Source organism: Salvelinus alpinus, chromosome 8 (assembly GCF_045679555.1).
Source record: "Salvelinus alpinus chromosome 8, SLU_Salpinus.1, whole genome shotgun sequence".
NCBI classification, from domain to species: Eukaryota; Metazoa; Chordata; class Actinopteri; order Salmoniformes; family Salmonidae; genus Salvelinus; species Salvelinus alpinus.
This window is the reverse complement of record NC_092093.1, coordinates 41,532,099-41,604,187: the sequence shown is the minus strand read 5'-3', so window position 1 is coordinate 41,604,187 and position 72,089 is coordinate 41,532,099. Positions and strand designations below refer to the sequence as shown.

Here is a 72,089-nt window from a genome sequence, read left to right as displayed (position 1 = left end):
AGTTATCTTTGAATTGAAGTTCTAAACGTGTTTAGAATATATCAATAATAGTGGCTTCGCTATTCCAAACATATTGTGGGTTACTTGTATGACCAAAATACAAGATGGATGTAACAGGTCCGAAAAGACCTGGGTAGGTGCATTACCGAAATAAAATATTGGCCTTAATGATCCGGGCCTTGCAAGCCGTGAGGGTTATTAAGGAGGATATATTAAGTGTTGTTAGATAGGACGGTCGTTTTGTACAAATAGGACAGCCATTAATTCAAAAGACATACCTAAATAAAGTTTTAACCTAAGTGGTCTATCTGTATATGGGAAGTAGTCTGACTATGAAAAATAGCGGATAGATATATTTAAACAGGTGAGAATAAATTGGGCTTGGTGAGAAGGCAGGGTAATCCTAGGCGAACGGAATAACTGATCCTATTCAATACTGAAAGTGATAATATCCAAAAGGGTGGGAGGGAAACTTAAAATAGCGAAGTGAGATTGGATAAATACAACCAGAGTTTGACCAGGGAAGTGTGTCCCCTGGGTAATAACTGATAGTTTAAAGTGAGATCTAATGTCCGATAGATAACAACGCTATAGATAAAGTTTCCAGGGAAGAGAATCATATAAATTCATACACATAGATTATAACTAGGTAACGTTAAAACGCACATAACATAGAAATATATACACCTAGATTGTGAGAGCGGTAGGAAGTGGTAACACACACAAAGAGAAATAAATAAATAAATAAATAGAAAGACATAGATAGGTGATAAATACCATAACTACTAGTAACGGCAAGGATTTATCAAACATGGGTAGTAAATCCTCCAAGGAGGTCCCGGTATTAACGGGAGACCAGCGTTTTATGGAACTGAAAGATAAGAGGAACTTAGAATTCTGTCCAAAATGGAGTAAGCAGTATGAATTTGATGGGAGGCTGAATGTTGAAAAACTAGAATTGCTTATAAAACAAATACATAAGGAGTGTGGTAGGGATGTGAAGAAGCAGAATAAACATGGGTTGTACACAGCTAGAGTCTGGCTTTCGGAAGCTAGGAAAAGAGTAGAGGGTGATAACAGAAGTCGAGAAAAGTGGGTAATAGTAATGTGAGTAAAAAGAAAAAGAGAAAATGTTTTAATTGCAATAATTTAGGGCATATCGCCTGGGAGTGTAATATTCCCTGCACACATTGTGACAGGTTAGGACATAAACATCAAGATTGTAATTTAATTAAGAGAGAGGTCAGGCGCGGCTATCGGGAGGAAAAGAGTTGAGTTCTTGATGGCGGTGCTGGAAGAAATATGTTGCATGAGTAAACATAATCTACATTTATTAAAAGTCACGAGATCTGTTTCCTAGTCTATAAATGTTGATTTTATTGTTTGACTGCTAATCTATTAATTTGGCATGGGGGAAATATAGCTGGAATAAGGCTTGTACCTTTTAAATTAGGGCAATTTTTGTAGTCTCTGTGTTGTAATTAAGAATACAGATAAATGTAAAGTGGGTTTAAATGCGGATAATTTTTTGTTATTTACATAGCTTTGGTGGATCAGTGGTAGAATTCTCGCCTGGAACGTGAGAGTCTCGGGTTCGGTTCCCGGTAAATGCTTTGGCTAAATTCAGAGTATTTTGATTGTAATTAAACTAATTATATGGGTTGCCTAGAAAGTTATAGTTGCTAGTGTTTGTATAAGATATAAACTGAACGTTTTAATAGATTGTTTAGGTTAAATTAATAGACTAATTCGTTCCACTTAAAATAATAACGAAGCGAATTTTGATGCAAGATGATGTCTGTTAACTAAATTATCTGCTGAAATAATGTATTGAGAATTGAGTCGTATTTAAATTACTGTATCAATAGAGAAGACAGTTGCCTAAATTAAAGAAATTCTAAACCATAGCGGAGAGATAATGGCGATAGAAAGTTACCGAAATGTTTTTCATTCTTATAGATTGACTGACATATGTTATAATTTTGGCGCTGCGTGTGTTATTTTTAAAGAAATAGGATACATTCATAAGTGTGAAGAGCAAAGAGAAGTTATAAAGTTTGGTTTTTAAGCTTACGATAGGGGTAAGGAAAAACTTTGAAATGAGAGGGGTTATATATATTTTTGCCCATTGGGAAAAAAGGAATAGAATATGTTAAGTTGAAAGTGATTTAGGTGTGAGTAAGGAAGAGAGTTAGTTGCTGTGTTGGCTACTAATTTTCAGAGTAAGTTGTTAGAGGTTTGTTATGGAATAACGTAAAACTGCATCATTACATTTGATAAACAATAACGTTATTTAAATTTGTTTGACCGTTGTTCAGGTTCACTCTTTTCTGTATTTCTGGCAGTACAATTTTGATTGAGAGATGTTGTAAGTTCTGAATCAACAGATGTGATAAATTAGGTTTGGTTTATCGAACCCGTACTACTGTTGCTGCAGACAGCCAACAATTATTTACAATTCATTGAAAGTCGTTGCGGCTTGGGTCTAGGTTGAGCGCCTGTTGATGACATCACTCACAAGGCACTTTTGTCGCCACGGCAATGATGTTGTGACTGGGGTGTGGCAGAGAAAAGTGTTTGTGTCATTTAGAAGGAAAATGCGTGCATTATTGTTTTGAGTCACTTTTCAGAAGTTGATAAACATTTCCAAATACATTTGGACACATTTGGACAGCTACATTAAAAGTAGCTGTAAATCGTCAGGGTAGTTAGGAAAGATGCTAAAAACTAGCAACAGATTCGCTGGGTGGGCATCATTGATTTATGGCGTTTATTGGACTATATTTGGCTGTGAGAAAGGGAGATCTGAATGTCTGAATCGTAAAACATAGTGATAATGGATTCTGATGGTTATTGATTCCTGGTTTGATTGTTTAAGTAACACCAGTTAATTTGAGTAGGAAAGTTCATGTAGTCTAACATTATAATCCGTTTCCATTATGTGGAACAATGTCAGGGTATTAATGTTGAAAAGCAACCTCTATAGTAAAAAACAATTGCATATGTTTTGGGAAATTAGCTAGGTTGAATTTGGTTATTTGAGCTTTTCCTCTGATACATAGACATCTGTAACAGGGGCATCAGTTGTTGTTTTTTGAGGAACATGCAGACTGTGTTTTATTTTATTGAGATGTAAACATGAGTCTCTGAGTAATTTTGTCATCTGAACCATTATAGTAGTGAGTTCTTGTATAGTTTGTTTTTTGCTGATTAAAGTGGTTTGTTTATTTGGTTACTGTTTATTGTTTATTTTAGGAGTTGATTTAACTTAATTAAACATTGTATTCTGGTGTGTTTAAGTAGGATTCCTTCTTCCGGGACGGATGGAAGTTATCTAAAATATGTAAGTTGAAGGAGCCATGGGAAAATACGTTTACATTTTTATTAAATACCTGGGATTAAATTACTGATTTCTTACACTGAGAAATGTACGACATTTGCGACAGAGGAAAAAAGTAATACGTTTAGATAATAAATATCAGGTTAAATGCATCTAAGGCTAGCATTTTCACTTAAGTACACATATACATTGACGTTGTTTAAAACGTATGATTAATGATTTGAGGTAAAGAGGAATTATCATTAGGTTTGGTTAATAGTTCACTTTTGAGTTTCTGAATCGATGTAGCACAGTGAATGCTAGTTAGGCGTTTTGTGTTTTTCCTGGGAGAGTGGGAGTTTTATTGTCTCTTGGATGTTTCCTGGGACTATTATCTTGGGGAGAGTGGGTGAGATTGAGGCCATAAACGACCAAATTGAAAAGGGCCTGAAAGGTTTTTGTTTTTTCATTAAGGTTTGCAAATATACACACATAAAACATTTGTTAGGACTATTTGTTTTAGTGCAAAGGTATTTTAAAGGGGCATGCTCACATATGGAGTTTTATGAGTTTTTATTTTATGAGTTTTAATTACACAAGTAAATTTTTTTGATTTTAAGGATAAAGGGTTCTTTAAAATGTCTAGGAACATGACTATACAAGGGTGGTATAACCTTTAACCTTTATCATGGCTGTCTCTTGAGGTCTGATCAGCTTCAGGGGAGGGCCATGAAGATAATGCATTTGTGTTCATTTGGGATACTAGTTTAGAGATAAATTAATTGGCTATTATTGATTTGGTATTACAACAGGAAAAATCTCCTTTGTCATCAATAATAAATGAGGGAAGATATGATACATTGAGGTTTGGACAGGAGATATTTTAAGCCAATAGGGCAGGAAAATACATAAGCATTAAAATTATTTATGAGAAGAAATAAGTTTTAGTTCTTAGGAGTGGTAATTTACTGTGGATAAGGTATCCACACTGTAAAACATATATTAATTATTTATGAGACTGAGTTTAAGGTTAACCAATGTTATTATTGAATAAAAAACAGTGGACTCCTGGGGGAGAGAGCTTATTAGTAAAGAAAGGATTTGATATGGTTAGCATTTGTTTTGGCCATTAGAAGATTTTTATTTAAATAGTATTAAAATTGACAGGGGTATATGGCATATGTGATGGTTTAGGATTATTGATAGGATGGAGATAACCTTAATCAACCTATGTAACTTTAGAGATTGACACTATAAGACATGTTGTTTTTTTAAATCCATGATTTTAGATAAAGCCAAAACAGTGAGACACTTAGTTAATATTTGGATGGAACACATAGTTGTTATTGACTATTATGAGAAAAAGGCAGACAGAGGGGTCTGCCACGCACTGTTGAGATCTTGAAGGTTTGAGAGCAGAGTGGAGAGGGGGGACCAGGACATGAGCAAGGTAGGCTGTGAAATAAGATAGGTGAGAAAAGGGATACGGTTTAAATCAATAAATATATATATATTTAAGAACATATATAAGCAGCACAGATACCTTTTAAAGTAGATAAGTCACTTGACAGAGAATTGGAAAAGGATAGATATGAATGGACGCCCAAGGGAGAATTGGACATGCGGCGAATGAAAGGGGCGTTCCTACATGATAATGTCAGACATAAGGATAATTTACACAAATTTTACCTAAGTCATTGGTTAGGTTAGGCAAGGTAGAGCCAGGTAACAAAGGGGGGATGGGTAAGTTGTGGTCTAGGATAGGATGTGGCCTATTGGATGATAAACTAATAAATAAAAAAAATCTAGCTAAACAAGCAGATATAGAAATAGAAAGAAGTATTGTTGATTACATGAAAAGGTTGTTTGTTTAACCAAACCTGTATGTCCAAGATTTTATGCACTACAGGTGAATTACAGGTGAAGTCACTCAATCCAGTCCCTGAGGCCTGTTGGGGGGACCATACCAAGGACTCCTGGTAACAGCTAGCTGAAAGAGCTACCCGGATTCATATCACACTGCGAGAGGGTAAGACACATTGACACTGTCGAAAAAGCACAGTGTCCGAGAGGAGAACTGGAATTAACAGAATTCCGGGGGCCATCTCTCGGATGAAGATTTCCTTTTCCCCGTCATTCCATCCCTGTGTTTGTTCATAGAAGTGAAAGTGTGTCTGGCTTCTTGCTGATGATGTTTTCTCTGGGAGAGGGTGGGGCTTTATAGGTGGGCGGTCCATCCTGAGCTGTCTAATCGTGGGAGCAGTGTTCCTGATACACCATGAACCCCGAGAAGGCCAGAGGGTAGCTAGTTAGAGAATGAGGATTTTTTGTATTAACCAAGCATAAGAGATCACTTGATCTGGATTGACAGGAAGTTAGAGTAGAGATTGGGAAGGATGTCTCTGTGGAGTTCTATGTAGACCAAATGGGGCCTCTGACTCTTTGGCAGTTAGGACTAAGAGCAGCCATTGTGGAAGACATCTATGCAAGTCCCTGTGTAGTTCATGGAAACAGGTTATAGCTCACATCATGAGAGAGGGCTACATAAATCTACATACCCAGTATGGAAGAAGATGGAGAGTAGTGAAAGTAAGGGTTTCAGTTGACAACCTAGTGCCATTCCGAGTACGAGAAGTTAGAGCAGATGATAGTCAGCCAGAATACAAGCAGAGCCCCAGACAAAGCAGATACTGACCGTAGAGTTGTCCAGAGCCAAGGGCCGATGTGGATGGTTCAGATGAAAGATTTTAAGGAAGAGATTGAGGTGGAAACTGTTATGGGGATTCTAACCTATGGTTAGAATTGATTCAATATAAAGCCAGATCTGTGGCGAAAGAATAATGCTAGGCATGCCTCAGCAAAACCTCAGTTCATAACTATTTTCTTTCCATTTGATGGAATTGTTCGGGTCGATGTGCTGTACGTTTATCCCAAATAACACAGCTCCGGATGGATCAGTGACCAAGGCCTTGGCAGGTTTAACCACCCTAGCTCACGAGTTGGCAGTGAACTCAGGGGTGGATACTTCTCTGACTAATTGGTTTGACAGTATGTTTGGGAAATGGAAAAATGTCATGATTACTGTGTTATGTACCTTCACCTGTGTGACTGTGTTAGTTTTGTGCGGATGTGGTTTGATTCCGTGTGTGAAAGTTCTCATTTCAGAAATCGATGACACAACAGATGATGAAGTACGGACCAATTCTAAGCTCTGACCAGTGAAATGATGAATGTATGGGCACGGATCTAGTGGAGGACGACTCCGGATCTTTTAATTATGAGGAACCGAGATTGGACGAGACTGTATTTGACGTTTAGAGAATTTAGATGGTTACATGTTTCAATGTATAGACTGTTTCTTTAATGAAGATTGTAACGAAAATCCTAAATAGAAGAGTTATGAGTCTGATGTAATTTAGAACAGTCATTGATGTTGATGGAGTGTAAATACATGTATTGGTTTGGTTTATTCTTGTATAACATTTATGTTTCTATATGGTATTTGATATGTAGCTATGAATTGTTTTGTTATTTAGGGTGGATTGTTAGGAATTTTGTTAATAAATAATTAAAACAAATTCTAGCTTTAGATAAAACTATAACTAATTGAACTCTGCACGCCTGGTGAAAAGAGATTTGTGTTGTGGGTTATAAAATAAGCAGAAAGGGTCGTTAAACTATGGTTGAACTGACCCAACTTAGCCCTGAGGTGTTTAGATAAGGCTGTGGGTAACTTTTTAGGTCTTCCATTATCTTGAGTTGTCTGCTAAAGTGGTAATAAATTGAGCCTTCAGGATAATAGATTATATTGTGTGTCATGTGTGTGCGCTGTGAAGTTGGAATGAACTTTTGAACCTGTTTTCTATTTGTCAGGACAATGAGACTTATTCTGTAACCTATAACGTCATATCTTGTATATAAACCTGTTGTTAATGATCAAATGGGAGCGTGCTCCGAGAATAAATTCTATTATCTAATTTTAATAAGACTGTATCCTGTCTATTTTATGTTAATAAGTATCTTACAAATTCTTATAAATAGACAGATTGAATTTAATTAATGAGTACATTAGAGGAATAATTTAATTCCACTAACAATGGGACCCTGTCTAAACCTAAAAATTTGAACAGCGGGGTACCCCAAGGGAGTGTGCTGGGTCCAGTTTTCTTTCTGTTGTATATAAATGATCTGAAATCTGCCTGTACATGTGATATTTTCCTCACAGAGCCCTCAGTGCTGAACTTCTGAATGTCAGTAAAGGGTTATATGACAATAAGGTGTCACTTCATCTTGGAAAAACAGAGTCCATCTTGTTCGAGTCCAAAGGGAAACTGAGGACATTTCTAGATTTTAATGTGTTAGTAGGTGACTTAGTAGTCACAGCAAAATACTGTTAATTATTTTGGATGTGTGCTAGAGGGCAGCGCATGGCACAGAAAGCTATCAGAAGTGAACCATAAAATTAAGATTCTGGCAAGAACCTCCAAATATCTGGATAAAAATGCAATGGTGTCATTGGCAGGAGCTCTTGTTCAGTGCCACTTAGACTATTCATGCGCTTCCTGGTACCCCCAAGGTAATACAAAATGAATTGCAGACATCTCAGAACAAATTAGTCATGATTATTCTTAAACTTCCAGCACATAGTCATCTTGACCAGCTAGCTAGCTAACAGTACATTTTAGCTTAAGACATATAGCTTGCTAGCTAGGTTAACAACGTACCTAGCTAGGTAAACAAAATGTAAGTTCACACACGTCACATAACGTTAGCTAACAATGAACAGCGCCAACAATGCCACAGTGCTGGGAGCTAACCAACCATGTTCAATGTTAGCTAGCTAACATTAGGCTCAACGAGAACAGCAAACGGCTCTGGGAAATAAATAATAACATCAGCTATGGAGCCAGTCAACTAACGTTAGCTAGCTAGCCAACAGTACACTTTAGCTTGAAATGAAACTACTTTCTGTCAAAATTAGAAAACGTGTAATATGTGAAAATGACTATCTTACCTGTATACATCATTGTGCATGGACGCGTCTCACTGTCAGGAATGCCATGTCACGGTTTCCCTTAGTTTGAAGATGTAATCCGGAGACAGGTGTTTCCTCCATCTCTTTAGCTATCATACTCTAATTCCACTGATTTCAAAACTTGTTCCTCCAGAAAGTGGAGAGCCACACTTATGCAGCTCCACTAGAATACATTTTTTAAAGCCGCGTATTATAGGATTACCAATACAGACTGACGAGCTTCTATGGCAGACCAATCCAAACTCGGCATGTCCAGCCCACTCATTATCTCAGCCAATCATGGCTAGTGGGAAGGTTGCTCACAATTTCTGTGGCTTAACCAACAAGGCTTGTAATTTAACAATTGTATTTAATGGCATACAAGTTTATTATTAAGGCACATGAACGTTCACATGTTCAAGGCAGCGTTTATGCCAAAAAACGCATTTTGATAAAAAAATTATAATTAAGTTTAAAAGGCTCTCGTGTGAAGTCGTGACATATGTCTAGTTTCCTGAATCAGGTCACATTTACTTAAGTATTCAGACGCTTTACTCAGTACTTTGTTGAAGTACCTTTGGCAGTGATTACAGCCTTAAGTCTTCTTGGGTATGATGCTACAAGCTTGGCACACCTGTATTTGGGGAGTTTCTCCCATTCTTCTCTGCAGATCCTCTCAAGCTCTGTCAGGTTGGATGGGGAGGGTTGCTGCGCAGCTATTTTAAGGTCTCCCCAGAGATGTTAGATCGGGTTCAAGTCTTGGCTCTGGCTGGGCCACTCAAGGACATTCAGAGAATTTTCCCGAAGCCACTCCTGCGTTGTCTTGGCTGTGTGCTTATGGTCGTCTGAGGTCCTGAGCACTCTGGAGCAGGTTTTCATCAAGGATATCTCTGTACTTTGCTCTGTTCATCTTTCCCTCAATCCTGACTAGTCTCCCAGTCCATGGCGCTGAAAAACATCCCCACAACATGATGCTACCACCACCATGCTTCACCGTAGGGATGGTGCCAGCTACAGAAGTGACGCTTGGACTTCAGATCAAAGAGTTCAATCTTGGTTCCATCAGACCAGAGAATCTTGTTTCTCATGGTCAGAGTCCTTTAGGTGCCATTTGGCAAACTCCAAGTGGGCTGTCATGTGCCTGTTACTGAGGAGTGGCTTCCGTCTGGGCACTCTGCCATAAAGACCTGATTGGTGGAGTGCTGCAGAGATGGTTGTCCTTCTGGAAGGTTCTCCCATATCCACAGAGGAACTCTGGAGGTCTGTCAGAGTGACCATCGGGTTCTTGGTCACCTCCCTGACCAAGGCCCTTCTCCTCGGTTTGGCCGGACGGCCAGATCTAGGAAGAGTCTTGGTGGTTCCAAACTTCTTCCATTTGGGAATGATGTAGGCTACTATGTTCTCGGGGACCTTCAATGCTGCATTTCCCCAGATCTGTGCCTCGACACAATTCTGCCTCAGAGCTCTACGGACAATTTCTTTGACCTAATGGCTTGTTTTTTCCTCTGACATGCACTGTCAACTGTGGGACCTTATTTAGACAGGTGTGCCTTTCCTAATCGTGACCAATCAATTGAATTTACCACAGGTGGACTCAAGGAAACATCTCAAGGATGATCAATGACTAAATGAAAATTGCCATGGCGCCCAGTCTCTTTCAACTGTTAGTATCTTCTTGGACCCCAAGTGATGCAAGCTAGACACTTCTCATTTAATTTAATTGATTTAGCCAGGATACTAGTCCCCTCAGGAACACTTGCCACTGTTCTCCAGGGAGTCCTTCTCACTCTTAACTCTCATCCCTTCGCGATACAATGTCTACGCCAACAGCATACAATACGCATCAACATCCACTCGTTGAGAAGCCTCTAAAATGTAAACTCAGATTCAGACATCCGCTCAAAACAACCTCAGTTGAGTCACTTAGAAACTCATGTCTCGGTAGCAACGGTTTCATCTGCACATAGTGTCACCCATAGCAAGGGAAGTGAAAAGATACCAATACATACAATAAATGTGTCATTTAGCAGACACTCTTATCCAAAGCGACTTACAGTTGTGAGTGCATACATTGTCATACTTTTCTTCATACTGGTCTCCCATGGGAATTGAACCCACAACTTTGTCATTGCAAGCGTCACGCTCTACCAACTAAGCCACACAGGACAGAGAAGGCTGGCTGAAGTAAGGCGGCAATCAGGACACCAAGGCCTTTGCAATCACTTTTGATTTCCGCGAGAGAACCACAGAAAGGGCTCTTATCAATATTTAAATCACTGGGTGGGTTTTATGTAAGCCTGATAATCTTTTGAGTAGATTGCTGCTAATGCTTAGACCTTCCTCCTCTTTAGGGGCCCTAAACTCTGCAGGTGTCGAGGTGGAAACTAATGGCTTATAGGCATCGAAATCCCAATGCCAACGCTGCCCGTGAACACAATACACACAAAGTCACGCACAGAGCCGCACACTGCAGCAGCATGTGCACAAAGCCACACACACATAGATGACACACAGACATGACACCCACCACACCCACACACACAGAGATAACATGCACACAAACAGAGACAAACAGAAATAGACAAAACATACACACACACACATACACAACCTGCTCCCAACACTCTCACACACACACATCTTGCTTTCAACACACACACACACACACACACACACACACACACACACACACACACACACACACACACACACACACACACACACACACACACACACACACACACACACACACACACACACACACACACACACACACACACACACAAACACGCCCCTCCACCAGCCAAGGTCTTAGGGGCTGTCCCTGCATGACCCCAGGGAACACTTAACCTACGGAACACTAAACTGAATCACACTACAGGATAAACCAGGATGCTGTGTGGCTAGGGACTTCCAATCAGTGTCCGGTCTTCCAATCAGGACAACATATGTTAAACAGAGCTTGGTCCAGTAATTTATGTATATTTCTACAGAAATTACCATTTAAGCTCAACGTTTGTGTCTTCGACTAACCCGAAGAAGCCAGGTATAGTTGTTTGAAGGAATTTTGTAAAAATGTCTGGGCTTATTCTAAGCCTGTGGGTAAACAATGGGCACAACAATTCAATTAAGCCCCAAGGTCAACATTGGACAAAACAATTACATTAAGAGGCAGGATTATTATATTTCACACAATGTTGTTAATGTTGTTAAGTGACTTTGCACCTCATATGTTGTAAGTATACCATATTGTTATTAAAAGCCAGACAATGACATATCATAAAACAAATCTAATTTAAAGGGAATTTGACCCTAAGAACATGACATAAGACATAAGGCATCTCCTTTCAACATGCTTTAGGTTGAAGATTTGACAGAAGGATTTGTGTGGTCTCTACTATTCTGTAGTGCTTTGTCACGCTTTCCCAAATTAGGCGTGGCATTATTGCTGATAATATCGCCCCTCTCTCTCCTCTAACCATCCACACAGTATTTTCTGAGAACAAGCTCCTCTTAATTTGCATTCTCCCTCCACATAACGGCGCATCATAATCAGTTGGTTGAATAAAATAGTCGACTCCTGATGTATGCAATTACTTGGGATTGTTGTGAATAGCCTATGTACGCTATTCTAAACTGGAGTGTGCAGGTACGTACTAGTCCCGACTCCCAACCGATAGTGCATTTATTAGATTGGAATATACTTTATTTCTATGCCTGGTATGTCTTGGTGGTATGTCTTGGTGCAGAGCTGGCAGAGACTCTTTTACTGTGGGCCAAGAGGACAACATAACAATGCAGAGCTGGCAGAGACTCTTTTACTGTGGGCCAAGAGGACAACATAACAATGCAGAGCTGGCAGAGACTCTTTTACTGTGGGCCAAGAGGACAACATAACAATGCAGAGCTGGCAGAGACTCTTTTACTGTGGGCCAAGAGGACAACATAACAATGCAGAGCTGGCAGAGACTCTTTTACTGTGGGCCAAGAGGACAACATAACAATGCAGAGCTGGCAGAGACTCTTTTACTGTGGGCCAAGAGGACAACATAACAATGCAGAGCTGGCAGAGACTCTTTTACTGTGGGCCATGAGGACAACATAACAATGCAGAGCTGGCAGAGACTCTTTTACTGTGGGCCAAGAGGACAACATAACAATGCAGAGCTGGCAGAGACTCTTTTACTGTGGGCCAAGAGGACAACATAACAATGCAGAGCTGGCAGAGACTATTTTACTGTGGGCCAAGAGGACAAAATAACAATGCAGAGATGGCAGAGACTCTTTTACTGTGGGCCAAGAGGACAAAATAACAACGCAGAGATGGCAGAGACTCTTTTACTGTGGGCCAAGAGGACAAAATAACAACGCAGAGATGGCAGAGACTCTTTTACTGTGGGCCGAGAGGACAAAATAACAATGCAGAGATGGCAGAGACTATTTTACTGTGGGCCAAGAGGACAACATAACAATGCAGAGATGGCAGAGACTCTTTTACTGTGGGCCGAGAGGACAAAATAACAAAGCAAAATAAAATCACCCACTCGCTACTAGAGGGTCAATGTTTAAGGTAGTTTGGCGTTTTATTAATTAAATGGAGAAACATTAAACCTGAGATTATAAATAAGAGATTAATAGTTATAAATCTATCTATATTTACTCGGAGAGGAGACACGTGTCGACATAACAACCCATCAAATTAACAAGGCGGCTACATGGAAACCGACAATGTAGAGGGGAAACAAGGTAGCTAGTCACACAATCCCCTTTAAAACTCGTCAAACGACATCGGAATATACTGTAGATCATCTCCTCTAAAGAGGAGCACTCAATTGCTTCCTCTAATTGCAATGACATTTTTCCTCTCAGAGGTTTCAATCAAAAATTGGTCACTGGTATAGATAGTAGATAACATTTTTGCCAGTCGGTAATGTTCTCGATGTTGAGGCCACTTTCTCCAGAGAGCTAGTTTCTTGTTCATAGTTGGGTGCCTCTTAGATTCAAGTTCCCATCTACAGTTTTGTAACATGAGTGTTCTGATGAGGCGGTCTTGCTGTAATTTCTCGGTTTTCAACAACAACCCTAATTCCTTAATTATTGACAAAGATTCATTACATGCTTCCGGTGTGTTAATCATAGGAGATATGTATCTCTTAGCCCCTATTCTAGCTGAACTAAGGATACAAATATGTAAATATACATAAGCTCCACAGATTTCCTCAAAACAAAAACCCATTTAGAACGAGGGAAGTCAGGAAATAGATTCACATAATTGTATCATGTAGAAAACCCAGAGCACAGACGAACAGCGGGCACAGCGGTCCATCTCCCTGGGCATCATGCTAGAATAAGATAAAGAGATGTCCAGAGGTACCTTCAAAGTATTATCTGTATTCTCCCACTACTTAACCCTTGTGTAGTCTTAACATTCTGTATACTGTATAAAAATGACCCGCCTTCACTAAACCCCTGAAATAAATCAGCTTAATTGAATTGTAAACCCCAAATCTATTTTGCATGAAGAAACAACCTGTCACTCATCACAAACTTTGAATATCTAGGTTTTCCCTCTTCACAATGCAGAAAGACTGCATTTAAATCAGTGGACACCACTCATTTTTATTACAACACACCTGTCATAATTTTTTACTATTATTGATAAAAGTACTGCATAGGTGTAAACATCGTTTTTTTTTAGCAAGAGATAGCACTTGTATAGCCTAAAAGTAACAGAAATGTGCAGAAAGTAGTTTTGAATGCATTTTAATTGAAGGAAGACAATAATAGTCTTCAACTTGTTTGGCAACATAGTGATATATTCTTACATACTGTACAACGAGGAATGAGGAACTACAAAATATTTTTTTTGAACCATTGCCACCACCCACAAGGTGTATAAACAACAAAAATAAATAATAATAAAATATGATAGATATAAAACAAAAATGTCGCTCTGGATAAGAGCGTCTGCTAAATGACTTAAATGTAAATGTAAATGTAATCAATCAACTCTAATTAGCACATGTAGGACAGTATGCAAGTGTGTGTGCATGGACATTGCAGATGTATTTCTCACATGTGCAGCACATAGTATTTGTTTTACAGTGCTTCTTTGGGGGGGCAGAATTGGCATCTCCTCCTCTTGCCTGCCCCATTTGCAGCCTCTGGTGGATCAGGACAAGATTCAGCCCCCTGAACAGCTTTCACAAGCGCTGCAGAGGCTGCTGTGTGGGGGAGGCGCTCCCTTCTTTGAATGTGTGGGGTTTACAAGTGCCTTTCCCAGCTGCTCCAGGAACACCCTCCTCTTGTTCTGCTTATCAGGCATTCAGGTAGGGTGGATCTTGTTCTACATCACGAAGGCATTGTATGAGGACACATCACTGATTTTATGGAAGATGACCAGGGGCCAGCGGGCAGTCAAAAACAACATTTAGGGTGTTTTCTCCGCTGTTAAACATAGTGGCGGGTCATTTTTGACCCTTAAGACGACACAAGGGTTAAGTCGGGCCAACAGTTAGGCTAGTTGAGCCACCCTTGTTTGTAGGAAACTATACATACTGTCAAATCAATCATGTGACCAAATATTAAGGAAGAGGTCATCATTTCATAGAGTCTGTGAAGAAAGAAACCACGTGGATAATGTGGTAAGCAAATTAGGTCCAACAAACTGATTTTCACAAAGTTGTGTTATATGTTTCATCATGCTTGTCTAAACCAGAGAAAACAACTGTTCTATAGATCAGTTGGGGTATCTATAATCTTCAATATGAGGTCCTAACCCGTGCATGAGTGTACATCCTCGTAGGGTTAGTGCTATCCTAGGATCATTGGGACGTCCCTACCCTGAACCCCAACGCTTACCTTAACCATAGCCCGTACCGAACCCTAACCTTAACCATTTTAAATGTCAACGTCAATGGGGTAGCGACATCAGCATGGACCTTCCCTGTAGCTGTGTGGGCTAATATGTGACTCGTTTCAGGAAACTAGGCGTGTGTTGCACGTCACTAATTCAGAGGAGAGGCATTTCAACGTAAACATTTATTTTTAATCCAAATGCCTTCTGGAACATGTGCACTTGCTCTTAGTACCAAACCTGTATTCCAGCCATAAATACAAATAAAATTGTTAAATCACAAGCCTAGTTGGTTAAGTCACAGAAGAAGACAGGAACCTTCCCACTAGCCATGATTGGCTAAGATAATGGAAGGACTGGACATGCCAGGGGATGAGTTTGAATTGGTCTGCTATGTAGCATGCTTCTGTCTGTAATGTGAGCTGCTCAGTATGTGTTGAAAGTCCTTTCTACAGCAACATTTTTAAAAGATATAACATTAGCCATCAAGAACTACAAAAATGTTGCTACTTTTCTCAACAGTAGCGCTATCGACAGATCAGTTGTTAAAAGCGATGGGCTACACACGCCACAGTCTGCACACACCACAGTCAGTGTCAGTGTGAACCAGAACAGAGTTAAATGAGAATCTAGATACATTTCCAGATAGTTTATGTTTCTATTTTTGTCAGAAAGTCATTTTCATTGCAAGTCAAAGCATACTGTTAGCTAGCTAGCGAACATTAGCTTGCTGGCTCGCTAGCTAACGTTACGTGTATGATCTGTGTAGTAATATAATTTGCATTGCTAGTTACAGCCTAATGTTAGCTAGCTAACATTGCACCTAGTTGGTTAGCTGTTTAGCTACCTGCAGATTTATACTACAGCTATGACAATGTTTGTATTGGGAGTAGTATGAGTTTATGCCGGTTCATGTTTAGCTAGCTAACTACATGTCTAAACAAAAGACTTATTACATAATCCATCAAGTTAGCCAAGTGTGTCTGGGGGTGATTACAGCCATCTATTGTATTTCATGAACATGTGTACATGTCTAGACAATAGTGACCCATCCACTTAACTAGATGTGGCTGGGGAGTGGTTAAAGCATTTCCTTCACGTGTCAGGTAAGCGTCATCTAAAAATTATAAAATATGTATAAAATATTTTTATCTGGACACTTTGTTTTTGATATTGCCTGTGGCGATTTTGTAGTGACTGAGTGTATTGATGCTCAAAGGGATATTCAATGTCTGCATTTATTTACATTTTTTCATTACCAATAGGTGCCCGTCTTTGCGAGGCATTGGAAAACCTCTTTTGACTGATTTCATGTCTATGTTAAAATGGCTAACCAACAACTGTCACGATGTATTTGAGAGACAAGTGCTCAATGTGCAAATGTATTTGTTTTCAATAAACATATAGATTACATGTCAACAATCTAAGCCATAACAGTCTGTTTTGCCCCATAACTTCTTGTCAATAGGGGGGCGCTGTTTTCACTTTGGAAAGAATCGTGCCCAAATTAAACTGCCTCTTACTCTATTCTAGATCGTACAATATGCATATTATTATTACTATTGGATAGAAAACACGCTCAAGTTTCTAAAACTGTTTGAATTATATCTGTGAGTAAAACAGAACTCATTTTGCAGCAAACTTCCAGACAGGAAGTGAAAAATCTGAAAACGATGCTCTGTTCCAGGGCCTGCCTATTCAATTGCCTAATATTTATCGATATGCATGCACTTCATACGCCTTCCACTAGATGTCAACAGGCAGTGGAAGGTGGAATGGGTGTCTAGCTTGATCTGCGGTCGAACAAGAGCCTTTGGAGTGGTAGGTCAGGAATTTCCTTTGTCTACCAAGGCGCGAGGCGGAGCTCGACATTGGCTTCTGAAAAGCGTTCGGTATATACGGCTAATATCTCCGGCTCTGTTTTTATTTGATACATATTAGAAAAACATCATAAAGTAGGTTTTTTCAACCGAGTTTCATCAGTTTATTCAACGTTTATTGGGACTTTTTGAGTTTTCCGTCCTTTGCGTCGAGAGAAACTGGGAACGTCATCAACATTGGCTAGCATTGTGGCACGAATTCGACAGGAGAAAAGGACATTCTAAAACCAAACAACGATTTATCCTCGACCTAGGACTCCTTGTACAAGATTCTGATGGAAGCTCAACAAAAGTAAGAACAATTTATGATGTTATTTCGTATTTCTGTGGAAAATGTTATTCCTATTCTCTGCCGTTTTGGCGGGCGCTGTCTTGCAATAACGCAAGCTGTTTGTTATGGGAAAGTTATTTTTAAAAATCTAACACGGCGGTTGCATTAAGAACCAGTGTATCTTTCATTTGCCATACAACAAGTATTTTTATGTAAAGTTTATGATGAGTTCTTTGGTCAGATTAGGTGAGTGTCCAAACTAGCTCCGGACATTCTGGTGAATCGATGCTACATATTCACAATGTATAACCACGGTTTGCAGCTCTAAATATGCACGTTGTCGAACAAAACATAAGTGTATTGTATAACCTGATGTTATAAGACTGTCATCTGATGAAGTTGGTCAAGGTTAGAGATTAATTTTATATCTTTATATGGTCCAGTGTGGCTCAGTTGGTAGAGCATGGCGCTTGCAACGCCAGGGTTGTGGGTTCATTCCCCACTGGGGGACCAGGATGAATATGTATGAACTTTCCAATTTGTAAGTCGCTCTGGATAAGAGCGTCTGCTAAATGACTTAAATGTAAATGTAATATCTTTTGCTGGTTTTTGCGAATGCTATCTATGCGGTGAATAAATGCGGTTGTGTGTTTGGCTATTGTGGTAAGCTAATATAATGCTATATTGTGTTTTCGCTGTAAAACACTTTTAAAAAAATCGGAAATATTGGCTGGATTCACAAGATGTTTATCTTTCATTTGCTGTACACCATGTATTTTTCATAAATGTTTTATGATGAGTATTTAGGTATTTCACGTTGCTCTCTGTAATTATTCTGGCTGCTTTGGTGATATTTTTGATGGTAGCTGCAATGTAAAACTATGATTTATACCTCAAATATGCACATTTTCGAACAAAACATAAATTTATTGTATAACATGTTATAAGACTGTCATCTGATGAAGTTGTTTCTTGGTTAGTGACTAATTATATCTCTATTTGGTCGGTTTTTGTGATAGCTACTTATGCGGTACAAACATGGTGAAAATATGCGGTTGAGTCTTTGGCTATTGTGGTTAGCTAATAGAAATACATATTGTGTTTTCGCTGTAAAACATTTAAAAAATCGGAAATGATGGCTGGATTCACAAGATGTTTATCTTTCATTTGCTGTATTGGACTTGTGATTTCATGATATTTATATGCTATTATTTACTTGTGGCGCTATGCTAGGCTATGCTAGTCAGCTTTTACTGATGAGGATGCTCCCGGATCCGGGATGGGTGTTAAGTAGAGGATAATTGCGCACACGTCGGTTTTGTTGCCAAACAACCAACCCGTCTATAGTCAGATGAGAGTTGTGTCTCCAACACAATTTTACACAGCACATTTAATAACAGTAACTAATCAAATTACATTGGTTGTAATAATAAAGCCTGATATTGCAGAAGCCATTTACAAGCATTTTGGAATGCTTAAGGTGCGCAGATGTGCAAGATCATACCTCGCACAACAGCCTCACACAAAGCTGCACACAGTGTGCAGTTTGACTAGGCTACTGATACTGCCTGGGGTTGTTCGACATACAAAATGACTTGTAGCTCAATGACTGAGTGTCAACACCGTTACTTGCTTAGTTCAACACAGAAGGAGAGGACGCATCAGTTGTCACAAAAGATGAGGTACTTTCAGGAGGTAGAAAGAAAGTCATTTGCTAAAAACATTTGTGAACCAGTGATTCGTAGTGTTTGAATCGATTTTCTGACCTATGCATGCTTCATTTTGATCGATTCGGAGTCCCACAGACCGATGCATTTCTATCTTAAAAATACTAACTGGGGACCGATGCTTATTGGTGACTTGTTACATACCTATATTAACCTTTTTTTATTTTTTTTTAAATGATTTAGAGTGAAAACCTGATTTTTTTTGGAAAAACCTGTAACATTTTCGGGGAAACTAAATGGAATCAGGCCAAAAAAAAAGACAGATTTTATAGGGCCCTAATATTCCACGATATGCAATACATAGAATCACTGTAAGATTTTATTCGACAACGATCAACTTGGCATGATATAGGCCTTTCATAATAACAAGGTACTCACAACAGAAAGAAATAGAACAAAAGTAGACCTATTTCGTGGTATGTATGACCTATGCACATTGTACTAGTGGATATAGTCAGCAGATGATGGCCAGCAGTGTTTTCTGCATCCTGTGTGGTGCGGTGGGCATAATCAGGCCTAATTGCCTCTCCCAGGAAACTCAATTACTGTGTGACAGAGACTCAAGTCTCAGTGGGGGAGAAATGTGATATAGAGCAGCTTTCTAATGTTTTTTTAGTTGATAGGGCTCCACAGTTGCCCGATAGAAGGCAATAGGGGCACTAGTTGTTGGTCTAATAGGGTACATTTTCAAGAGGTTCTGATCAATCACTTTAGCAAGTGAAATGTAGAATTCAAGAAACAAACTTCGACAAAAAAAAAACTGCTAAAACGGGAAAATGAACATGCATGACTAAAACATGGGTCAAGAAATGCTGTAGAATAGCCCTGGACTAATTCAAACAAACAACTGTAGAATAGCCCTGGACTAATTCAAACAAACAACTGTAGAATAGCCCTGGACTAATTCAAACAAACAAACTGTAGAATAGCCCTGGACTAATTCAAACAAACAACTGTAGAATAGCCCTGGACTAATTCAAACAAACAACTGTAGAATAGCCCTGGACTAATTCAAGCAAACAACTGTAGAATAGCCCTGGACTAATTCAAACAAACAACTGTAGAATAGCCCTGGACTAATTCAAACAAACAACTGTAGAATAGCCCTGGACTAATTCAAACAAACAACTGTAGAATAGCCCTGGACTAATTCAAACAAACAACTGTAGAATAGCCCTGGACTAATTCAAACAAACAAACTGTAGAATAGCCCTGGACTAATTCAAACAAACAACTGTAGAATAGCCCTGGACTAATTCAAACAAACAACTGTAGAATAGCCCTGGACTAATTCAAACAAACAACTGTAGAATAGCCCTGGACTAATTCAAACAAACAACTGTTGGAGAGAAAACCTGTTCTGAGTGGAACGGCACACCCAACTGTACAAAGGAATCACAGCCTAGGCAACAGCAACAGACAACGCAATGAATTCATCTCCGCCAGCATGATTTGTTCATTGTTTTCCAACAGTATATTGCATCATATCAAAAGACGTGTAAGCAAGCAGAGTGCAACAACTAAAACACGAGGCCTACTGTGTGAATTGAGGCATAGTAAACACAATTGAATGAATTCGACAACACATTTTGCAATAACAGATTGCGGCAGTAATGTGCCTTCAAAGGGATCAAGCCGAGGGCGTGGTCCAGAACCACACAATCACCATGGGGACTAAATAGCAACTCTGCTGCAGTTGAATAACTAGCATCTATCCCTGAACTTATTTTCTATTCCACTGTCCAAGCCAGTTACTTAAGTGTCTTAAAAGTGGGGTGTTTAGGCTGTCTCTGTGTGGCCTTGTCTGCTTTTAGCTGGGCAGTGTTCAAAAGGTACAAAACAGAAGAATATGCTCCAAAACAGAGTTAAACGGGGTGGTACTATGTGAACTTGTCCAATAAGAAACACTAGTTTCCGTTTCCTGCTACCAAAAAATTGCTACGCTCTGACCTAATGGTGAGATTTCTGGCACAAAATGGATGCCATGGCATTATCCAGGTGGGTACGTCACATTAGCAGTGGATGAGGAAAGTACTCCCGATACAATGTAAAGCACCAGGAGCACCTAGAACAGCACTAGCTGCAAATCCAATCCATTATTATCAAGGCCAACACACTGAATACACTATTGGATACAAACAACCAATCAACAGTGGGTTCTACAATAGTGTATACCTACTACTACTGCTGCTGCTGGCCCTATGATATAGTTGTGGGACCCTAAAGTAGCCTAGCATATATTACACTACATGGCAGAGCACTAGCTCCTACCCTTCAGAATGGGATAGCGCGCTATGCAGTTTAGCCTTGCGGCTGACATGCTGTTTTCATTGCACTTTGTAGTTTGCATGGCACTGGTGTGTGTGTGCATCACTCTGCTCTGTTTCCGAACATTCCGTGGTGGTTTGGGGAAGCCACAGCCTGCTAGCTGGTCCAGCAATGACAGCTGGTATAGAGAAACATGACTAGAATATGGGTGGAGAAAGTCTGAAATATCCCCCTCTCTTTTCCTACAAGGAGTTAATCGTGTTAACCTTGTCTTCGGGCATACCACTTCTCACGGAGGAAAGGAAGCAGATGAGGACTATTGGATTGGGACACAGCCCATGAAGCTCAATGGCAGGCAGGTTCAAGAGGGATTTAAAACATGATATGATGTCAAAGGATAGGAGTTCTGAATTTTTATTTATTTTTTGAGAACGTCAATGTTCTCTCAGCCTAGGTCATAATGACCAACAGTAGTTTCACCTAATGAGAGTCACATTACCATAGTGAACTTTATAAAAAGTGTGAGAAAAAAAAACCTGCAGTTTGAGGACAGGACAGAAAGCTGACAAACACATGTCCATGTTATAGCAGACACACAGGGCTGCAAAGAACGTTTTGACATTGCATTCATCTCCATTCATCTCCATTTCCGGAAACACATTAGCAGAACAGTCAAGCTTTACAGATCTCAAACATTGAGGTCAACCACACATTAGTACATTAGACAGCTTCCTTTTCAAGTGTCTTATTTCTTCATCCTTGTGTGAGGGGATGGAGTTTCCTTGTCAATGTTAGGGGGGGAGTTTTATTTTATGGACTCTGTTTCTTGAGCAAAACCAAAGTTATGGGTTCAACTACTAACATAAGGCAAGATAAACTTGTCAGTAAACTACAGTAGTAGACAACAGTTCTGACCAGTGCTGGTAAAAGCACATTCCTCAAATAGTGCATTTCATCAGCTGCCTCTCTTCCTCTAAATGTCTATTCTCCTCCTCTTCACACTTCTCCAGGTGGCCCTCGATCCTCTGATTTGGGATGCCTTGTGCCTCCTTCGGACCGCTTTGCCACCGAACGCGTGTTCTTCTCTATATGACACATAGGAGAGGGGATATTGGATGGTGCACTGAATAAACCAATGCACGAATGAATAAATACATGATCAAACTTTATTGATCATCAGATGGGAAATTGCATGTGACAAGTAATGTCGCCTCATTTGTAGAGATACTAATGGGAATAGCAATGGTGATACTGTATATAAACTACAAGCTACCCTAAATTGCTAAATTATCACCCATGGCTGTCACACTTAAGTTTGAAATGGCTGCCTGCATTGTTAGGATGGAATGAATTAAATTCTGGAATTAATCCATGTCAACTTTTTCTTAATCTTTCTCAGTCTATTTGATTGAATTTCAAATAATTTCATGACTTGGGTATGTTATCGTGTTTGTGTATGCATGCGTCTGTGCCTATGTTTGTGTTGATTCACAGATCCCGCTGTTCCATGAGGTGTATTTTGACCTTCTTAATTCTGATTCTACTGCTTGCATCAGTTACTTGATATGGTATAGAGTTTCATGTAGTCATGGCTCTATGTAGTACTATGCGCATCCCATGGTCTGTTCTGGACTTTGGGACTGTGAATAGACCTGTTGTGGGATGTCTTCTGGGGTATGCATGAGTGTCCGTGCTGTGTGCCAGTAGTTCAAACAGACAGCTCAGTGCATTCAACATGTCAATACCTCTCATAAATACAAGTAGTGATGAAGTCAATCTCTTCTCCACGCCAGGAGAGATTGACATGCATATTATTAATATTAGCTCTCTGTGTACATCCAAGTTCTGAACAAATTGCAATTTTTCTAAGTCCCTTTTTGTGGCACCTGACCACACGACTGAACAGTAGTGCAGGTGCGACAAAGCTAGGGCCTGTAGTACCTGCCTTGTTGATAGTGCTGTTAAGAAGGTAGAGCATCGCTTTAATATCCTCAGTCTTTTTCCCTCCAAGTTGTCAGACCCCGGTGGCTTGTCATTGTTGATAAAAAAAAAAAAAACTGCACTTCCACACTCACTTTATGGAATTCAATGCTTGTCTTTCATAATTTGGTCAGATATACTTGGATGTGTAGTGTCAGTTTTAGTTGCTGACATGTCATGACTAAGTTTGCTAATCTTGCCAATTAAAATTGCCAAGTAGTTGGCAATATCAGTTGGTTTTGTGATGAATTCGCCATCTGATTCAATGAATAATGGAGCTGAGTTTGCCTTTTTTCCCAAAATGTAATTTAAGGTGCTCCAAAAGCTTTTTACTATCATTCTTTATCTCATTTATCTTTGTTTCGTAGTGTAGTTTCTTCTTCTTTTTATTGAGTTTAGTCACATGATTTCTCAATTTGCAATACCTTTGCCAAATCGGTTGTGCAGCCTGACTTATTTCCTTTTACCTCATCCCTCTCAACCATACAGTTTTTCAATTCCTCATCAACCGACCGGGATTTAAATGTTTTTATAGTCATTTTCTTAATGAGTACAAGAAGTTTTGTAGTGATTCCTATGTTGTTGATGTAAAAAATATTTGTTGGATCATGGTGTGTAATGAGGAGCAAACAGACGCTGCACTTGACACATTTATGAAATTGCTTATTCCAGTTACTATTAAGCATGCACCCATTAAGAAAATGACTATAAAAACTGTTAAATCCCAGTGGATTGACGAGGAATTGAAAAACTGTATGGTTGAGAGGGATGAGGTAAAAGGAATGGCAAATAAGTCTGGCTGCACAACCGATTGGCAAAGGTATTGCAAATTGAGAAATCATGTGACTAAACTGAATAAAAACAAGAATAAAGTACACTATGAAACAAAGATAAACGATTTAATGATAGTAAAAAGCTTTAGAGCACCTTAAATGAAATTTTGGGGAAACAAGCCAACTCGGCTCCATCATTCATTGAATCAGACGGCTCATTTATCACAAAACTATTGCCAACTACTTTCATGACTTTTTCATTGGCAAGATAAACAAACATGCCAGCAACAAACGCTGACACTACACATCCAAGTATATCTGTCAAAATGTAATTCCGTAAAGTGAGTGTGGAAGAGGTGAAAAAAATTATTGTTGTCTATCAACAATGACAAGCCATTGTGTGCCCTCAGGCCTGGAGGGAAGCTATAGTCATTCCGCTACCCAAGAATAGTAAAGCTCCCTTTACTGGCTCAAATAGCTGACCAATCAGCCTGTTACCAACCCTTAGTAGACTTCTGGAGAAAATTGTGTTTGACCAGATACAATGTTATTTCACAGTAAACAAATTGACAACAGACTTTCAGCACGCATGTAGAGAAAGACACTCAGCAAGCACGGCACTTACACAAATGACTGATGATTGGCTGAGAGAAATTGATGATAAACTGATTGCGGGGGCTGTTTTGTAAGACTTCAGTGCAGCTTTTAACATTATCGATCATAGTCTGCTGCTGGAAAAACGTATGTGTTATGGCTTTACACCCCCTGCTATAATGAGGATAAAGAGTTACTTGTCTAACAGAACACAGAGGGTGTTCTTTAATTGAAGCATACCCAAACATAATCCAGGTAGAAGCAGGAATTCCCCAGGGTAGCTGTTTAGGCCCCTTGCTTTTCACAATCTTTACTAACGACATGCCACTGGCTTTGAGTAAGGCCAGTGTGTTTATGTATGCAGATGACTCAACACTATATACATCAGCTACTACAGCGACTGAAATGACTGCAATACCTAAAGACCTGCAGTTAGATTCAGAATTGGTAGCAAGGAAAAAGTTAGTCCTAAATATTTCCAAAACTAAAAGCATTGTATTTGGGGCAAATCATTCACTAAACCCTAAAACTCAACTACATCTCGTAATGAATAATGTGGAAATTGAGCAAGTTAAGGTGACCAAACTGCTTGGAGTAACCCTGGATTGTAAACTGTCATGGTCAAAACATATTGATACAACAGTAGCTAAGATGGTCCATAATAAAGCACTGCTCTGCCTTCTTAACAACACTAACAAACAAGGCACCTGGACTACTGTTCAATTGTGTGGTCATGTGCCACAAAAAGGGACTTGGGAAAATTGCAGTTGGCTCAGAACAGGGCAGCACGGCTGGCCCTTAAAAGTACACGGAGAGCTAACATTAAGGACATGCATGTCCATCTCTCATGGCTCAAAGTGGAAGAGAGATTGACTTACCCATTACTTGTTTTTGTAAGCGGTGTTGACAAGCTGAAGGTACCGAGCAGTCTGTTTAAAATACTAGCACACAGCTCGGACACCCATGCATACTCCACAAGCATGCCACCAGAGGTCTCTTCACATTCCCCAAGTCCAGAACAGACCATGGGAGGCGCTTAGTACTACATATAGCCATGACTACATGGAACTCTATTCCACATCAGGTAACAGATGCAAGCAGTAGAATCAGAATTAAAAAGCAGGTAAAAATACACGTAACATAAGTATTTTTACCTGTTTTTAAATTTTGATTCTACTGCTCGCATCAGTTACCTGATGTGGAATAGAGTTCCATGTAGTCATGGCTCTGTGTAGTACTGTGTGTAGAATGTAGTACTATATATATCTATATATATATATATATATATATATATATATATATATATATTTACACACTATCGTTCAAAAGTTTGGGGTCATTAAGAAATGTCCTTGTTGTTGAAAGAAAAGCAAATTTTTTTGTATATTAAAATAACATCAAATTGATCAGAAATACAGTGTAGAATGTTAATGTTGTAAATGTATATTGTAGCTGGAAACGGCAGATTTTTAATGGAATATCTACATTGGCGTAAAGAGGCCCATTATCAGCAACCATCACTCCTGTGTTCCAATGGCACGTTGTGTTAGCTAATCCAAGTTTATAATTTTAAAATACTAATTGATCATTAGAAAACCCTTTTGCAATTATGTTAGCACAGCTGAAAACTGTTGTCCTGATTAAAGAAGCAATAAAACTGGACTTCTATAGGCTAGTTGAGTATCTGGAGCATCAGCATTTGTGGGTTCGATTACAGGCTCAAAATGGCAGGAAACAAAGGACTTTCTTCTGAAACTCGTCGATCTATTCTTGTTCTGAGAAATGAAGGCTATTCCATGTGAGAAATTGCCAAGAAACTGAAGATCTTGTACAACGCTGTGTACTACTCCCTTCACAGAACAGCGCAAAGTGGCTCTAACCAGAATAGAAAGAGGAGTGGGAGGCCCTGGTGCACAACTGAACAAGAGGACAAGTACATTAGAGTGTCTAATTTGAGAAACAGGCACCTCAAGTCCTCAACTGGCAGCTTCATTAAATAGTACCTGCAAAACACCACTCTCCATGTCAACAGTGAAGAGGCGACTCCGGGATGTTGGCCTTCTAGGCAGAGTTCCTCTGTCCAGTGTCTGTGTTCTTCTGCCCATCTTAATTTAATATTTTTATTTGCCAGTCTGAGATTTGGCTTTTTCTTTGCAACTCTGCAATCTGTTACTCCCCAACCCTGGATATGGTTACTATATCCAGGGTTGGATACTGCTGTCAAGCTAATTTCTGCAGCATTAATAAAAATGTGATCAATATATTTCATTCCTGTCTGTTTGTAACTCCCCTGGTAGGTTGATTGATAACCTGAACCCGGTTGCAGGCACTGGTTACAATAGCAAGAGTCAGAAGAATTGCAATGTCTCCCCCTAGTGAGATTCATAGGAGACACACCTGAGTTGGCTTCTGGTTCATTAAAGTGACTGGCCCGACAAGTCGGTAATATGAGCTGAATAACTGCTTTTGGTTTTTGACCAGCAGGGTTGCCACGCTCCGTTCGGCCTTTCTCCTGTCCTCCTAAACTTTTTATAAAGAATTAGACATGTCATGTGATATAGGTGAGGCCTCAATGCAGCCAAAGATATTAGGAAAATCTAGGTAACCAATTCAGTGTGTTTGTATGGGTTCTGCCTTGTAGGTCATAAAGCCTCTACTGAAAACAATACACCATCGGCCATTCAGATAAACGCTTAAGAATATGCTAAGTGTAAAAGGCTTCAGTTTTGACTCAAACAGAGTAGCATATCAACATATGGTATTTACCTTCGTGTGATATTGGTTTCTTTCAGTCGGGGCAATGCACTAGCTACTGATAGCCACTCACGTTGAACCTCTCCGGCGAAGCCTCGTTTCTCCTCATCTCTTCGATCCTCCTTTCCAGCTCTATGGCTGTATTGGATGGGTGTACAACCTCCGGCTCTGCAGAACACTAGCAAGGGGAGAACATTTGAGTTAATTAACAAGCAACTGTATAGCATCTTTGTGAAAAGTAACTGTAAAGGAAAAACAACATTTGCTGGAATGATCAGAAGAACATGGAACAATAACATCCACAATGGCCAATGAGAGAGAACCCTTACTATGGGCCTCGTTTCAGCGCTGCTGTCCTGAGCAGGTGGCTGGGTCCGCTTGAAAGAACACCTGCGTTAACTAGTCTCACCTTTACAACAGTTTTTCTTCTTCTTCTTCAGAAGAAGAAGATTTTTCTAGTAGGATGGTGCGCCATTCAGCGTTGTAGATGAATGACCACAACACCTTTGTCCTGTTGACTCTTGCGTTGGCATAGACCATCACCGAGTTTGCAAAACAGAATGAAAGTGTAGTCTTTAACAAGGAAAATGTCATTTGAAAAACTGAAATATTGAGTAAACATGCACCACTAGATAGCTGACTAAAGCCAACTTATAGCTTTGCTAGAGTTTTTTGCCAAAGCTAACTAGCAGCTATAACGTTAGCTAGCATTGCTAGAATTGTGACTTTGCCACAAAATTGACAGAGTAAAAATTCACAAGTAGGAATAATGTTTGTAGCAACTAAATTACCTAGCTATATCAAAAGAAAACGTATCTTGTACTTTATTTTACCTTTAATACTAACGTTATGGGCCATGATGAATTTGTAAACCAATACACTTTGGCAAGCACATTTTCTCCGCCTTTTTGCTAGCTACCACCGATAGCTAGCAATATTTTGGGAGGAGTTGAGTGAGAGTTTAGAATGTCGGGGCAGTATTTGCGTCAAACAGAGCAGGAGGCACAGACAATTAACTAATCAATGATTTAATTCAAATGCCCACCTGACCAACATAGCAGGCCTAGCCTTCTCCAGGTACCACCTAGGTTTGATTTGGACAGTTATGCATGGTGCATTGACAGATAAAAGCAGTTTGCACCATACTTTACTTGGTTAACACTATCAATCTTGTTTGTTCATGTCGTGCAATCAGTTGCTGTATCACGACCATTAACTTGTGTCTATCCTAAAAATACTCCATATCAACAGTGTAGCTTCAGCAAAACCAATCATAATATACCATTTGCATTGCAAATGAACATAACTCTGTTATCTGCCCTGTTTGGATTATACTCTAAATCATTAGAGTACAAACCAGTGCTCGATCCCTCTGATATATGGTCTAGCTACATATCTAGGACTGCTGCCAGGTGCTGACTGAGGGAGCTAGACTTATTTTGTATATTTTTCCATCATGAAATATATAATATTCAAAAGGCACTCGCACATCTGAGCAATCTTATTTGCAGGTGCATGGCAACAACTGAACAAGATGAAGGAAAAAGGAAACCGCACACTGCTCTTGATAGTATCACTGATGTTTAATAAGCTTACGTATCGGCCACACGGCCTTCGTCAGAGCTTTAAATATCAGTGATACTATCAAGAGCAGTGTGCGGTTTCCTTTTTCCTTCATCATGAAATATATAAAATACTCAGTGCTTGACTCGGACGGAAATAGGTTTCGGTACTCATTTTGGGTGTCAGGACTGCTTATATTTAGGTGCAGGAGCTCCACAATACTTTTGAGCTAATATTCTATAAGAGAAAGAGGAGCTCAAGCAGTATAATATTTTTTTCATAACTCAGCTCCGACGAGCACCTGCTGAAGTCAAGCACTGAAAATACTACAACCCTTGCCTAGGTAGGTCCGTTATGATCTCTTCAAAGTGGGTTAACTGTATTGGAGCCATTGTTAGCAAGTTTGCCTCTGGCCTGTTGTTGCTCCCTACATTGTGATCAGAAGTGGGATGAGTCTATCAGAGTTGCGTATACACGTGAGGGACTTGTTATGTTGAAGCCAGGGTACACGCTTTTCCAAACGGAGGGGATAGTGTAACAACCCTTGACCTAAGTAGGCCTGTTACGATTCCCCCCCAAGTGGGTTACCGTTTTGGAACAGTGATTAGAAAGTTTGCCTATGGGCTTTGAGACCCAGAGGGGAGTTGCACTGTTGCTATCTGCTACAATACTTTGTATTTATGTGGTAATGAAGTAAATGGGAGACAACATGAAAGACTAATTAACATAACCCACTGGAGTTTGATACAAACAAAATGTTTTTTTTCACATGGAGAGTATGCACTTGGTTTATTCAGACCTTGAGAAAAAGCATCTATATCCAAATGAAAACATTTATCGTGGGTAAATCATATATTTTTTTGAACAGCCTTACAAACAGGTGCGATAATGTTTTGACCTCTCAGAAACCCAAACATCATTCAACCAACAAAACTGACATTTCCGAGCGTGACCTTGTTAACACAACACAACACAACCCAATGAAATGACCACCAAAAAACAGTGACAGTGATAAAACTAAATTCAGATCCTTAAAAGATGACTCGTCACTCTTGCTCTTCTGAAACAGAATATTTAAAGAGCCATTTAGCACTACTGTGAAAAGTAACAAACAGCTAGACAATTAACCTTTGAGTGTACTAGGCCTACCTTTTACCAAGGGAAATCAGCATCACTTGGGGTGAGTTATAAGATTGTATGTATGTATTATTTTAAAGGTTCCAAAATCTAATAAATTCCAGAAGTAAAAATACAAAAATGATAAATGACCTATGCTTTTGTATAACACCAGTTTGGGTTCTGAAACTCATTTCCGTCCAATAGTTAAGCTATGTAATATAAAAGGGGGATTTTTTTTTCTCCTCAGAACCATGTTAGCTCATAAGGTACAGTTATACACAGAAGATGCATGGTTCTTGAAAAACTGTTACTGTGTGAAGGAAATGTCCTTTACCCTGATTTTGATTGAATGGGGTCCTGAGTTGTGGATTATACAAACATTTGCTTGCTTGCTCATTAATAATGCTTATTTTAGCCCCTGAAGGGATGTCACCCTGTTAAGGTAAGTAATAGACAACATCCATACATGGTTATTTTGTAAGCTACATTGTGATGGCCTAAGAGGCTTCACCAGCTCCCACACTAATGCATGTCGTGTCAAGATGTTCAGATATTATGTTATCTCTGCAGTGCAACAAAACAAAACGATTGGCATTTCACAGTAGCAACATGTGTGTGATACTATCTAACATGCAGGAGACATATTGCTCAAGTAGTACCCCGCAATACAACACCAATGTAGGACAAACCTTAATATTGGCTGTGTAATGCAATCAAACAAAAAGGGCTGATCTGATTGGTCTGCCTGTGTAAACGCAACCAAGTTAATACAAAGGCAAATGTAAAGGGAAGCTTTAAATGTAACACAAATGTTACTTTGATACCTATCCAAGCTGAAGAGGAGGCTAATGCAACATGAATGAAATAGAAATCACTTAGTACATAAAAGTTCCTAAGAGTGGATTCAGACTTAATGATTTTAGGCTGTGTACAGTATACAAAAAGGAAATATTACAGTTTTTGGATTTGTCTGTAAAGCCAAATTGATGGCTGTCCTAGTCACTGGGTACAGAAGTTCTGTTGCTAATTGTATAGGTCATTTACAATACCCCTACCTTGCCATGAAATCTGAACAACAATCATAATGTAGACGTCAACCATTTTCTCACACAGTCATTTTTCAGTTTTGTGTTTACTAATATTGCATAGTAAACAGATTAAATAATTGATTGTGCAAAAGAGCGAGTGCATGCTCTAGCCTTTGTGGCATGAACAATTTCATAGGGAAATAGGTTATAACCATTGCCAATAGTTCAGTATGTGTTTCTATTTGTTCTGGTTCCAACCAGTGGAGCAATTCTAGTGTTTTTGTGTATTGACATTATTTTAAGTGTATAAGTGCTGGTACAGTAACTACTCAACAAGACTATGTTGAAGTGTGGATTCATATTACAATTAAACATTTTTTTATCCACTTCATTCCATTAACTGTGTATTGCATAGGCTATGTTTGCTAGACACTAGATTCCAAAAGCATTCAAACATGAACAAATTTTCTAAGGATTTGTCTATAAATGTTCACATTTTTTATTTAACTAGGTAAGTCAGTTTAGAACAAATTCTTATTTACAATGACGACCTACACCGGCCAAACCCGGACGACGCTGGGCCAATTGTGCGCCGCCCTATGGGACTCCCAATCCTGTCCGGTTGTGATACAGCGTGTACTCGAACCAGAGAGTCTGTAGTGACGCCTCTAGCACTGAGATGCAGTGCCTTAGACCGCTGCGCCACTCTACTGTGTGTGGCAAATGTGCTAAGGATTTGTCTACTTTATGTGGCAATGTCATCAAATTACATGAATGTGTGTTTAGTGCAGGGGTGGAAAACAAATAGACATCAAACTCAAAAATATATGCCTCAACTTTTAGGCAATAAGACACTTCGATTAGGCATACATTTTGAAAGTGCAGATTTAGTAGGTTATTTTTTGGGGTGTTTAAGTGCATACATTTGTTCTCACGTTTATGACTTTGAAGTAACAGACACATTCATTCAGGCAGGACACAGTCTTTTGGTGTGTTTGGAGTTGTAGTGGCTCCGCATGTCCTTGCGAAGGCGAAACTTCTCCCCGCAGACGCCACAGATGTACAGGTGCACATCCATGTGTTTCTCCAGGTGCTCGCCGCTGGGGAAGATTTGAAAGCACACCTGGCAGATGGTCTCCCCGGCCGACAGGTGCGAGATCATGTGGCGCACATGGTCGTGTTTGAGGAAGGTGCCCTGGTCGCACACGGGGCAGACGTAGCGCGCCATGCCCTTGTGCATGTCGGTGTGCAGCCGGAGCTGCCGCTCACGCAGGAATTGCTTGCCGCACGTCTGACAGCTGAACTGCTTCTCCTTGGTGTGGACGGTGTAGTGCTCCCGCAGGTGGCAGCGCTGGTAGAAGCCTTTGCCACAGATGGCACAGAAATGCTTGCGCCGATGGTCAGGCTCGACACCGCCATCCTCCAGCAGGACAAGGCGGAACAGCTCCTGCTCGTGGCAGGTCAGAGTGTGTTCCAAGGCCAGGCTCTCACTCTGGAAAAGCAGGCCACAGTGGGGGCAGGCCAGGTCGCCCCCCTCCAGCAGCCCATCGTCCATGGCCTGCAGTTCCTCTGGCAGGGGCGTGTCGCCTTCCTCCCCATGAGAGTCAGTGTCTGCACTCTGAGGTTCGCCACAGCGCTCAGCATGCTCCTGCAGTTGCCACCCCTTGATTAGGACCTGGCCACACCTCCCACAGGCGCAGATGTGGCCCATGTGGCTGGAGATGTAGTGGGCTGACTGGTACTCCTCCGTGAGAAGTTCTCCGCACAGCTCACATGGCAAACTTTCCCCGTCCTTCTTCTCCTCTTTAATCTTGTGCATCTTAGCAGGTATGCCAGAATCCTCATTGCTGGACATGTGCCCTTCAAATGTCTTGTTGCTGTTGTTCATGACGGGAACACCAGCCTCGGGCTCCTGGTCAAATTTAATCGGGTCCCTCATAGTGTCATTGAGTGCACTGTGCCTCGCACTGATATCTCCCACCTGGACCACTTTAATGCCATCCATCATCTCGGACACCACGTTTTCTTCCGGCTCCACCTTGATGGTGATATTTCTGGCAGATCCAGGCTCGTTTTCCATACCAGTTGCCACAGACTTGATCGCCGTGTTAGAGTCAGATTTGTGGTCCGGCCAATCTCCTCTAGCCTTGCAGACCACCCTGTGCTCCTCCATCCCCTCAGAGGCCGAGCTCTCCGCCTTGCTGGAATCATTGTCTGTCTCTGCGCTGGTCCTGGGGACCTGGAAGGCCTTACGGTTGGTGCAGGTGAGGATATGCTCAATCAGCAGCTTCTCGCAGCTGAAAACAAAGCCGCAGTCTTCGCAGGTGTATGTGCGTCCGAAGCGGGGGCGCTCTTTTAAGGTGGCGATCCGGGCGCTGGGCCTCTTGCGCAGGTCACAAGGTTGCTCAGCTACACTGTCTAGAAACGGTGATGCTACTACTACCAAAGGGGGTGCCACATCCTCCACCACGAGTGGAGGCCTGTTGACTGGGACAGGAATGCTTGGTCGCACAGGCACAGCAGTAATTGCAACTTTGGGCAAACTTTTGGGCTCGCTCTCTGGGGCACCTAGCTTCTGCTGCTCATACATGCGGACTCCAAACATCATTTTGCCGATAATTGCCGGGCCAGCGGAGGAAGAGGAGCTGGGCGAGGTGGTGGAGGAAAAGGAAGAGGTAGAGGAGGACGGTGTGAGGTTTGAGGCGCTTCTGATGTCCCCGAGGTCCTCCAGGGAGTCGGGGATGTAGTACATCTGCAGGAAGGCCATTGAGGCCTTGAGCGCCTCGAACTCGTAGCTGCCCACCACGATGCGGCCCAAGTACATGAGCTGCAGGATTAGGTCGAAGCACTCCGCACTAATCTGCATGTTGCTGAGGTCCATGCGCGCCGTCCCCTGTTGGTCTTGGATGAACATCATGCGGAAGTAGGAGCTGCAGGCAGCCAGCATGGCCTTGTGGGCCCGGAAGTAGATGTCGCCGATGGCGATGCAGCAGTCACACAGGAAGCCCCACTCCCGCTGGTTGTTGAGCTGCTGCAGGACATGCTCGCTGTGGCTCGGCCTCGCCATCAAACTGGAAAAGGAGCAGAGAGATGCTTCAATCTACAGATGCTAAATAACAGCAATGTGGCACCAAGTCTGTTCGAAAACAAGTGTGTAAACTTGTGCAGAGACCAATTGCATGTCTTACGATGTCTTTATAAGCTAAATTAAGCTGTTATTTCTTCATGATACCCCTAGTAAAATAAAGGTTAAATACAACAATATAAGAGACATATCTGAATCAGTCTTTTCACAACACAAGAGGAGACCCAACAAACGCAACATAAAAACAAAATTGTAGGTACTCCACACTCCTAGGCATTTGATAATTTATTACATTATTTTTTAAAGATTAACACTCATGCCTTAACAAGGTGGAATACGAAGGTCGCCCCACTTCTTGTGTTGTCTTCACTTTGAATGAAAACAATAGGGTTGAGCCCTGAGCCGCCTTGGGCTGGCCTTTTGGGCAAGGTGTGTCATTGTGCTAAATCCTGCCTACTCAAACGACGCTGCTGCCATGGCTCCGGGGCTGAAGAGGAAAGAAAGTCACCTGCGAGCTGCAGCCGCCAAAAGCAAACACAGAGCAGACTAACCCAACAAGCTAGCTAACTTGTTTGCAGATAAACTGTCCTGGTAGCAGGGACAACATTTTCAGAAAATATCGACAGAAACAAGCATAATTCTCAGTTTTTGGATCTGAATCAACTCGACAAAAGAAGTGAGAAAAAGACTGCTCATGACCAATCCAGAAACTGGATAAACTTTGGAATACATTTTGAAAGTTGGAAGAGTGCCGCCGAAATGGCCCCCTTCTCATGGACTGGTAGGTAACTGTTGGGTGGAGTTTTTAGCCTGCTAGCTACTAACCTTAGTGAATACAATGTTGAAGCTAGAAAACATGGCTACTTAGCTGGCTAGCTAACATCTTCTGTATTCCGACTTTTGTTCTCAAAGGAATCTAACTATAGCTATGGGATGTAAACACATTTGTGCACTTCACATTTGTGCACAACACTTTACTTGATCACACCACAACTCGGTAATCATAAGGCATACACCCTTTCCCTTCTTCTTACCAGAGAGATGATTGTTTCTGTCGGCGCGATGTGTGAAGAAACAAGGTGGCTCTACCGACTCTGATAACGTATCCCGAGTGAGTCATGTTTCCGTGAAACAGAGAATGTTACAATCTCTGATGTCTCTCTGGAAGGCAACCCTTGCTCGGATTTCGTCTACCTTGCTGTCAAGAGACTGGACATTGGCTAGTAGTATTCTCGGGAGCGGTGGGCGATGTGCCCATCTACGGAGCCTGACCAGAAGACCGCTCCGTCTGCCCGTTCTGCGGCGCCGTACATTCCCCTCCTGTACTCCCTGTTCACCCATGACTGCACGACCATACACAACTTCAACACCATCATTAAGTTTGCTGATGACACAACAGTGGTAGGCCTGATCGCTGTTAACTTATTTGGGATAGGGGGCAGCATTTTCACGTTTGGATGAAAAGCATGCCCAGAGTAAACTGCCTGCTACCCAGGCCCAGTTGCTAATATATGCATATTATTAGTAGATTTGGATGGAAAACACTCTGCAGTTTCTAAAACTGTTTGAATCATGTCTGTGACTATAACAGAACTTATTTGGCAGGCAAAACCCTGAGGACAAATCATTCAGATGTTTTTTATTTTTTGAGGTCACTCTCTTTTCAATGAGTTTTCATTGGGAATCCAGATTTCTAAGGGACCTTCTTGCAGTTCCTATCGCTTCCACTGGATGTCAACAGTCTTTAGAAATTGGTTGAGGTTTTTCCTTTGAGGAATGAAGAAGTAGCCATGTTCAGAAGGAGGCTCGAGTGAAGTGTATTGTTTGTTAGAGGCGCATGACCCGAAAGCATGCTACACATTTTTTGTCCTCCGGTATTTAACACAGATCATCCCGTCTTTAATTTTATCGATTATTTACGTAAAAAATACTTAAAGTTGTATTACAAAAGTAGTTTGAAATGTTTGGACAAAGCTTACAGGTAACTTTTGTAGTCACGTTGAGTGAGTTGTAACCGGTGTTTTTCTGGATCAAACGCGCCAAATAAATGGACCTTTTGAATATATATTGACGGAATTAATCGAACAAAAAGACCATTTGTGATGTTTATGGGACATATTGGAGTGCCAACAGAAGAAGCTTGTCAAAGGTAAGGCATGAATTATATCTTTATTTCTGCGTTTTGTGTCGCGCCAGGAGGGTTGAAATATGATGGTCTGTGATTGGTAGCTGGGGTGCTATCCTCAGATAATAGCATTGTTTGCTTTCGCCGTAAAGCATTTTAAAAATCTGACACGTTGGCTGGATCCAAAACAAGTGTAGCTTTAATTTGGTATATTGAATGTGTGATTTCATGAAAGTTAAATTTTTATAGTTAATTTATTTGAATTTGGCGCTCTGCATTTTCACTGGATGTTGGCCAGTTGGGACGCTACCGTCCCACATATCCCAGAGAGGTTAACAATGAGACAGCCTATAGGGAGGAGGTCTGAGACCTGACCATGTGATGCATGGACAACAACCTCTCCCTCAACGTGAGCAAGACAAAGGAGATGATTGTGGACTACAGGAAAGAGAGGACCGAGCATGCCCCCATTCTCATCGACGGGGCTGAAGTGGAGCAGGATGAGAGCGTCAAGTTCCTTGGCATCCACATCAACAACAAACTAACATGATCCAAGCACACCAAGACAGTCGTGAAGAGGGCACGACAAAACCTACTCCCCCTCAGGAGACTGAAAAGATTTGGCATGGGTCCTCAGATCCTCAAAAGATTTTACAGCTGCACCATCGAGAGCATCCTGACAGGTTACATCACTGCCTGGTATGGCAACTGATTGGCATCCGATCGCAAAGGCACTACAGAGGGTGGTGCGTACGGCCCAGTACATCACCGGGGCCAAGCTTCCTGCCATCCAAGACCTCTACACAAGGCGGTGTCAGAGCAAGGCCCACAAAATTGTCAAAGACTCCAGTCACCCAAGTCATAGACTGTGCTCTCTGCTACCGCACGGCAAGCAGTACCGGCGCACCAAGTCTAGGTCCAAGAGGCTTCTAAACAGCTTCTACCCCAAAGCCATAAGACTCCTGAACAGCTAATCAAATGGCTACCAAGACTATTTGCACCCCCCATGCTGCTACTCTCTGTTGTTATCTATGCATAGCCATTTTAACAACCCTACCTGCATGTACATAATTATCTCAATTACCTCGACACTGGTGCCCCCCCACATTGACACGGTACCGGTACCCCTTGTATATAGCCCCGCTATTGTTATTCACTGCTGCTCTTTAATTATTTGTTTTTCTAATCTCTTACTTTTTTCTTAATTTTCTTTTTAGGTATTTTCTTAAAACTGCATCATTGGTTAAGGCCTTGTAAGTCAGCATTTCACTGTGGCTTACGGACAATAACCTCGACTCTGCTATTCATCCAGACGGCTTCTCCATATTTCGATTGGATCGAGTGGTGGCTTCTGGTAAGTCAGGGTTAGTGGCTATGCTTCCTGAAACAATTCCTGGTGTACCGAAGTTGAAAACATTGCGAGCTCCTTTTCACCCCAACTGGAGTTCCTGATGCTTAAATACCGACCTCACTATATGCCAAGGGAATTCACGTGTGTTACTATCACAGCTGTGTACATACCGCCACAAGCAAAACCAAGGCGGCACTCAGCGAACTGTAAAGGATCATTAGCCTGCAAGAATCCTCTCACCTGGAAGTCGTCTTTATTGTTGCGGGTGACTTTCAATCAAACCAGTCCAAAACAAATGCTGCCAAAAAAATCACCAACATGTATCCTGCCCCACAAGAGGATCCAGCGTGTGTACACAAACATCCATAAAAAAAAAAGATGTTACCTTTATTTAACTAGGCAAGTCAGTTAAGAACAAATTCTTATTTACAAGGACAGCCTACTCCTTCCTCATGCCCTGCGGGGCTTCTTTAGCTAAATAGCCCAGTACTGTTCTGCCGACCGTCACGTTGTACAGCACCATATTTTCTGTTCCATCCTAATGGAAACCCAAAGGGTTTTTCATTTTTCTTGGAATAGAAAAAACATTAGTCAATTTAATTAAGCAAGTACCAGTCAAAATTTTGGACACACCTCCTCATTCCAGGATTTTTCTTTATTTTTACTATTTTCTACATTGTAGAATAATAGTGAAGACATCACAACTATGAAATAACACCGGTCTCCTGCGTGCCCCGCATTCTGTAGTACAGATATGGCCTGCTCTCCCTTATGTAAGGAATTAGGCACTTTCCCATTTTTTTACTACAGTATGTATTGTAGACTGCACAGTAACATAATAAACAAAAACACATTTCATCAATATAATAATGAAAAAAATACTCTCAAACTGCAGATGATTATTTAGTTATGGATCCATAACGAATTACTATGGGAGTAAATATCACTGATTTACAGAAATATTGGAACAAAGTTGTCTAATGAAGGCAAACAATTTAGAATCCTCCAATCCTGTAGCCTATTCCCGACCGTCACTTTGTACAGCGCCATATTTTCCATTCCATCCTAACGGAAACCATGAGGGTTTCGTTTTTCATCACATAGAAATACCATGATATTAATCAAATTAAGCGAAATTTCTTAATCAATCCCATATACTATGTTATTACAAAAAGGTTTTAAAATATCTTGTAATGCCAGTACGGAATACTGTCAAATGCTTCTCAAAGGTGGTCAAACTAGCAATAACTTGCATTAACAAAAAAAATGGCTAACAAATAGATAACGTGCCACAGAATGCTGCAGCAGCCGCAGTATGACACACTTTTAAAGGAGGAACCACTGTACGTTTTTTCCAGCAGCAGACTATGATCGATAATGTCAAAAGCTGCACTGAAGTCTAACAAGACAGCCCTCACAATCATTTTACCATCAATTTCTCTCAGCCAATTATCAGTCATTTGTCTAGGTGCCGTGCTTGTTGAGTGTCCTTCCCTATATGCGTGCTGAAAGTCTGTTGTCAATTTGTTTACTGTAAAATAGCATTGTATCTGGTCAAACACAATTTTTTCCCAGAAGTTCATTAAGGGTTGGTAACAGGCTGATTGGTCAGCTATTTGAGCCAGTAAAGGGGGCTTTACTATTCTTGGGTAGCAGAATGACTTTAGCTTCCCTCCAGGCCTGAGGGCACACACTTTCTAGTAGGTTTAAATTGAAGATGTGGCAAATAGGAGTGGCAATATCGTCCGCTATTATCCTCAGTAACTTTCCATCCAGATTGTCAGACCCCGGTGGCTTGTCATTGTTGATAGACAACCTCTTCCACACTCACTTTACGGAATTCAAAAGTACAATTCTTGTCTTTCATAATGTGGTCAGATATACATGGATGTGTAGTGTCAGCTTTTGTTGCTGGCATGTCATCCCTAAGTTTGTTTATCTTGCCAATGAAAAAGTCCTTAAAGTAGTTAGCATTTATCACAAAACCCACTGATATTGCCATCTGATTCAATGAATGATGTAGCCAATTTGGCTTGTTTCCCCAAAATGTCATTTAACACGCCCCAAAGCTTTTTACTATCATTCTTTATATCATTTATCTTTGTTTCATAGTATAGTTTATTTTTATTTAGTTTAGTCACCTGATTTCTTAATTTTCAGTACATTTGCCAATCAGTTTGGATCCAGACTTATTTGCCATACCTTTTGCCTCATCCCTCTAAACCAAACAATTGTTCAATTCCTCATCAATCCAAAGGCCGTTGGACTAGTAACCGAAAGGTTGCAAGATCGAATCCCCGAGCTGACATGGTAAAAATCTGTCGTTCTGCACCTGAACAAGGCAGTTAACCCACTGTTCCTAGGCCGTCATTGAAAATAAGAATTTGTTCTTAACTGACTTGCCTAGTTAAATAAAGGTTACATTAAGAGCATAACATTTCTGTACCCTAATTTTCTAATTCTTGTCTAACCAATACCAAAATGGAGATTAAGTGAAAATAAAAATCTGATTGATTTATCAGGACCAGTCCCCATGCTTGCCTCAGAGCAGCGTGAAACGGTGCTAATATAGTTGTAGGCTTTTGCTTCTAACTTCAATATGCTCTTTAAATAAATAAGACCTACACCATTTTTAACAACACATTACTCAACACTAGTGAGACTCATTTCACCTATGGTAGGCGGCAGGTATATCGGCAGGTATATCGACTTTTTTTTTTTTTTCAATGACGTTACTCGCCAATAATTGCATTTAGAGGATTGGAGGACTCTAAATGAATATCTAAGGGGAATTTTTTGTTAGTTATTCTCACAGATTCTAAGGGGCTTTTATATAATTTTAATTAATTAATAATAAACGCTTTGATTAAAAATTAACAATATTTTGGAGATTTCGTTTTCAGGGAGAAAAAGGCAATTCTTGAACATGGGGTGAGACATTCTCACTCGCTTGTTTTGTACTGTTCTGTAGATTCGACCCAATGATTCGTCTGATAAACAAAGAACTTTGCGTCCTGCAGGCCCAGATCAAAGCTTGCGAGACATTCAATAATGTCATCTTCACAGACGAATCAACCGTGGCCCAATTTGCTCAAAACTGCTACAGAAAAAAGAAGATCAAGAAGATAAATATGTTAAAGATGTTTTGAGTTAGAAATGTAACACTTTAGAGTACATAAGCATCGAATACATTGCAAGTTGAGGGATTTTTAAAAGTCTATTGTCCTGCTAATAGGAAACATTTGCATGATGGGCTACATTCTTTTTTGTAACCACAATGTCACACAATTTGTATCAACCTTTCCAATTACTTTTAGAGTTTAGGATTTACACCTAGCTCGGCTATTAGACAATTCTTTAGTACAGGTTGAATAGTCTATTGTTTAGCTAATAGCCCATCCTGCTACGCTTGTGAAAAACTGATAACACTTTTACCCCTTTCCACATTTTAAAGATTCCAATTGATAGTATTTTTTGCCACAATCGGCCCCAACCCCAATTAATAAATTTAGGCACAGTCGATAGCGTGCTGGACTTCGGGATAGAATGTTGAGAGTTCGAAATCTGCTCCCTGCTTGTTTCATTACATTTATTATGCATGTCTCAGAGCAAACAGCCTGGATTGTTCTCCCATCTCGTTCCTCGCTCTTTTCCACGCGTCATTCAGCACGCTTGTGGGCATGCTGGCAGGATGTACTGTTTTTATTCTGTATATATGAATTACAAATCAGCCTTTAGTTAAATCATGTTTCTAGTCTATTGCATAGTTACAATGTGTAATCATTGATGTCCCAGGAGCAGGAGTGGTAAAAACTGTTGAGGTGTATGATTGTAATACATACATGCAGACACCGCATCATTCACAGAATGGAGTTTGATACACCTGGTATTGGATATGACTGAAAAATAAAACTTGCTAAATAGCGATTTTCGTAAATTAACTTGATGACAAAAAAATATGCACAATTGTTTGTCTCTACACTAACTAACATATTCCTCTCAATTGTACATTTTTTTGCTTGGCTCATTATGACTTTATATTTACTTAAATTAGCTTCCACCATAATGTTTTGTCAGCCATCTTTGCTGATAAAGTCATCAGGGACGGGTGGCTTGCATCAAATTCGTCATTGGAACCACTCGATATGATTGGTCATATAAAAACATTTGGACCCAAATGCATAATGAGTGCTCGAACACCTCCTTGTGGTGGTCTGGAGCAATGAAACCGTGATGCTAGGTACCTCTAAATCCCGCGGTGTAAGCTCGCAACTTTTATAGGAGGAACCACTGTATGTATTATGGCTTTACACCCCCTGCTATAATGTAGATAAAGAGTTACTTGTCTAACAGATTAATGGAAGCCTCTCAAAAATAATCCAGGTTGAAGCAGGAATTCCCCAGGGTAGATGTTTAGGCCCCTTGCTTTTTACAATCTTTACTAACGACATGCTACTGGCCAGCCAAACCCACCGCCCTATAGGACTTTCAATCACGGTTGGATGTGATGCAGCCTGGATTCGAACCAGGGACTGCAGTGATGCCTCTTGCACTGAGATGCAGTTCCTTAGACTGCTGCACCACGCGGGAGCCCAACGTAAAGCGCTGCAGATATTTTCGGAATGGGTAGCAAGGAATAAGTTTGTCCTAAATATTTCCAATAACTAAAAGCATTGTATTTGGGACAAATCATTCACTAAACCCTAAAGCTCAACACCACCTTGTAATGAATAGTGTGGAAATTGAGCAAGTTGAGGTGACTAAACTGCTTGGAGTAACCCTGGATTGTAAACTGTCATGGTCAAAACATATTGATACAACAGTAGCTAAGATGGGGAGAAGTCTGTCCATAATAAAGCACTGCTCTGCCTTCTTAACAACACTATCAACAAGGCACCTGGCTTTACTGAGCTGGACAAACTTCTCTCATCGACGAGAGCCCAAGAAGCAATTCCCCCAGTGCGCATCTCTAGTCAGAACAGGCCTTGCACAAACTTTTCCCGGCGGCACATTTTTTGGCTGGCGCCCGCATTGCCTTTGTTGTTGATTTCCTTACAAATAATAACCTTGGACGTGTGCATTCATATAAAAGTAAGTGGCTTATTTTCTGTATATATCGTGTAGTCGTTTCTACTATAGCGTACCGTATGTATGGAGCATAATGTATTCAGTGTTATTCACGTTTTCAGGTACTGGTGACAAATCATGCATTCCGATTCTTGCATAGATTGTAATAGACAGATATGATGTGTGTAAAATACGTCTTTGAAGGTTATGATGAGATAATGCTGAGCTATTTACCAGCTATATGTGGCGCCATGTTTGTTGACATCATACAATGCATTCTGGTTGTCACGTAAGCATCTGTCAGACCAAAGACGTTATAACAAAACGAGGTGAAGGGATGGTTCACTCGACTGACTTATAGTACTTTCAAGACACCTGGGAAATCTGAAAATTACGAGGTCAAATCACGACGTCAGTGATCTTCAGGTCAGAAAGTAGGAGCTCTAGAAAAAGGCCTAAGTTCCTGAGTTGGAATTCCGTGTTGGATGACCGTTTTTTTTCCAGAGTTCCCAGTTGTCTTGAACTCACTGAAGTTGGAAGTCAGTTGTTTTGAATGTGGCATCAGATTGTAACTATGGCACCTCACGGTTGCCAGCTCAGACCCCCCTTTTCTAGGGGTTTTACTTTTATTTAGCTTATAAACTTCTCCTGTGTTTGCCCCCAATTCATTGATAAATCCCCATCATAACTTCCTGCATCACATCCCTGCACAATACCTTCCTCCATTTCAACCCCCCATGGACTTGAAATCTCCCACAAATGAAGCTAATCCTCCCACAAACTCCTCGAAATTGGTTTTGACCAAATCTGGCAACCCTTTTGATCTTTCGCGCTACAGTTAGGCTAGGCAGTAGGCTTACATTTGGGTTGACAATCTGCGAGGTGATAACATTTTCTTTTCTTTGTGATTCATCAAAAACTGTAAACGCCTTGTCAAGTCATGTGCTCCGGTTCTTGTATACACTGTAACAAGTATCTTGAACAAAAATATGAATGCAACATGTTCAATGATTTTACTGAGTTACAGTTCATATTAGGAAATCAGTCAATTGAAATAAATGCATTATGCCCTAACCTATTAGTTTTCACATGGCTTGGGTGGGCCTGGGAGGGCATAGGCCCACCCACTGGGGAGCCAGTCCCACCCACTGGGGAGCCAGTCCCAGCCAATCAGAATGAGTTTTTCCCCACAAAAGAGCTTTATTATAGACATAAATACTCCTCAGTTTCATCAGCTGTTTGGGTGGCTGGTCTCAGACAATCCTGCAGTTAAAGAAATCAGATGTGGAGGTCCTGGGCTGGCATGGTTACACGTGGTCTGCGATTGTGAAGCCCGTTGGACTTATTGCCAAATTATCTAGAACGACGGAGGCGGCTTATGGTAGAAAAATGAACATTCAATTCTCTGGCAACAGCTCTGGTGGACATTCCTGCAGTCAGCATGCCAATTGCACGCTCTTTCAAACTTGAGACATCTGTGGCATTGTGTTGTGTGACAAAACTGCACATTTTAGAGTGGTCTTTTATTGTCCCCAACACAAGATGCACCTGTGTAATGATCATGCTGTTTAATCCGCTTCTTGATATGTCACACTTGTCAAGTGGATGGATTATCGTGGCTAAGGAGGATGCTCACTAACAGGGATGTAAACACATTTGTGCACAACATTTTAGAGAAATAAGCTTTTTGTGCGTATGGAACATGGGAACAACACTTTACATTTTGCGTTTATATTTCTGTTCGATAAACTTCAAATATTTGTAATTTTTTTCAGGCAATGGGCGCAGCCATCTTTGAATTTGTTTATTTGCGTCTTATAGTGAATGGCATTTTGGGATTAGGGAGTTTTCACTTGTCAAACAAACAAACATGGCTCTCATCATAAAGAATTTAGTTGCTGTTAGCTTAGTTGACACACATCTAAACAATATGACATTTTTCCCTTGTGCTCACCAGAGATGTGGTGCATTGTAAACAAGTCTAGCTGTTAGGTCGCTAACTTATGTTATTTAGGCTGGTTTATGTAATGAGTTTGGCTGTGGATGTGTTCCATGTGATGCTTGGATGATGAAGTTAGCATTTATCTTTTACAATAAAAGGTGAAATTGAGGAATATTTCACATCAGTACAAAACAGGGTTAACGAGACCACCCTCGTCCCAGTGCCCAAGAAAAACAAGGTGACATGCCCAAATGACTATCACCCTGTCACGCTTACCTTGGTCATCATGAAGTGCTTCTAGAGGCTGGTCATGGCCCACATCAAGCCCAGCATGCCAGGCACACTGGACCCACTCCAATTTGCCTACCACTCCAACAGATCCACGGAAGATTCCATTTCCATCGCTATTCACATAGCCGTAACACATCTGGACAAGAGGAACACTTATGTGAGAATGCTGTTCATTGATTCATTGAGTCAGTTCAGCATTCAACACTATTGTTTCCTCCAAGCTCGACACCAAGCTCAAATCCCTGGGTCTGGACACCACCCTCTGCAACTGGATTTCCTGACGGGTAGTCCATAGGCTGTGAGGATTGGCAACAACACCTCCTCCATACTGACTCTTAACACAGGGGCCCCACAGGGGTGTGTCCTCAGTACTTTGCTGTACTCCCTGTTCACCCATGACTGCGTGGCTTTGCACAACATCAACTCCATCATCAAGTTTGCTGACAACACTACCATTGTAGGCCTGATAACCAACGAGTCAGCCTACAGGGAGGAGGTAAGTGAACTGACATTGTGGTGTCATCACAACAACCTCTCCTTCAACGTCAGCAAAACACTGCACCATTGAGAGCGTCCTGACCGGTTGAATCAAGGCCTGGTACGGGAATTGATCCATCCACGACCCAAGGCGGCTCTACTCTAAACGGTGCCTGAAGAAGCCATGCAGCATCATCAAGGACCCCACACACCCCAACCACGAGCTGTTCTCTTCCTTACCATTGGGCAGACGGTATCGGAGCATGAGGTCTGATAGAAACAGTCTCTGAGCATGTTGGTATCAGACTGCAGAACACTTAATCTGGACTAACCACCTGCTCTGATTCTCCACACCTTAGCACACATGCACACATGCACATCACAACTGTTGCTACCAGACTCCATTATACTGCTAAATGTATACACTTGCTCCCCATCCCTAATACATGTATAAATATTGGACTACAAATTGTGCCTTCCTGTATTATACTTATGTCAAATGTTTATTCTATTCTACTGCCATTAACTTTATTTTCGTATTCTTATCTTTTACTATTTCTTATCATCGTTGCACTGTCCAGAAGGAACCTGCAAGTATGCATTTCGTTGGACAATGTATACCATGCGTATCCCGTATATACGACCAATAAAACCAGAAACCTGTTGTGTTGGCATGGTTTACCAGACCAGTGGGAGGAGGTGTTGATGACAGTGATGAACCCCAGTGTGATCTCTACAAACAGCCTCTGTGCCAACAACATGTCTGATGACAACAACCAGATGATATTCTTCCACCCTGGATCACAGTAAACACACACCTAGTCTCTCTCTCTCTGTATGCCTGTTGCACGTGAGAGAGAGTAATGGGTCTGTATATGCAAGTATGTGTGTAGTGTAGGATATACACTACCGTTCAAACGTTAGGGGTCACTTAGAAATGTCCTTGTTTTTGAAAGAAAAGCTCATTTTTTGTCCATTAAAATAACATCAAATTGATCAGAAATACAGTGTAGACATTTTTAATGTTGTAAAATGACTATTGTAGCTGGAAATGGGTGATTTTTTATGGAATATCTACATAGACATACAGAGGCCCATAATCAGCAACCATCACTCCTGTGTTCCAATGTCATGTTGTGTTAGATAATCCAAGTTGATCATTTTAAAACGCTAATTGTTCTTTAGAAAACCCTTTTGCAATTGTGTTAGCACAGCTGAAAGATGTTGTGCTAATTAAAAAAGCAATAAGGCTGTCGTTCTTTAGACTAGTTGAGTATCTGGAGCATCAGCATTTGTGGATTCGATTTCAGGCTCAAAATGGCCAGAAACAAAGACCTTTCTTCTGAAACTCATCAGTCTATTCTTGTTCTGAGAAATGAAGGCTATACCATGTGAGAAATTTCCAAGAAACTGAAGATCTCGAACAACGCTGTGTACTGCTCCCTTCACAGAACAGCGCAAACTGGCTCTAACCAGAATAGAAAGAGGACTGGGAGGCCCCGGTGCACAACTGTGCACAACTGAGCGCAAGAGGACAAGTACATTAGGGTGTCTAGTTTGAGAAACAGACACCTCCCAAGTCCTCAACTGGCAGTATCATTAAATAGTACCCGCAAAACACCAGTCTCAACGTCAACAGTGAAGAGGCGACTCCGGGATACAGAGTTCCTCTGTCCAGTGTCTGTTATTTTGCCCATCTTAATCTTTTCTTTTTATTGGCCAGTCTGAGATATGGCTTTTTCTTTGCAACTCTGCCTAGAAGGCCAGCATCCCAGAGTCACCTCTTCACTGTTGACGTTGAGACTGGTGTTTTGCAGGTACCATTTAATGCATTAGCATCGAACAGCCCCCGTGATATGCAACTTTTCAGGGAAGTTAGAAACTAATATACACAGGCAGTTAGAAAAGCCAAGGCTAGCTTTTTCAAGCAGAAATTTGCTTCCTGCAACACAAACTCAAAAAAGTTCTGGGACACTGTAAAGTCCATGGAGAATAAGAACATCTCCTCCCAGCTGCCCACTGCACTGAAGATAGGAAACACTGTCACCACCGACAAATCCACTATAATTGAGAATTTCAATAAGCATTTTTCTACGGCTGGCCATGCTTTCCACCTGTCTACCACTACCCCGGTCAACAGCACTGCACCAACCCACCCAAACCTTCCCCATTTCTCCTTCTCCCAAATCCAGTCAGCTGATGTTCTGAAAGAGCTGCAAAATCTGGACCCCTACAAATCAGCCAGGCTAGATAATCTGGACCCTTTCTTTCTAAAATTATCTGCTGAAATTGTTGCCACCCCTATTACTAGCCTGTTCAACCTCTCTTTCGTGTCATCTGAGATTCCCAAAGATTGGAAAGCAGCTGCGGTCATCCCCCTCTTCAAAGGGGGGGACACTCTTGACCCAAACTGCTACAGACCTATATCTATCCTACCCTGCCTTTCTAAGGTTTTCGAAAGCCAAGTCAACAAACAGATTACCGACCATTTCGAATCCCACCATACCTTCTCCGCTATGCAATCTGGTTTCAGAGCTGGTCATGGGTGCACCTCAGCCACGCTCAAGGTCCTAAACGATATCTTAACCGCCATCGATAAGAAACAATACTGTGCAGTTGTATTCATTGACCTGGCCTAGGCTTTCGACTCTGAGGATGTGGTGATTGACATCGGCAGACTTGACAGCCTTGGTTTCTCAAATGAGTGCCTCGCCTGGTTCACCAACTACTTCTCTGATAGAGTTCAGTGTGTCAAATCGGAGGGTCTGTTGTCCGGGCCTCTGGCAGTCTCTATGGGGGTTCAATTCTCGGGCCGACTCTCTTCTCTGTAAACATCAATGATGTCGCTCTTGCTGCTGGTGATTCTCTGATCCACCTCTATGCAGATGACACCATTCTGTATACTTCTGGCCCTTCTTTGGACACTGTGCTAACTAACCTCCAGACGAGCTTCAATGCCATACCACTCACCTCTGTGGCCTCCAACTGCTCTTAAATGCAAATAAAACTAAATGCATGCTCTTCAACCGATCGCTGCCCGCACCTGCCCGCCCGTCCAGCATTAGTACTCTGGACGGTTCTGACCTAGAATATGTAGACAACTACAAATACCTAGGTGTCTGGTTAGACTGTAAACGCTCCTTCCAGACCCACATTAAGCATCGCCAACCCAAAATTAAATCAAAAATCTGCTTCCTATTTCGCAACAAAGCGTCCTTCACTCATACTGCCAAACATACCCTCGTAAAACTGACTATCCTACCGATCCTCGACATTGTAATATACAAAATAGCCTCCAACACTCTACTCAACAAATTGGATGCAGTCTATCACAGTGCGATCTGTTTTGTCACCAAAGCCCCATATACTACCCACCACTGCGACCTGTACGCTCTTGTTCGCTGGCCCTCGCTTGATATTCGTCGCCAAACCCACTGGCTCCAGGTCATCAACAAGTCTTTGCTAGGTAAAGCCCCGCCTTATCTCAGTTCACTGGTCACCATAGCAGCACCCACCCGCAGTTCGCGCTCTAGCAGGTATATTTCACTGGTCACCCCCAAAGCCAATTCCTCCTTTGCCCGCCTTTTCTTCCAGTTCTCTGCTGCCAATGACTGGTACGAACTGCAAAAATCGCTGAAGCTGGAGACTTATCTCCCGCACTAACTTCAAGCACCAGCTGTCAGAGCAGCTCACAGATTATTGCACCTGTACACATCCCATCCAACTACCTCATCCCCATACTGTATTTATGTATTTATTTTGCTCCTTTACACCCCAGTATCTCTACATGCACATTCATCTTCTGCACATCTATCACTCCAGTGTTTAATTGCTATATCGTAATTACCTTGCCACTATGGCCTATTTTATTGCCTTATCCCTTCTCCCTTACCTCATTTGCACACACTTTGTATATACTTTTTTCTACTGTATTATTGACTGTATGTTTGTTTATTCCATGTTTAACTGTGTTGTTGTATGTGTTGAACTGCTTTGCTTTATCTTGGCCAGGTCACAGTTGTAAATGAGAACTTGTTCTCAACTAGCCTACCTGGTTGAATAAAGGTGAAATAAAATAAAACCTCTGGGACTTGTTGGATTGGAGGGTGAGGGCTAGGGCCATTCCCCCAGAAATGTCTTAATGCAGCTGGTGGCCACACCAGATACTGACTATTACTTTAGATTTTTACCCCTCCCCTCCTTTGTTCAGGGACACATTTTTCCATTTCTGTTAGTCACATGTCTGTGGAACTTTTTCAGTTTATGTCTCAGTTGTTGAATCTTGTTATGTTCATAAAAATATTTACACCTCACCAACATTAGACAACTACACAGAAAGCTCTTGAAATAAGTAAATCAAATCAATGATGAGAACAGTCAGATTAACCAATACATGACTGTACACAGTGGCGTAACGGGAAGATTGGAATACCATGAACCAAGAGGTTGTGAGTTCAAATCCCAGGTGAGAAAATGTTGAATATTTCCGGTATAAATGAACATGCACAATGTTAATCATCTACTTCAGTGTGTAAAATATATAAGTTAAAATCACTGTGTGTGTGTGAGTCTCCCCAACCTTGGCAACAGACAAAGCTATGAATTCATCAGTGGTTCACCAATCAGGGCCTTGATGTTAGGCAGTGTCAGAGGAAGGCCCTAAAAATTGCGAAAGACTCCAGCCCCCCTAGTCATAGACTGTTCTCTCTGCTACCACAAAGTACCAGAGTGCCAAGTCTAGGTCCAAGAGGCTTCTACCCCCAAGCCATAAGACTCCTGAACATCTAATCAAATGGCTACCCAGACTATTTTGACAGTGCAACAGTATCTAACAGGTAATATCTAACAAAACCTAATACCTAACAAATTCCACAACAAAACCTAATACGCACAATCTAGTATAGGAATGGGATGAGAATATATAAGTATAGTAAGGTCTACACCTGTTGTATTCGGCGCATGTGACTAATAACATTTGATTTGATTGGCTCGGGAAACAGCAACAAGGTGTAATTCAACTCTTTGGGGGTTCAATTACACCCGACAACTGATACACAGAAATGATCCCATGAAACGTATCTCGAATGTTGATATTTTATATTCTAAGAACATGGCAACCCTATTCTGTGTATGTTTGGTGGGACACTGATGGCGTATTCTCCTCGTCCACAGAAAACTGGACACGTGAATGTTCTTGCAACGTTCCCATAAAACGTGTCTAGAACATTAATATCTTAAAGATTCTGATAAAATGGTAACCACATTCTGGGTAAATTCTATTAGACATCAAGGGAATGATCTCTTGGAAATATTCCTTGCACATCATGGGCACATTCCTGTGAAAACATGAGTTAATGACCTAATGAGATTCTTAAGGAACCTTCTCTAACGTTGTGGGGACGTTTTTGTTAGCTGGGGTGGGCCTTCAACTAGAGGGTACAATAGGGACAAATCTGCTGTGATTCGGTTATTCTAGCAAGGCCCTTAATCCCTAAACTCCAGGCGTGCTACACCGTGGCAGACTCTGGCATCCAGCCGCTCAGTGTACCCCGGGAAGCAAAAAGGACCGATTTCTATATTGCTTATCATTTTGATGTGATATACAGCCAGCCTGTCAAGTTATAGTTATTCTCTAAGCATTTGTAGCCTTTTTTATTTTAAGCTTTAGCTGACTAAAATCCACTCCATAGTGTAGGAAGTTGAGTTCATCAGAAATGTCTTTCAGCTATTCAAGCCTAAATCTATAACAGTCTAGAATGCATTTGAAGGTAGTTGACCACAATGAACTATCTGCTATCATCAATGGTCTACTTTGAGAATGTGCTATCCTCATATGTATGGTTCAAAACAACAGTTTCTTTGTCAGGACTCCGACGGCTCAAATTGAGAGGTTTTACATCCCACCCACGCATCTTCGTTGGCCTTTTTTGGAGACTGTCGCGCTGACATCATATCTGCCAATCATACCGCAATAAAAAGTAATAATCAACTTGACAGATTTACAGTAATTCCGATCGGAGCAACAGAGTGGTACTTCTTGAAAATATCGGGGGACCAAACAAAATGAAACCAAAATGGAGAGTTCCACGGCAGTGTTGTCGGTAATGTCACGCAAGCACGCACTGCCACCCCCGCGCTGCTTCCCGCATTCACGATATGTGAAAAAAGGAACAAGGTTTTTCCAAACGCAGGAATGTTTACTCTGTGAAAACACTGCATAAATACTCACCGAAAATAAAGGTGGCCGACTGTGGCTGTAGTAAAACTCAAGTTGGGTTGTACTGTCCAGAAATTCCACCTGAACCGCTTTTATCCAAGCATAAAGTTGTAACGAGAATAATCGCGAGGGCGAAGCCCCTTCTGCAGCACGGATGACAGAACTTCCGCACAGCCGCTGTTTGAGCATGTTCACCGCACTGAGCCCCACTCACGCAAATCTAACCCTCCCGAGACTGGGTGCACAGTAGAGTAACAAGGCAGTTAACATTACTCAGGTGAATGCTTACAGTTAAAATAAACGAACATATAAGATGTGATACTGGCATAGTAGGCTAGTTATTATATCATACATGTAGGCCTGTACAATTAAATTAGGCATATCTTCCTCGGCATTCATTTGATTAATAGCCAATGTGTATTGCCTTTCGTCTCCACATGCACAGGCGTTTACTTGAATGACCACCGATGATGTTTAGGCTACATTTCAGCATAAAGGCAAATTAGAATAAACATTGACATCTCCAAGGCATAGGTTTATTAGAACTTTGCTGCACTCATTGTCTGAGCATGGCATGCACATTTTATGATCTATTAGAAAGTGTTCTCTGCTGCAAAGTTTGTTAACCAACATCAGATTTTTTAGGATAGCGTAAAACACACTGTATGTACCGAAAAATATGTGAGTTCGTTACCCACACGGGTGATGTTTACACATTTTATGACCTGACAGAAAATATACATGGGACACACTCTTTTCACGCATTTTGTCCGGTTGGCAGTCCCATACGTGGGCGTCGGTTTCAAAGTGCAACGACTGTCCCAATGGCATGGGACTGTCCGATGCACGTCAACGTTCTACCGAGGCTGGGTCCAGTTGTTTTAGCTAACATTCCACTCCTTGCCACTCCGGTAATTTGCCACTCCGGTCATGTCCCATGTCTTTGGCAAATGCCATGGAGTAGCCTACAAGGAGTGGAATGAACTAGCTGAACTGAGGCCATAACCAGGCAACTCCACCTGGGATCTAATTCATACAGTAAGCTAGGATGGGTTTATACTTTCTGGTTTACTTAAGCAAAAATACATGAGAGGCAATGTGTTATGACATTTTTATCATGGCTGTGATATGGTCATAGCCACGAGGCAAAGCCTCGAGTGTATTATTGCTTTTATACAACGGGATAACAGCATTAAAAATCAAGATAATTTCCCAAACGATCCGTTTTTAAACAAAACATGATGCTACAGTACATTCACTAACACTGGTTGTCAAGTGACATTTTAGGCATTCTCTGATCATTACTTATTTTGTGCGTATTAGGATATAGCATCAAGTACTAGGATATACAGTGTCTTAGTGGCTCATAGTGTTATTGTAAGAGTATCGTTCCATAGTATAGTAATTCCATACCCAGCATTTGGAATTCAGCGTATGTCCTCCCACTGCTAAAGGGTGGAGATCCCTCAGATGCTAATAACTATCGTCCTATCTCCAAACTCCCTATCCTGGCCAAAGTCTATGAATCCCTAGTGAACTCCCTATCCTGGCCAAAGTCTATGAATCCCTCGTGAACTCCCTATCCTGGCCAAAGTCTATGAATCCCTAGTGAACTCACTATCCTGGCCAAGGTCTACGAATCCGTAGTGAACTCACAGTTAAAAAACGTCTTACTTGAAAAGAACATACTGAGTGGGGTTCAGTCTGGCTTTAGATCGGGGCACAGCAACGTAACTGCAGCTATGGCAGTGGCAAACAACATCATTAATGCACTTGATAAAAAGCAACATTGTGCTGCTCTGTTTGGATTTATCAAAGGCCTTTGATTCAGTTGACCATGAATTGTTGCTAGCTAGACTCAGAAACATTGGTCTCAGTGAAGGGGCAGTAAACTAGTTCAGGAACTATATTTCTGACAGAACACAATGTGTATATCACAAGTCTAGCTTTCTTGAGATTAATAGAGGTGTCCCCCAGGGTTCCACTTTAGCTCCTGTGTTGTTCTCAATTTTTATTAATGATTTGGGAAATGGGATGCAACCAGGAAAGTTACATCTATATGCAGATGATACAGTTATATATTCATGTGCTCCTTCTCTGGTTCAGGCTGTTGAAGAACTCCAGACTGATTTTCAGTCACTAAAGCTTTCCTTTATGGTCTCAAACTGGTCTTGAATATACAAAAAACAAAATTCATGACCTAAATTCATGGCAGAGCTAAAACTCTGCCAGAGAATGTTAGCATTGTCACATCTGGTGGCTTATTAATTGAAAAAGTGTCATCCTGCAAATACCTACAGTTGAAGTCGGAAGTTTACATACACCTTAGCCAAATACATTTAAACTCAGTTTTTCACAATTCCTGACATTTAATCCTAGTAAAAATTCCCTGTCTTAGGTCAGTTAGGATCACCACTTTATTTTAAGAATGTGAAATGTCAGAATAATAGTAGAGAGAATGATTAATTTCAGCTTTTATTTATTTTATCACATTCCCAGTGGGTCAGAAGTTTACATAAACTCAATTACTATTTGGTAGAATTGCCTTTAAAATTATTTAACTTGGGTCAAACGTTTCGAGTAGCCTTCCACATGCTTCCCGCAATAAGTTGGGAGAATTTTGGCCCATTCCTCCTGACAGAGCTGGTCTTACTGAGTCAGGTTTGTAGGCCTCCTTGCTCGCACACGCTTTTTCAGTTCTGCCCACAAATGTTCTATAGGATTGAGGTCAGGGCTTTGTGATGGCCACTCCAATACCTTGACTTTGTTGTCCTTAAGCCATTTTGCCACAACTTTGGAAGTATGCCTGGGGTCATTGTCCATTTGGAAGACCCATCTGCAACCAAGCTTTAACTTCCTGACTGATGTCTTGAGATGTTGCTTCAATATATCGATATAATTTTCCATCCTCATGATGCCATCCATTTTGTGAGTTGCACCAGTTCCTTCTGCAGCAAAGCACCCCCACAATATGATGCTGCCACCCCCATGCTTCACGGTTGGAATGGGGTTCTTTGGCTTGTAAGCCGCCCACTTTTTCCTCCAAACATAACAATGGTCATTATGGCCAAACAGTTCTATTTTTGTTTCATCAGACCAGGGGACATTTCTCCAAAAAGTACAATATTTGTCCCCATGTGCAGTTGCAAACTGTAGTCTTGCTTTTTTATGGTGGTTTTGGAGCAGTGGCTTCTTCCTTGCTGAGCGGCAACCTCCTCCATTTTACGGAGACTGGACTCTGTTTATCATGCATCCTTGCGCTTTATTACAAATGCCAAGTCACTCACCCACCATTGCACATTGTACCAAATGGTGGGATGGACCTCACTTTATATGTGCAGAAATATACATATGTATGTGTTCATCTACACAGCTCTTTTGGGTAAAGTCCCTCTTTACCTCTGTAGTCTTTACGTCTGTAGTCTGGTCTTCTTCACCACCAGCAGATATCATACCCGGTCTGCTAGGTGGTTGCTATTTGAAGTCCCCAGGACATTCACAGTATTAGGCAAGACTACCCCCAAGACATGCTAACCTCTCACCATTACAATAACAGGGAGATTAGAGTACAAGGACAGAGAGCTGTTTGGCATCTGTGTTGGCTCTAAGATACTATACTACTGTAACAGCACCCTCAGCACCCTTACAATCTACAAAATGTATTTGAATGAAATATATTAAACTGATCATGATTAGATTTAACCTAATTTCAGGACCTATATACTAGGCGGTGTCAGAGCAAAGCCCACAAAATTGTCAAAGACTCCAGTCACCCAAGTCATAGACTGTTCTCTCTGCTACCGCACGGCAAGCAGTACCGGAGTGCGAAGTCTAGATCCAAAAGGCTCCTTAACAGCTTCTACCCCCAAGTCATAAGACTGCTGAACAATTAATCAAATAGCCACCCGGACAATTTACATTGACACCCCCCGCCTTTGTTTTTACTATGCTGCTACTCGCTAATTATTATCTACGCATAGTCACTTCACCCCTACCTACATGTACAAATGACCTCGACTAACCTGTGCCCCCGCACATTGACTCAGTACCGGTACCCCCTGTATATAGCCTCGTTATTGTTATGTAATCTTATTGTGTTTTTATTTTATTTTTTACTTTAGTTTATTTAGCAAATATTTTCCTAACTCTATTTCTTGAACTGCATTGTTGGTTAAGGGCTTGTAAGTAAGCATTTGACGGTAAGACCTGTTGTATTCGGTGCATGTGACAAATAAAATTATATTTTATTTGCTGATTGGTTAGTCAATATGCAATAATACCTGTATACTGTCAATCACTGAGACATGCATTTCTAGCTTCATTAAAAACTGTTAAACTGATGGATTAAGGATGTCCTTGTTCTTATTTATTTGTTTGAGGGCCTATCCATGAGGCTAACTTTACCATATTATCCTGGAGGCATACTTACACAACCAGTCTCATTTGCGTGAATTATATCTCTCAACTTTAAACAATGCGAAATTCGAATAAAAAATCATTTGTATAGCTTTTTCCTATGCTGTGGCTGCATGGAATAGCAAATCATGTGAATTCAGCGATTTACATTTGTTAACTTCATCTTTGTGGCTCCCCGATGAAACAGTAACATCCATTACTGTAGTAAGGCTTAGAACATCTGAACTCTCTATTGTTGCTTTTCAACTGTAACACCATTGTTACACTAGTGCAGGGTTCCCCAATTAGCACCCGAGAGTGGTTTTAGTTTTCTGAGCCAAAAAAAAGAAGATTTAAATTGTTCACAGTTAGCCATTGTTATATAAATGCAGCTGAAAATCCCAGCAGCTTTGCCTTGGCTCCAGGGCCGGTGCTAGCCTTTTGGGGGCCCTAAGCGAGATTTGATCGGCATGGCTAATTGAGTGATTGTCAGTGACTGACATAACAATAAAAAAATTGCTCAACCAAATTTCGAACTTGCACCTTGTGTATTCTACTATTCTAACTCTCAACAGTAAATTTATGCCTGTGTTTCAGACATAAGGAAGTGGATGGCTGAAAACTTTCTACTTTTAAACTCGGACAAAACAGAGATGCTTGTTCTAGGTCCCAAGAAACAAAGAGATCTTCTGTTAAATCTGACAATTCATCTTGATGGTTGTAAAGTCGTCTCAAATAAAACTGTGAAGGACCTCGGCGTTACTCTTGACCCTGATCTCTCTTTTGACGAACATATCAAGACTGTTTCAAGGACAGCTTTTTTCCATCTACGTAACATTGCAAAAATCAGAAATTTTCTGTCCAAAAATGATGCAGAAAAATTAATCCATGCATTTGTTACTTCTAGGTTAGACTACTGCAATGCTCTACTTTCCGGCTACCCGGATAAAGCACTAAATAAACTTCAGTTAGTGCTAAATACGGCTGCTAGAATCCTGACTAGAACCAAGAAATTTGATCATATTACTCCAGTGCTAGCTTCCCTACACTGGCTTCCTGTTAAGGCAAGGGCTGATTTCAAGGTTTTACTGTTAACCTATAAAGCGTTACATGGGCTTGCTCCTACCTATCTTTCCGAGTTGGTCCTGCCGTACATACCAATACGTACGCTACGGTCACAAGACGCAGGCCTCCTAATTGTCCCTAGAATTTCTAAGCAAACAGCGGGAGGCAGGGCTTTCTCCTATAGATCTCCATTTTTATGGAACAGTCTGCCTACCCATGTGAGAGACGCAGACTCGGTCTCAACCTTTAAGTCTTTACTGAAGACTTATCTCTTCAGTAGGTCATATGATTGAGTGTAGCCTGGCCCAGGAGTGTGAAGGTGAACGGAAAGGCTCTGGAGCAACGAACCGCCCTTGCTGTCTCTGCCAGGCCGGTTCCCCTCTCTCCACTGGGATTCTCTGCCTCTAACCCTGTTACAGGGGCTGAGTCACTGGCTTGCTGGTGCTCTTTCATGCCGTCCCTAGGAGGGGTGCGTCACTTGAGTGGGTTGAGTTACTGACGTGATCTTCCTGTCTGGGTTGGCGCCCCCCCTTGGTTTGTGCTGTGGTGGAGACCTTTGTGGGCTATACTCGGCCTTGTCTCAGGATTGTAAGTTGGTGGTTGAGGATTTCCCTCTAGTGGTGCGGGGGCTGTGCTTTGGCAAAGTGGGTGGGGTTATATCCTTCCTATTTGGCCCTGTCCGGGGGTTTCTTCGGATGGGGCCACAGTGTCTCCTGACCGCTCCTGTCTCAGCCTCCAGTATTTATGCTGCAGTAGTTTGTGTCGGGGGGCTAGGGTCAGTTGGTTACCTGGAGTACTTCTCCTGTCTTATCCAGTGTCCTGTGTGAATTTAAGTATGCTCTCTCTAATTCTCTCGTTCTCTCTTTCTCTCTGAGAACCTGAGCCCTAGGACCATACGTCAGGACTACCGGGCATGATGACACCTTGCTGTCCCCAGTCCGCCTGGCCTTGCTGCTATTCCAGTTTCAACTGTTCTGCCTGTGGTTACGGAACCCCTACCTGTCCCAGACCTGCTGTTTTCAACTCTTAATGATCGGCTATGAAAAGCCAACTGAGATTTATTCCTGATTATTATTTGACCATGCTTGTCATTTATGAACATTTTGAAAATCTTGGCTCTCTCTAATTTTCTCCTTCTCTCTTTCTTTCTCTCGGAGGACCTGAGCCCTAGGACCATACGTCGGGACTACCGGCCGTGGTGACTCCTTGCTGTCCCCAGTCCGCCTGGCCTTGCTGCTATTCCAGTTTCAACTGTTCTGCCTGCGGTTATGGAACCCCTACCTGTCCCAGACCTGCTGTTTTCAACTCTTAATGATCGACTATGAAAAGCCAACTGAGATTTATTCCTGATTATTATTTGACCATGCTTGTCATTTATGGAAATTTTGAAAATCTTGGCTCTCTCTAATTTTCTCCTTCTCTCTTTCTTTCTCTCGGAGGACCTGGGCCCTAGGACCATGCGTCGGGACTGCCGCCCGTGGTGACTCCTTGCTGTCCCCAGTCCGCCTGGCCTTGCTGCTATTCCAGTTTCAGCTGTTCTGCCTGCGGTTATGGAACCGCCACCTGTCCCAGACCTGTTGTTTTTCAACTCTTGATGATCGGCTATGAAAAGCCAACTGAAAATTATTCATGATTATTATTTGACCATGCTTGTCACTTATGAACATTTTTGAACATCTTGGCATAGTTCTGTTATAATCTCCACCCGGCACAGCCAGAAGAGGACTGGCCACCCCTCATAGCCTGGTTCCTCTCTAGGTTTCTTCCTAGGTTTTGGCCTTTCTAGGGAGTTTTTCCTAGCCACCGTGCTTCTACACCTGCATTACTAGCTGTTTGGGGTTTTAGGCTGGGTGTCTGTACAGCACTTCGAGATATTAGCTGATGTACGAAGGGCTATATAAAATAAAATTGATTGATTGATAAATTGAGACCCTGAGTTCCACAAAAAAATGTATTAAGTGTTCTGCAGTTCTACACATTTTGCCATAGGACGGAGATACATTTTTTAACACCTTTCATGCAATTCTACTCATTTTGCCGAGGGGCAGAGATTTTTTTCTCTCTTCAGTTTTATAGCTACTTTCCTGCAATACTACCCATTTTGCTATGCCATGTTGATGATATCTGAGTGAGAGTGACTAACAAAATCAAAGTGGAGGTCAGGGCTCCTGGGCACGTGCCCTGCATGACCGGTTGGTATTCGGCCATGATAACTGGCTAGACTAATTTAACAATCTAAAAAATGCTGGCTGACCTGGCTAATTGAGTAACTGTCAGTGATTGACATAACCAGAGAATAATTGCTGATTCACAACCAAATTTCGAACTTGCACCTTGTGTATTCTACTATTCTAACCCTCAACAATAAGTTGAGATCCCGACTGGGGGTTGGGGGCCCCCTAGCGGCCTGGGGCCCCAAGCAACCGCTTTTGTAACTTATTCATGGAGCCGGCCCTGCTTAGCCCCAAGTTAGAGCACGTTTGCAGGAGTTATGGTCAGGTGAGACATAGGTGCCGGCCTGCATAGAAGGAAAGAGAACACGGTTAAATCATCAGTGGAAATGCCCCAAATATGGCTTTGCGCAGTGTGTTGAATAGATTCCACGATCCGGACATGAGTGAATGCTCCGTTCGTTCTCGACACTGTGCGCGCTGAAATCTACGCCCACGGTGACGTTAGCACCGCCTACCGGGCGAAATGCTGTGAAAGAGTACGTCCCAAATGTACGGCGCAGTACAGTCACGTGACGAATAGCATGCTCAGTTGACAATCACATATGAAGACGTGAGAGACTGCGAGAATTTCTCTGCAGCAACAAATAGACCTCCGAAATATAAACCTGTATTTCGCAAATAGGTGGTAAGAAGGACTCCCAATTATCGTATATGTTTTGTTTTGCAAATAGGAGGGGATATCCAAATGCATGCATTAGTCTAGAAGGAACACTTGATTCTGTCGGAAGGAACACTTGATTCAACGCAGACGTGTGTGAATGGATGTTATGCTGTCGTGAAACAAGTTGGCGAATTTATAATGAGACTAGCTGTGGGTTGTAGGCTACATAGGGGACTGGCATATTGACAATCTTTTAGGGTGGTATTTTCAGTTATTTATGTATTCCATTCGTCGAAAGCTGACCCTGTCGTGGTTGCGGAATGCATGCTTTGTTGCCATGTCTGACAGTCTCTCGTATTGTCCCATCTGCTTTGAAGTAGATAAAATGAATGGATACATTTTAATAAAGGGTTGCTACAATATAAATATGCCCGATCGATTGCAACAATAATACTTCTGGCATTTTTGGAAAGCTCAAATTTTCGCCCTTTCAAGGAAAACACTGTCATAACCCAGCCATGATTGGGAAACAATATAGAGCTTTACATTGTTTTTAACCTGTAACTAAGGCTTTATAGCCTATATGGTTAATTATGGCTGGCATTGGTTAAAATCTCCCACAATATCAATGTTGTCAGCTAAGGTACAGCGTATGAGGGGATAGTAGGTGGGTTGGACAAGGCAATCAGAATGTGCACATGATGAACGGTAGAGGTAGCCTAAATATTCATTATTTAATCAAAAATAAATGCACCGACTATATGACTAAAATGGCTGTGATTTAAAACGAAACTAAACATTTTTTAGTCGAATGATAACTAAAACTAACGAAGGATGAAATGACAAAAATGTAACTAAGTCTAAAATATATTTTAAAACTTAATCTTAAGTATCTTCCAAAATGATCACTGCAGTGTAACAGTACATTTTATTGACCCCATGCTCAGTTGCAATGTACCAATATTGCCATAAGGCTACATTGACATCTGGAATAGTTTTTTTGTCATAGTTTTTAGGTTAGCCTACTGTTACTCAATGTTTCAAGTGACAATGTTGTCACACCAGACGTGAAACTCCTTTATTATCTAACATGTCTACATGTAGAAAGTTACGGAGATGCCAACATCTGGCCCAGTCCTTTAGTTAGAGATGCTTCTTTCAGTTCTATGACCAGCAGAGTATGCCATTGTTTCAGCAACACCTTGAGAAATGCCTTGGTGCATGAGTCAGAGGTGTTACATTTATGAACATATGTTTGGTGTGTGTTTTAGAGCGTGAGGGAAGAGTGTAGTCATATAGAACCACATTTTGTCATTGCATAGAAATCAGACCTGTCATTGTTACCAATAGTATTTGTGTATTTGCTCGTTTATTGAGCTTACCTGGCACAATGGAATAGCCCCAGAAGTGCAATCCGCACCCACCACACTAAAAGTATTTGATAGGAAGGAAATACTATTTTAACCCACGTCTGCACAATATATCCTCTCCCAAATGAATTTTAAGCTGTATATAATAAAATATTAATTACTGTGTATCAGGAGGTCGAGAAGTGGCATCATGGACGTGTCCAGCCACAGCCTGTTCCTCCTGCAGCAGCTCAACATCCAGAGGGAGTTCGGCTTCCTGTGTGACTGTACTGTCGCCATTGGCAACGTGTACTTCAAGGCCCACCGGGCCGTCCTGGCTGCCTTCTCCAACTACTTCAAGATGATCTTCATTCATCAGTCAAGGTTTGCTAGCTTTTATCAACAGTACTAGTCAATATCACACTCATGGTGTTGTTAAATACCTATGTTTAGGCCTTCGAGTAAGTACTTAGCATTGTACAGTAGCGTGGGCTAGTGTCCACATACGATGTAGGCTAGCATAATAGTGGTCGTCAGAGGTTGTTTCAGTGGTATTGGAGATTCAAAGGAATGGTGTGTGTTGACTCGTATATTGACTGTTAAGCTAATATTATCTTTGAGGATGGTAATATACAAAATGTATATGTTATGTGTGTTTTCCCTGGAAAGCTGTCACAAACAAGATATTTTGAGCTAGTTTTGTATTCATACATCTTACTCTACAAAATCCAAGAGATACTTTGATATAAGAGACAGGAGATTTTATGGAATTTGTAATAGTCAGCAATAATACTTTCCCACTGTCTACTACCATCTCCACAGTGAGTGCATTAAAATACAGCCCACGGACATCCAGCCGGATGTGTTCAGCTACCTGCTTCACATCATGTACACTGGCATGGGCCCCAAGCAGCCAGTGGACCAGGGCCGCCTGCAGGAGGGCATCAAGTTTCTCCATGCCTACCAGCTGTGCCGTAACCCCGACGAGGGGTGCCCCGATGTCGGCGACCTGGTCCGTATGTCCAACCTGTACGGTATTCAGATTTCATCCCAGTTGGCCAACAAAGAGGGTACTGGGGGCCCTAAAGGTAGTGCAGGGACCCGAAGAGGCGGCGGCCCGGAGGACGGGCGTTCGTCCACCCAGGCGGGCCGCTCCCACGCCGCACAGTTCTCGATGACCGTGGGGATGGAGGGCATCCCCTCCTCGGACCGTCAGCCCTTCTCTGGTCTCCTCCGTGGCGTCTCCTCAGTGGCTTCCGGCGACGACTCAAACATCTCGACACGCATCAAGCAGGAGAGGGTGGAGGAAGGGGAGGGAGAGGAGAGCCACCAGGCACTGGGAAGGGTAGGGTCCCCAACGTCTCCTTCAGCCCAGGGCGGCAGCCCCTGCCAGGGCCTCCTGTTCAAGGATGGCCCTCTGGTGCTGCTGTGCCCCCGCTGTGGCGAGCGCTGCTCCTCCCCCGAGGGGCTCCGCAAGCACCTGTTCAGCCATGCCGCCTGCACCATGGATCCCAGTGGACTAATGGAGGGCCTCTCCCAGGGTGGGGTAGGGGACCCAGAGGGCCCTGAGGACCAGCAGCAACGTGGGGCCCCACAGGATCAGCTAGATGCAGGCTGCTTGGAGGAGGCCCTGCGGCAGAGCCAGGCCTTAGCTAATGAGCTAGCTGCTGAGCTAAGTTGGAGCAGGGGCGGTATAGCCATTGGCACTAGTCCACCCCCCACCACCACCTCCACTACCAGTCAATCACGAAAGCGCAAGATCGCTTGTGCTGTGTGCAGCTTGCGTTTCGCCCAGAAGAGCCAGCTGCAGGAGCACATGTATACTCACACGGGCAAGCCGTCACGCTACCACCGCTACAGCCGCCTCTGCAGCCAGCTCATCCACGCCTCCGGACACTTCTGCGAGGGGCCACCGGAGGGCGGCGTTGGGGTGGCAGCAAGCACCACAGTAATGTTGGCGGAGGAGTCCAACAGGGAAGCTCAGGACAATGGCAGCTCCTGCTATTCGCTAGACTCTGAGATCTCACAAGAGAGCGTAGATGCCGTCACTGTGGAATGAAAGTGGAAAAAACTGTAGAAATAAAATAAATACATAGTCCCAAATATTTTTTCTTATTCTTAATTCCAGATAGTACCTCCTGTTTCAGTTTGTTTTCTTCGGTTTGATTCCTACTGAACATGACCTTGTTTCAGTTGCAGGGATACCTTACCTTTTGTCATTATCCTTCCACTTATCCACTTATATCCTGTCTTTTGTCGATACTGTCATCTTTCTGTTGGTTAGATGAAACCCTGTGATGTGATTCCAGTGTAAACCATATCGTATTTTATTCAGTGAATGTCTGAATAGAATAGAACATTGTTTTTACACGATACCTGTGTTCTCTCTCTGTTGTCATATGTTACCAGCTGATATTGATTGGAATTTAGCAAATACTATGTATCTGCATTTATTTCTGAGAATTTGCACTTTCCGAAATAAGTAGCTGTTGAAACAGGTACAGCACCAGTCAAAAGTTTGGATACACCTACTCATTCCAAGGTTTTCCATTATTTTCACTATTATTCTACAATGTAGAAAACGAAAATGTGAAATAATACATGGATTTATGTAGTAACCCAAAAAGTGCCTTGATGACAGCTTTGCATTCTCTCAACCAGCTTCATGAGGTAATCACCTGGAATGCATTTCAATTAACAGGTGTGCTTTGTTAAAAGGTAATTTGTGGAATTTCTTAATTAGTTTGAGCCAATCAGTTGTGTTCTGACAAGGTAGGGGTGGTATACAGAAGATAGCCCTATTTGGTAAAAGACCAAGTCCATATTATGGCAAGAACAGCTCTTATAAGTAAAAGACAAATGACAGTCCATCATTACTTTAAGACATGAAGGTTAGTCAATTCGTAATGTACAGAACTTTTAAGGTTTCTTCAAGTGCAGTCGCAAAAACCATCAAGAGCTATAATGAAACTGGCTTTCATGAGGACCACCACAGGAAAGGAAGACCCAGAGTTACCTCTGCTGCAGAGGATAAGTTCATTGGAGTTACCAGCCTCAGAAATTGCAGCCCAAATAAATGCTTCAAAGAGTTCAAGTAACAGACACATCTCAACATCAACTGTTCAGAGGAGACTGCATGACCCAGGCCTTCACAGTCTAATTGCTGCAAAGAAACCACTACTAAAGGACACCAATAAGAAGAACAGAGACGCTTGGGCCAAGAAACACGAGCAATGGACATTAGACCTGTGGAAATCTGTCGTTTAGTCTGATGAGTCCAAATATGAGATTTTTGGTTCCAACTGCCGTGTCTTTGTGAGACGCAGAGTAGGTGAATGGATGATCTCTGCATGTGTGGTTCCCACCATGAAGCATGGAGGAGGAGGTGTGATGGTGTGGGGGTGCTTTACTGGTGACACTGTGACACTATTTTGAATTCAAGGCATGCTTAACCAGCATGGCTACCACAGCATTCTGCAGCGATACGCCGTCCCGTCTGGTTTGGGCTTAGTGGGACTATCATTTGTTTTTCAACAGGGCAATGACCCAAACACACCTCCCAGGCTGTGTAAAGGCTATTTGACCAAGGAGAGTGATGGAGTGCTGTATCAGATGACCTGGCCTCCACAATCACCTGACCTTAAGCCAATTGAGATGGTTTGGGATGAGTTTGACCACAGAGTGAAGGAAAAGCAGGCAACAAGTGCTCAGCATATCCTTCAAGACTTGGAAAAGCATTCCTCATGGAGCTGGTTGAGAGAATGCCAAGAGTGTGCAAAGCTGTCATCAAGGCAAAGGGTGGCTACTTTGTGTTCACACTTTTTTGCCGGCTACATGATTCCATATGTGTTATTTCATAGTTTTGATGTCTTCACTATTATTCTACAATGTAGAAAATAGTACAAATAAAGAAAAATCCTTGAATGAGTAGGTGTCTCCAAACTTTTGACTGTGACTGTATGTAATGTTGTTATGGATGTTTGTCAGGGGTACAGGAATTTCCAAGGGACAACTTCTTAAAACCACAATGTTGCAGTACACAATTCAAGTATGGTACATCATTATACATATTGGATTTTTTTTTAAATAGATTTCGTGAGCAGTGCCTTGCTGTTTATTTTTGTATTGAGTACCTCCTAACAAACTAGCTAAACAAACTAGAGAATTAGCTTCAATTCAAATGATTCAGGAAGAGTGTACAACCTACTTAAGTGGACAAGTAAGCAAAAGTAGACCGTCACAAGTGTCATCCCAAGACCTTTTCAAGCTGGAAAACCTGGATCTGTATGTTTCAAGTGTCACAGGAGAGGTGATCTAGAATCAGGTGCCCCCTGTCTTATTCATTCTTGATCGACAAGGCAAAACTGATTCAATGTGGCCCTCCGTACCTCGTTAAAGACCAAATGCGGCAAGGACCTTTAGCAGGGGGACCTTAGCAGAGTGGTTAAGTATAGAGTACACTTGTTGAATGTCCTTTCTCCTTGACTAGGAATATTTTCAACACTCAAAAGGGCGGACTTATTTTAAGCTCACAACAGGCTAACATGAGTAGAAGTGACTAAAAGAGATGTTCTGAAATCCATTAGTGCTCTACAGCTTTATGATAGTGAGAGTATAGTTTCACCTTTGATGGATATGTGCCAATGGCTATCAGAATGTGTAGAAGAATGCATCTGGTACTGACGAACCAGGAGTCTGCATGTACTGTGATAGGTTTATACTGTCTCGAAATTGACGATCAGATTTGCCATTTTGGGTGTTTCCATTTTTGTACTGCTGTGTGTGACTTCTGGTCTGTTTGAATTGGCTACTCTTCTCTGGTGTTTCCACTTTGTCATACACTTTAAACATGAATGTGGTTTAATGTTTTGTAAACCTGTGTCACCTTTCCATAAATGAGACATGTTTTGTAAATAAATGTTAAGAGATTGTCCAATGTAACTCTTCTCATTGATAAAAATCATTGGTTTCCACAAACCTGAGTCCCAGTCTGTTTGTGCTATACAATGCCAACTCCTTGTCCCTCATTGTCATGCCAAACTTAGATAGACAAGGACTGCAATGGAGTAGGCAAGAGCACAAACAGATCTGGGACCAGGCTTTATGTTCCCTGTTCTTGTAGTAACAATCTGTTACCACCAGAGGCCACTTAAGAGCTGACGGACTCATACCCAAAAGGTACCGATCGCTCCTCTCCTCTCCCCCTTGCTTGATGGGCTGAGTCCCAATTCTCCACCCTTTTCCAGAAGTGTGCACTTGAAAAATATCTGACATGGATTTAACCAAGATGGAAACTCCCTCCAGCCAATGCTTACGCCAATCCTATGCTTATAAATCCATAATGGGGAGTGTGCAAGTACACACTTCTGAATAAGGGTGGAGAATTGGTAAGCAAACATGGTCCATTAGTAGCAAAGGGTAATGGAACGACAACACACAATGTTTTATGCATCCCTCTACGGAGCTCAACAACAAAATATTAAAACTGACAGATGGCTTCTGACTCTGAGACAGCATACCTCTCAGGCAGTGGGTTAGATACATTCCAATTCATTCTAGGACAGCTCGTGCTGGAACCCGTCAAACTGTCCAGTGTTGTATTGATGATATATATTGTTACGTAAAGTAAGAGGCTTGAGGCTGTAAGGACAATAATTCTCCCTCCCAAACAAATGGAAAACTATTATTGCACCTAATTTAAGAGAGAAACTGATCAACTAGGAAACAGAGCTGTAGTGGTAAAAACTGGCAGTTGCTTGATGATTTATTATAATTTAACTAGGCAAGTCAGTTAAGAACAAATATTGTTTTACAATGACGGTCTACCAAAAGGCAAAAGGCCTCCTGCGGGGACAGGCGCTGGGATTAAAAATAAAACAAAACTATAGGACAAAACACACATCACGACAAGAGAGACACCATGACACGAGATAAAGAGAGACCTAAGACAACAACATAGCAAGGCAGCAACACATGACAACACAGCATGGTAGCAACACAACATGACAACAACATGGTAGCAACACACGGCGGCAGCACAACATGGTACAAACATTATTGAGCAAAGACAACAGCACAAAGGGCAAGAAGGTAGAGACAACAATACATCATGCGAATCAGCCACAACTGTCAGTAGGAGTGTCCATGATTGAGTCTTTGAATGAAGAGATAGAGATAAAACTGTCCAGTTTAGGTAGGTTATAATTAAAATGTAAGATATTTCTATTGCTATAGAAACCAAACGCTGCAGACTTCACTGGGGAAGAACATTTTCACGTGTTAATGAAAAACATCGGTAGACCGGGAGTGAGATTTTGCATGTCTGTTCGATAATTGAATGAAAAATATTGTTATATTGATAAATACATATCTACCAGCACTTTATATACATTTAATAATACTGAAGCTGTCAAAGGGGCTGAAATGAGACTTTAAGAGATTAGTTGTTGTAGGGGGTTGGTTAATCTGTTTAGGGTTTCTGACACTTCCGGGATGATCAGAAGCTGGTCTGGGTCAATTGAAGTCTTCAGAACTTCAGAGACGATCCTAAAAATCCCACACCAATGACCATACAAGTTAGAGCATAAGGCAAAGCAGTGGAGTAGTGTACCCTGCACAGCATGACATTTATCACACATAGGAAATATGTATCAGGAAATATCCTATGCAGTTTGCTTTTGGAATAGTGTAATCTGTGTAATAGCTTGAATTGTATGAGACGATGTCTGGAGTTAATGGAGCAGGTGTGGATATACTCCAAGCTATCTTCCCAGTCTGCCACAGACCCTAGCTCTTCCTCCCATTTTGCCTTAATGGCATCTGTAGAAGGTATGCTAACAGATTGAAAAGCGTCATATGGACAAGATATCAGTTTGCCTGAGGAGGGACATATTTTTATGCATCAGTAAAACATGGAAGATTTAGCATTTCCAAATGTCAGAAGATGTTTTCTACCATAGTCTCTAATTTGTAGGTATCTGAAAAAGTTACTTCTGGGAAGATTATAGGTTTCCTTCAGCAAATCAAAGGAGGCAAAGGTCCCTTCTATATATAAATCCCCTATGGTATTGAACCCTAGCTCTCCCCATCGCTTAAGGGTGTTATCAAGGTTAGAGGGGGAAAAGGAGGGATTCCTGGCAACAGGACTGATATTGGTCTAAGGTCAAAAAGGACCTCCATTTGCTTCCAGATACGGACTTTGCTATGGGCGGCAGGTAACCTAGTGATTAAAGCGTTGGGCCAGTAACTGAAAGTTTGCTAGATCGAATCCCCGAGCTGACAAGGTAAAAACATATGCCGTTCTGCCCCTGAACAAGGCAGTTAACCCGGTGTTCCTAGGCCATCATTGTAAAAAAGAATTTGTTCTTAACTACATTTACATTTAAGTCATTTAGCAGACGCTCTTATCCAGAGCGACTTACAAATTGGAAAGTTCATACATATTCATCCTGGTCCCCCCGTGGGAATTGAACCCACAACCCTGGCGTTGCAAGCGCCATGCTCTACCAACTGAGCCACACGGGACCGTTAACTGACTTGCCTGGTTAAATATTATTATATATATATTTTTTAATGTATAATAGGGTTGTTACTATAAAGTGACATCTCCAAATTGACTGGGGACAAAATCACCACGCCAATAGAGAAGGGGTGGCAATCCTCACGCTCCATACTAAGCCAACTGGATGACGGAGGTGCATAACAGCACGGAGGTACAGACGCCCAGCGGGACACTGGAGGGGAGCGGGCTCTACACGTAACGCCTGCTCAATGTCCACGTCCATCTCCCATACTACCGGCGCCACCAGGCAGGAGGACGGTATTATGGGAGTGGGATCCATGGGCCGCTCCTCTGTGTCATACAGCCAGGACAGTGCGTCTGCCTTGACATTCTGGGAACCTGGTCTGTACGACAGGGTGAAAACAAAACGGGTAAAAAACATGGCCCACCTTGCCTGGCGAGGATTCAGTCTCCTCGCTGCCCAGATGTACTCCAGATTGCGGTGGTCAGTCCAGATGAGAAAAGGGTGTTTAGCCCCCTCAAGCCAATGTCTCCACGCCTTCAAAGCCTTGACGACAGCCAACAGCTCCTGGTCCCCCACGTCATAGTTTCGCTCCGCCGGGAGTATATCAGAATGTCACCAATATACACCACTACACACCTGCCCGTGCAGATCCCTGAAAATCTCGTCTACAAAGGCTTGGAAGACTGATGGAGCATTCATCAACCCGTACGGCATGACGAGGTACTCATAATGCCCTGAGGTTGTACTGAACGCCGTCTTCCACTCATCTCCCTCTCGGATACGCACCAGGTTATACTCACTCCTGAGATCCAGTTTCGTGAAGAAGCACGCCCCGTGCATTGACTCAATTGCTGTGGCTATGAGAGGTAGCGGGTAACTGTACTTCACAGTGATCTGGTTTAGAGCTCGATAGTCAATACACGGGCGCAGACCTCCCTCCTTCTTCACAAAAAAGAAACTTGAGGAGGCGGGTGAAGTGGAGGACCGAATGTACCCCTGACTCAGGGATTCAACATGTGTCAAGTATAGTGTCTTCCCAATAGCATGTAGCTGGAAGAATGGAACATGCCGCTCTGGAAACCCCGTTAGACTGAGGATGGGGTACACCATTGTTGACGCGGACTCTGACAATCGTTCTCCTCATCAATTTGGCTCGGTAACATTTACTGATCATTATTGGATCTGTGGTGATAAAATCTCTACCTACCAACAAATTGGACAGAGTGCTGTAATTTCGGTTAATTAACTAAACATCTCCCTTGTGGTAGTGCATAAAACTAACTCATCCATTCCAAGCAGGTTAACACGAATTAAGAGGGACATCTCGCAATCCAATGACGTCCCCAGTGACTCGTGATGATCCTCAAAATTGGAGAAGTTCTGGCGCGGGTTAATCCCCTGGTATGGGGATTTGACTATTTTAGTGGAACATTTAAGGCAGCTTAGTGGTGTTCTCGAAAGGGAACACCAGCCTGACTACAACTGGAATCCATTTGGGTGGGTTCAGTCATTGTTTGGTGCTTGGGGAGTGACCTTTTTCCACTCTCTCATCTATGGATTGGTATGGCTGATTGCTCTGTTACTGATGATCACTTGTGTGAAGAAATTGTCTAGTAAAGCAGTTGATGTTCTTACTATGCCCTTGCTTGCAAATGAAGAAGGTGTAGATGAAGAATCTGAGATTGATGGACAACAATAAGGTGAACACAGTGCAGTATTCTCACTGGACAGTGCAGAAAGAGAGGGATCACAGTATATGAATGATTTTCCCTGACCTATTCCTGACTACATCGCTGATGGTGGGACCCCAATCCTGAGCATGGGAACCCAGATGTAGAGCTTATGTTCTACACTGTGTGTGCAAAGTGGCCGAGGGGGGTGGACAAGGGGAACTAATGGGCATTTCCACCATTCCGATCCATATTACTGTACCCGCTGTCGGAGGGATGACTGTCCAACCTGTTGTGATGAGAACTGTGTTTAGACACTGGTTCTCCTGTAACTTAGGGAGCATTTCTAATTTCTGTTTCTTATTTCTGTATTTTCCTCAACAATGTATTATTCTGTATGATTAAACATGTGCAAGTATGTCTTGCGGAATAAAGGTTGTAGTCCCAGTTGAGAAAGCTTACCTGGAAATAAGGTACTCGACATTAAAGGGATTTGATTCTCTATTTGTTATTTTTCTATAATCCATACACTCTGTAAAAAAACATTAGTAAGATACCGTGTTACAGTTCTGATGTCTCCAGAAGGGACGGAGTCCCTTGAGGGAGGAATGTGGCGGGAGAATCAGAATTAGCTCTGTAACATAGATAATTAAGATGACTTATCTGCTTAATAGGCTTATATGATTAAAACTGTTGAACTCTTGTTATTAGATTATATCCCTTCGGATTCTGGTGTTGGCAGTCGCACTTCCTTCCTCATATGGGCCTCAGTCACCTGGGGCCCAGAGAGGGGAGAAGGCAGGCTTGTCTTTCACATGTCCCTGGTGCTATGCATAATATCAGAAAGATAAGAGGACAGGAGGGAACATTGTCTTTATATGTGAATGTGTCTTTACCTATTTTAAACCATGTGAAGGGATGGCGTGATTAATGGGAAACCAATTACTATTCTCCACAATGTCTGTGCGCTAGTCACTCCCTCTTTTGGCCTTGGGGGAGATAAGGTCTGAGAAAACATGTGTCTGGAACCATTGTATGTCATCACACATTACTCCACATTACTCCAGTGCTAGCTTCCCTACACTGGCTTCCTGTTAAGGCAAGGGCTGATTTCAAGGTTTTACTGTTAACCTATAAAGCGTTACATGGGCTTGCTCCTACCTATCTTTCCGAGTTGGTCCTGCCGTACATACCAATACGTACGCTACGGTCACAAGACGCAGGCCTCCTAATTGTCCCTAGAATTTCTAAGCAAACAGCGGGAGGCAGGGCTTTCTCCTATAGATCTCCATTTTTATGGAACAGTCTGGCTACCCATGTGAGAGACGCAGACTCGGTCTCAACCTTTAAGTCTTTACTGAAGACTTATCTCTTCAGTAGGTCATATGGTTGAGTGTAGTCTGGCCCAGGAGTGTGAAGGTGAACGGAAAGGCTCTGGAGCAACGAACCGCCCTTGCTGTCTCTGCCAGGCCGGTTCCCCTCTCTCCACTGGGATTCTCTGCCTCTAACCCTGTTACAGGGGCTGAGTCACTGGCTTGCTGGTGCTCT

At 41.7% G+C, this 72,089-nt stretch overlaps 2 protein-coding genes and 1 non-coding gene across 4 annotated transcripts; 1 reads left to right on the top strand and 2 right to left on the bottom strand.

The window, feature by feature from the left end:
• Positions 1-21,733: 21,733 nt before the first annotated feature.
• On the bottom strand, positions 21,734-51,923 carry LOC139583144 (zinc finger and BTB domain-containing protein 1-like). Of its 2 annotated transcripts, XR_011676491.1 has the most exons (3): positions 51,714-51,846; positions 27,449-27,614; positions 21,734-22,420 (listed from the first exon to the last, which is right to left on the bottom strand). XR_011676491.1 is itself a non-coding variant. In XM_071413931.1 (2 exons), the coding sequence occupies exon 2, from the start codon at positions 34,211-34,213 to the stop codon at positions 32,114-32,116; it is 2,100 nt and encodes a 699-aa protein (XP_071270032.1). In that variant the 5' UTR covers positions 34,214-34,217; positions 51,714-51,923; the 3' UTR covers positions 29,774-32,113. The 2 variants fall into 2 exon arrangements, 1 of the variants encoding a protein (XP_071270032.1); XM_071413931.1 differs by lacking the exons at positions 21,734-22,420; positions 27,449-27,614 and adding an exon at positions 29,774-34,217 and having other exon boundaries at positions 51,714-51,923.
• A 7,970-nt stretch (positions 51,924-59,893) lies between these two features.
• Positions 59,894-63,445, top strand: zbtb25 (zinc finger and BTB domain containing 25). The gene is made up of 3 exons (XM_071413930.1): positions 59,894-60,020; positions 61,538-61,729; positions 62,168-63,445. Exons 2-3 carry the CDS (start codon positions 61,557-61,559, stop codon positions 63,402-63,404), a joined length of 1,410 nt encoding a protein of 469 aa, XP_071270031.1. The 5' UTR covers positions 59,894-60,020; positions 61,538-61,556; the 3' UTR covers positions 63,405-63,445.
• Positions 63,446-68,794: 5,349 nt separating this feature from the next.
• trnaa-ugc (transfer RNA alanine (anticodon UGC)) lies at positions 68,795-68,871 on the bottom strand. The gene has a single exon. It is a non-coding gene; the product is annotated as a tRNA-Ala (tRNA).
• Positions 68,872-72,089: the final 3,218 nt, after the last annotated feature.

Coding starts and splice junctions, on each gene's coding strand:
- LOC139583144 (XM_071413931.1), bottom strand. CDS start 34,213: ATGGCGAGGCCGAGCCACAGCGAGCATGTCCTGCAGCAGCTCAACAAC.
- zbtb25 (XM_071413930.1), top strand. CDS start 61,557: ATGGACGTGTCCAGCCACAGCCTGTTCCTCCTGCAGCAGCTCAACATC. Junction 61,730..62,167: donor ATCTTCATTCATCAGTCAAG/GTTTGCTAGCTT, acceptor CCATCTCCACAG/TGAGTGCATTAAAATACAGC.